At 47.6% G+C, this 70636-nt stretch overlaps 3 protein-coding genes across 3 annotated transcripts in view; 2 read left to right on the forward strand and 1 right to left on the reverse strand.

Moving 5' to 3' along the window:
* Window positions 1-11315: 11315 nt before the first annotated feature.
* On the forward strand, window positions 11316-25156 carry LOC149317776 (cytochrome P450 11B, mitochondrial-like). Its single transcript, XM_089518997.1, has 9 exons — window positions 11316-11575; window positions 16788-16943; window positions 18088-18287; window positions 18699-18902; window positions 20750-20904; window positions 22705-22871; window positions 23985-24063; window positions 24620-24811; window positions 24981-25156. Exons 1-9 carry the CDS (start codon window positions 11316-11318, stop codon window positions 25092-25094), a joined length of 1527 nt encoding a protein of 508 aa, XP_089375123.1. The 3' UTR covers window positions 25095-25156.
* A 3101-nt stretch (window positions 25157-28257) lies between these two features.
* On the reverse strand, window positions 28258-45255 carry LOC149317777 (TBC1 domain family member 20-like). Its single transcript, XM_089518189.1, has 8 exons — window positions 45182-45255; window positions 43572-43760; window positions 41415-41495; window positions 37257-37443; window positions 36431-36532; window positions 35768-35909; window positions 34301-34485; window positions 28258-32911 (listed from the first exon to the last, which is right to left on the reverse strand). Exons 1-8 carry the CDS (start codon window positions 45246-45248, stop codon window positions 32656-32658), a joined length of 1209 nt encoding a protein of 402 aa, XP_089374315.1. The 5' UTR covers window positions 45249-45255; the 3' UTR covers window positions 28258-32655.
* Window positions 45256-51123: 5868 nt separating this feature from the next.
* DGAT1 (diacylglycerol O-acyltransferase 1) overlaps window positions 51124-70636 on the forward strand; it is a 43402-nt gene continuing 23889 nt past the window's right edge. Inside the window, exons 1-2 of the mRNA XM_089518417.1 lie at window positions 51124-51452; window positions 70518-70605. Of these exons, the coding sequence (XP_089374543.1) occupies window positions 51124-51452; window positions 70518-70605 (417 nt within the window). The remainder of the gene's footprint in view (window positions 51453-70517; window positions 70606-70636) is intronic.

Consider the following 70636-nt stretch of genomic DNA (forward strand, 5'->3'; position numbering starts at 1 on the left):
ACCAAGGCAGCATCTTCCATTGTCAAACAGTTCTTATGCTCAAGACGTTTCTCCCAATGTTGAGGTGGGATCTCTTTTCCTGGAGCTTGCATTCATTGCTCCATTGGGTCCAAGTTTAATTGATTTATTTTTAATAGTAAATTTTTATTGTGCTTTCATATAATGCAGATGTATGTATATACACTTGTCCCTCCATATTTGCTAGAGTTAAGGGGCACAAGACCCCCATAGATTTGGGAAAACAGCAAATAACAAAAACACCATGTTTTTTGCCCTAGGTCCTCCAGGGCAACTCTGTGGCCAACGTCCGACAGACACTGGCCATAGAACTCCAATGGAGGAGCTACAAAGGCCTAGGTGAGTGTCCTCTCTAGGAATCTCTGGGTCTTCCAGGGCAACTCTGTGGCCAACGTCCAACAGACACTGACCATAGAACTGTTCTGGAGGAGCTACAAAGGCCTAGTGGAGTATCCTCTCTAGGAATCTCTAGGTCCTCCAGGGCAACTCTGTGGTCAACCTCTGACACTGACCATAGAACTGTTCTGGAGCAGCTACAAAGGCCTAGTAGAGTGTCCTCTTTAGGAATCTCTAGGTCCTCCAGGGCAACTCTGTGGCCAGCGTCCAACAGACACTGACCATAGAACTGCACTGGAGGAGCTACAAAGGCCTAGTAGAGTATTCTCTCTAGGAATCTCTAGGTCCTCCAGGGCAACTCTGTGGCCAACGTCTGACAGACACTGACCATAGAATTCCAGTGGAGGAGCTACAAAGGCCTAGTAGAGTGTCCTCTCTAGGAATCTCTAGGTCCTCCAGGGCAACTCTGTGGCCAACGTCCGACAGACACTGACCATAGAACTCCAATGGAGGAGCTACAAAGGCCTAGTAGAGTATCCTCTCTAGGAATCTCTAGGTCTTTCAGTGCAACTTTTAGTTAAAGTTGACCATAGAGAGAATATATTAAATCAGGCTGCTATACTGTCCCCGATGTTGTTCAACATCTATATGTAGCCGCTGGGTGAGATTATTCGGAGTTATGGAGCTGGGTGTTATCAGTACACTGATGACACCCAGATCTATTTCTCCATGTCTGGTTCGTCGGCCTCAAATTCTAATGGCATCTCCTCTCTCAGTGAATGTCTTTGGGCAGTAATGGGCTGGATAAGGGGAAACAGATTGAAACTGAATCTGGACAAGACAGAGGTGCTCACGGTAGCGGCCCCAAAACCAAGAATTGGGTTGCAACCACGAGTCCTGGATGGGGTCGCAGTCTCCTCTAATGACGGTGTTCGAAGTCTGGGGGTGCTCCTTAACTCGTCGCTCCTGATGACAAATCAGGTGAATGCGACAATCAAGCGCCTGTTATCAGCTTCGGCTGATACGCCAACTGCGCCCTTTTCTGGAAGTAAAGGACCTAGAAACTGTTGTACATTCACTGGTAACCTCACATCTAGCTTTCTATAATGCGCTCTACATGGGGCTACCCTCGTGCTTGATTCAGGAACTGCAATTAGTGCACAACATGGCAGCCAGAATAGTGTCAGGAGCATCGAGGAGGGACCATATTACTCCGGAATTGAAGTCCCTCCACTGGCTGCCCATTAGCTTCCGGACACAGTACAAGGTGTTGGTTATCACCTTTAAAGCCCTAAATGGCTTGGGTCCAAACTATCTCAGGGACCGCCTCCTCCCATATAATCCTCCCCGCACACTCCGGTCCTCTGGGAGGAATTTGCTGCAGCCTCAAAGATCTAGGCCAGGGGTTGGCAACCCCCGGTCTGCGGGCCGGATGTGGCCCGGTGAGGCGGCAGGACTGGCCCCAGCCTGGTCCTGCCGCTGCCATTGATGCTGCCGCCGCCAAGGCCTGCCGCCTCCGCAGGCTCCTTCTCGGCCTATGCGGCCCCAGGCCTCTCTCTCCGGAGAGAGAGGCCTGGGGCCGCAAGGGCCGTCTGGGAGCCTGCGGAGGCGGCAGGCCGCTTCCATGGGCTCCTTCTCGGCCCTTGTGGCCCCAGGCCTCCCTCCGGAGAGAGAGGCCTGGGGTCGCAAGGGCTGTGGGGGAGCCCGCGGAGGCGGCCTGCCCAAGCCCTTCCCTTTGGCCTCCCTCCCCTTCGGCTGAATGGGACCCTTGGAGCCCCTTCGGCCGAAGGAAGGGACCGAGGAGGAGAGGGTGGGCACACGCCTCCTCCTCCCCGCGGGGCTTCGGTGGAAGCTCTGCCCCTGGCATGCAGCTCTGCCCCTGAAGAGTGGAAGCTCCACCCCAGGCATGTGGCTCCGCCCTGGAGGGTGGAAGCTCCACCCCCAGCACACAGCCCCACCCCCGCAGGGTGGAAGCTCCCCCCCGGCTTCAGCCCCCTAGTTGTCTGAGGGACAGCAACCCGGCCCCTGGCTCAAAAAGGTTGCCTACCCCTGATCTAGGCTTTTGGCTCCCTTTCTGTCGTCGCCCCCAGATTATGGAACGACCTGCCAGATGAGATCCGTCAATTGACATCTTTAGACAGCTCTAAAAAGGCTGCCAAGACGGATCTCTTCCGGCAGGCCTTTCCGGGATCGATAACCCCGGCCTCAGGAACCCTCTTCCCATCAGAGTCCCTAAGGTCCTCCCTGGAAATCCAAGTAAAATAATAATAATAATAATAATAATAATAATAATAATAATAATAATAGGTTTTATTTATATACCGGCCAATCACTGGGAATCCGAGCGGTTTACAATAGAGGGGATAACAGACAGTTCCCTGCCCACAGGCTTACAATCTAAAAGACACGACACAAAAGGAGAAGGGAATGGTGAGGGAGGAGGGAATCAGGTCCAGCATTCTTCTCTCCCTCTGAGGCCTGGACCAAGGCAGATGGACCGGAGGGAGGGCTCTGCTTCTTAATGCTACCACAGTTTACTGTTTTGTCTTGTTTTGTCTTGTAATAATGTGTATGTGTTGATGTTGTTTTAATTTGTTGGTTTTAATTATAATTGATTTAATAACTTTTTAAGGGGGGAGGGAAGTAGATTTTGAAGTATAGTGTATTGTATTTTATTCTGTTAACCGTCACGATTGACCTCAAAGGGGCAGGATATAAATAATTATTATTATTATTATTACAAATCCATTAATAATCAAATCTGCAAATAACAAAGCTGCAAATATGGAGGGAGGAGTGTATTTAAAAGGAGGGATGGGGCAGGAGGTCAGGCTCATGGCCATGTGCAGAGTTTTCTTTCTCTTTGGGTGGGGAGCCTGCAATTGTGTCGATTGTGGATCCACACAATCAAAAGGGAAAAGCTTACTTCTCTTTCGCCCCACTTCCCAAGAATTTACAATTCCAAATAGCGGAGCCATCGGGGGGATTCTGGGAGCTGCAGTCCAAGAAAAGACATCCCTTCAAAGCCCTTTGGCCCTTGCAACTCTTTGCCGCCATTGATATCTGGAAGAAGGGGAGCTGTGGTTGAAAAGAGAAAGTAACTTTTCCCAGCTGTGCCTCCTTCTGTCTATCTCTACTTTTGACTAATTTTAATCTGTATTTTATAACGTTTTGTCTTTGTTTTAAGGGAAGGGGTTAGAGGATTGTGTATCTGGTGTTGGTTTGCAGGTATTGTGTGTTTTGTTGGTGTAGTATTGATGTATTTTGTTGATGCACTTGTGTTGTTGTAACACGCCTCGATCCATAAGGGAGAGGAGGAATATAAACACTTGTTGTTATTATTATTATTATTCTGTTCACAAACCTTCCCTTCCTTCTCCATTGAACAAACAGAAATCATATTATTATGATGGATTTCAAATGTGGATTGTTTTAATACCTATGTACCTTATTTGTCTCTTAATCTGGTGTTTTAACTGATGTTGTTTGTCTGTTGATTGTTGTTTTTCCCCCTGGAAAAACAGGGGCAGAGGCGGGTGAGAAATTAATTTAATACCAATATAATACTACTATTAATAACAACTACTGTTATGGGACCTTTCCAAGGCGTTTGGAGTTAGGATGCAGTGACGCTTCTGGACACTAGATGGGGATGGAAGACAAAAAGTTGGGCAGCTGAGATTGGAGACATTTGAACCCAGTACTTTGGGAACAGGCATTTTGGGTTAGGGCTGTTTGCAGAAAATAAGCTTCGCTTTCAGTTTTTAAAAGTATATTAAAACTTAGAAACGTGTCTTTGGATTAGTACAGAGTATTTTAGCAGCAGAATTTGAAAGACACACCAAGAGCTGCATCTGCGCTGCAGATATAATGCAGTTTGGCACCACTTTAACTTGAAACGGCTACATTCAATGGGATCTTGGGATTTGTAGTTTGTTGTGGCACCGAGAGAAAAGGCTAAGTATCTCATAAAACTACAAATCCCAGGATTCCATAGCACTGAGCCATAGCAGTTAGCATGGTATCAAACTGGATTAGTTCTGCAGTGCAGCTGTGCAAACACCTGTCTTCAGGCATCCCATTAATAATCCCATTTTACAGATGAAGCACACTGAGCCTCATAGGCCACCAAGCGGTTTCCCAGTCTTTTTGTGCCACTGGGAAAGTACCTTGGGATGGAAAAAGAGCTCAAAGAGAGGACATGAGGAAGGAAGAAATAGAGGAAGGAAGGAAGGAAGGAAGGAAGGAAGGAAGGAAGGAAGGGTAGAATAAGTCAGCAAGCAAAAAGAAAGAGCTTTAAAAAAGGAAGAGAGATGAAAGCTGAAAGAAGAATGAGAGGGCAAGCAAGCGATAGCGGAGACTTCAATTTAAAGGTACCAAATCCTGTCTGATCTGATCTGTCAATGGTGATGCTTTGACTGAGAGTTCCTGCATGGCAGAAGAAAGGGGTTGGAGTGGATGGCCCTTTTTGGGCTCTCTTCCAACTCTGTGATTCTCTGGTGCAACTCAAAGGTCTCCTGCACAATCCCATGGGGACTGCATGCCAGCCTCTTGACCATTGCCCTTTCTGTCCTCCTGTGGAAGAGCATGGGACACCATCCGCCCCAAGCTCCACCTTGACCCCAGTACGCAAAGCCCTCCTGCCAAGGCCTGTCGGCTCCCATCCATCAGCCGCCAAGGGCTGGGCGAAAGCTATTTTTAGGGCCCTTATCGGTGGGCCTCATCCATCAGTGGCTGTGTCTCTTGCCTTTGGCTCCAGCTTGGGAACAGCCTTGAGGGTCTGAGCGCTCAAGGATGCCATCCCAGGATTGGTCTCTCTGCCAACAGCTTCTGGGTCCTGCAAAATAATAATAGCAGTAATAACAACCCTACACAACCACTTTTCAGAGACCTGGGAAAGTAACTTCTAGATAAGAGATCCTGGACCCCTCCAGCCAGGGACTTGCCATCCAGAAATATTACTTTTCGGTGGCCCTTAAGCTCTCACAATGCGCAGATGTTCAAGGCTGGACTTTAAGAGTTGTCCTTGACGGCCCTTGAGGGCTCTTCCAACTCCATGAAGGTATCCCAAATTCTTCATCAGTGTAGATCAAGGCTGGGAATCATGGGGCTTGCGAATGGGGTTGGACTGCAAGTCCCAGCATTCCTCAGCACTGGCTTGGGGGGGTTGGGGGGGCAAAAGTCCCGCCGCATTTGGAAGTTGGCAAGATTCTGACAGTGGGCTGGATAACTAAAAAGAAAAGAGGGCTATGGGTTTTGGGGGGAAACATGGAAGCCCCAGACACTCTTTGTGCCAGATGGTTTCACGCATTAAATTAATTAAGCTTAGACCAAATGCATCTGAGGAAGTAGACTGAAGTCTAGGAAAGCTCATGCTGCCAACTTCTTGCTTGCAGTGAGTCTCAAGGGTGCTGCAAGATCTCTCTACTTACTGATTCTATAGACTAACACGGCTATATCTTTGAATCCTCAGCTTGGACCTGTGAGTCCGTGGTTTGAGTATCCATGAGGCTAGGATTCAAATCCCTGCCAGTTCATGGAAACGCACTGCCTGGCCTTGGACAAGCCACACTCTCTCAGCCTCAGAGCAAAGCAGTGCCAAACCTCAGAAGAGATCTTGCACAGAAAACCCAGGATAAGCTTTCAGAAAGTTGGAATTGACTTGAAGGTACACCACGATTGCTCCAACGGTTGTCCTGATGAGTAGTGATTGGAGAAACCCATGTTTTTCTCCTCGTTCATTGAGAGCTTGAGGAGAACTTATTAAAAAATATTCGTTGCACAAATCCCGCATGTTCTGTAATGCCAAATAATTCCTCTGCAACACTCCAGGATCTTTGCATGCAGGGAGAACATCGCACAGGATCCTTGTGCAATTGTGCATGTGTGCCTTCAAGTAGTTGATTTATGGATTTCACAAGGCTTTCTTAAACAAGGAATGCTCAGAGGCATTTTTTGCCAGTCCTTCCTCTGAAACGCAGCGCCTGGGATTCGTTGGCGGTCTTCCATCCAAGGTCCAGCCAGGGATGGCCCTGCTTAGCTTCCAAGATCAGACGGGATCTGGTGCCTTTAGTAAGATCCTTGCTGGAATATTACTTCCAATGGGGATTCCTAACTGTCAGCAACCCTGGGTTTTTTTAACACTTAGGAACTAATAATTGCAAATACTCTATATACTCATGAATAAGTCTAGACATTTAGTAATAATAATAATAGTAATAATAATTAATACATTTATTTATATCCCGCCTTTCCAAAAAGATCAAAGCAATTTACAAAGTTACAAAAAAATACATAATACATAAACGATTTACATAAGCAAATAAATAAAACACCTAAACAGTACATAAAGTATGCAAACTAAAATCCCACCCTTCTTCCTTTAACTAAAATGCAGCCGACATTAAACATTAAACAAAATTACACAAACAAAGCAACGTTAAATAAATTCAGATCACAAACGTAACACAGAACCAAGATGAAAAAGGAAAGGAAAGAACCGTGAATATAATCCCAAATCCAGAACAAGGCATAATAACAGGCCAGCAACTAACAACTCACAATTTCGCTTAGAAAACTGACCCCAAAACATGAGTCGACTTATCCGTGGCTCATGGATGTAAGTTCTGTACTTTCAATCATATATATATATATATATATATATATATATTTAAAGTATAAATTATAAACTATATATATATATATATATGGTGAAAAGCAAGAGGGTAATCTGTTCTGGGAGCGCCGGCTTCCCTCTATTCTCCCTTCAGTCCAGCTTTTAATATGAGCACAAATAGTTTTCCTGTTGAAATATTGTAAATTTGTTGGCATTATTTTCCTTTGTTTCATCCTTTACATCCTTCATTAAATGCCCCTAAAAAGTTTTACCCTCGACTTATCCATGGGCCATATCAAAATCCATAATTTTGGCCCCAAAACCTGCCCTCGACTTATTCCATGAGGTCGACTTATAATCGCGTGTATAGGGCCCTCTTTCCATTCCTAGTCGACAGACACGCTTTTGAAGTCCCTGAGACCGTGTCACCTAAGAAAAATGTCTGAATGTTTTGGTAATGGAAAGAAAAGCATGACGCCAGCGAGATTTTGGCCCTGAAGTCGTGCTTTGACACCATCGGCTTCTTTCCCATCTTCCCGGCCCTAATGTCCTTCTGTCCCAGGAATAGATCAGAGGGAGAAGGTTCTCCACCTCCAGGCCTTGCTCCTCTGCCTTTGGGATATTTTTAGTGCGCTCTGCGTCATTCCCTGCCGGGTTTCAGCTTTGTCCGGCCATAAGACAGACGGCCGGCTGGGGTCTTCAAAGACCGGGGCATTTTGGAGCCCAAGGCGCAGGGAGGGAGGGAGGGAGGGAGGGAAGGAGAGCTTGCAACGTAAGACCTAAATGTTCAAAGGACAGGACCAGCATTCAGAATGGCCTTCGCAGATCAGAGAGTGGGGCCAAAGCTAACAAAATGGATTTTAATAGGGGGAAATGCAAAAGACTCAAGGCAGATATGCTCAGGGAGAACAAAACGAAAGACTCAGGTAGAGGGAGGGGGATGGCTTCATATCTGCTGGGCTTTGGCTACAGGACCCCCTGTGGATACCAGAATCCATGGATGCTCAAGTCCCATGCTATACAATAGGGCAGTGGTGGCGAACCTATGGCACGCATGCCAGAGGTGGCACACAGAGCCCTCTCTGTGGGCACACGCACCATCATCCCAGCACAGAGTTCACTAGAGTTTGTCACTAGAAATCCAGAGGGACATGGCACTTTGTGATAAATAAGTAGGTTTTAGGTTGCAGTTTGGGCACTCGGTCTCTAAAAGGTTCTCCATCACTGCAATAGGTTGTTATTATTATTATTATTATTATTATTATTATTATTATTATTATTATTGCAGTAGGCCCTTGGTATCCGCTGGGACTTGGTTCACAGCCTCTCCTTCCTTTCCTGTCTGCCTGTTACCCACCAAAGGAATGTGAACCGCAGCCTTAGCAATTAACTTCTGTGTCTCATCATCCAATATTAGTACAATAAAATGTGTTATAAGCAAGCAAAGACATTCGCTATCAACCAAAGCAAAGAATGTTTCCATTAATGCTGGCAGGTCCTCAGTAAGCCAGATGAGCATGTCTTGCGTCTCTATATGGGGAGAAAGATGGGGTATAAGAAAACACAACAACAACAACAACAACAACAATTACATTGCTGCCCACTGACTACAACTGTTCCTCTCTTTCCTGGAAACGTACAGCCAGTCGCTCCCAGACCAGCACCAGTCCCTGGAGAACCACTTGGAGGGCTCTGCTCTTTGTGACATCCCCCAAATATTCAAGCATGGCTACTCTATCCCTCTCCATCTCTCCTTTTCCAAGGTAAGTATACCCAGCTCTTTTGACCATTCTTCATAAGGCTTGTTCTTCAGATTTTGGACCAGTAATAGTGCCACTCTACTCTGCTTTGGTCAGATCTCACTTGGAATCCTGTGTCCAGTTATGGCCACTGCAATTCAAAAGGGATGTTGAGAAGATGCATCCATGTCTAGAAGAGGGCAACCAAAATGGTGGAAGGTCTGGAAACCACAAAGCCTTAGACTTTGGGACCTGGGTATGTTTAGCCTGGAGAAGAGAAGGTTAAGAGATGATATGATAGCCCTGTTTAAATATTTGAAGGGATGTCATATTGAGGAGGGAGCAAGCTTGTCTTCTGCTGCTCCAGAGAACGGGAGACAATGGAGCAATGGATGGAAACTACAGGAAAAGAGATGCTACCTAATCCCAAATGGTGAAGGGTCTGGAAACCATGAAGCCCTATGAGGAAAGACTTAGGGAGCTGGAGATGTTTAGAGAAGAGAAGGTTAAGAGGTGATATGATAGCCCTGTTTAAATATTTGAAAGGATGCCATACTGAGGATGGAGAAAGCTTGTTTTCTGCTGCTCCAGAAAATAGGACCCAGAACAATGGATTCCAGCTACAGGAAAAGAGATTCCACCTCAACCTTCAGTGGCTCCAGATTCGAGATGGTGATGCCAGGAGACAGCTGTTCTCGTAAAAGAGAGCTGACATCTGGTGTCCCTCAAGGCGCCATTTTGTCCCTCATGCTGTTCCACATTTACATGAAACCACTGGGAGAGATCATCCGGAGACATGGGGCGCAGGGTTATCAGTACTCTGATGACACCCAAATATGTTTCTCTGTGCTTCCAACTCTTGCAGTGACTAAGGAAGGCATCTCTCCTCTGGATGCCTGCCTTGAGTTGGCAATGGGCTGGATGAGGAAAAACAAACTCAAGCTGAATCCAGAGAAAACTTGTGATAGGTACCCTAAGTCCGGGGATGGAGGTTTGCCAACCTGTCCTGGACGGGATCACACTTCCCCTAAAGGACAAAGTTTGCATTTTGGGGGTACTTCTGGATCCGTCTCTACAGTTGTCATCTGAAATAGATGCAACGGTCAGGAGTGCCTGGTATCAACTTCGGCTGATACGCCAACTGCGTCCCTACCTGGACAGAAAGGACCTTGAAACAGTGGTACATGCTCTGGTCACCTCTCGCTTAGACTTCCACAACGCGCTCTACCTGGGGCTACCTTTGTACCAAGTTCGGAAGCTCTAACAGTTAGTTCAAAATGCGGCAGCCAGATTGGTCACCGGCACATCTAGGTTTGACCATATAACTCTAAAATCTCTTCACTGGTTGGCAATTACCTTCCAGGAGCAATACAAAGTGTTGGCTATTGCTTTCAAAGCCCTACATGGCTTGTGCCTGAGTTACTTGAAGGAACACCTTTCCCTACACAATCCGCCCCACACTCTCAGGACATCTGGCAAGAAGTTATTAGAACACCATAAGTCCAGGCTAACAACAGCTTCTCGCGGGTCATTTACGGCTGCAGCCCCCAAATGATGGAATAGTCTGCCAGAGGAGATCCGTCTTATCACCACCTTTAAGAAGGCTCTTAAGACGGATCTCTTCTGGCAGGCCTAGCCACCGAATCTGCTATAAGAGAGCTAGAAATACCCCACCTCTATCTGTAAAGATATGTATTTTAAATGATGATTTAGTCTATGTATTGTATTGATAGCGATTTACTGTTTCATTGAGTGTATTTTATATGAAATTGTAGTTTTTTATCTTGTAATGTTGCTTCTATTGTTGTAATCCTGCCTTGATCCGAAGGAAGAGGCGGGAAGTGTAAATAAAATTATTATTATTATTATTATTATTATTATTATTATTATTATTATTATTATTATTATTACATTAGGAGAAACTTCCTGAGAGTAAGGGCTGTTCAACAGTGGAAGACCTCCTTCCTCGGAGAATTTGGTGGTCTTTAAAAAGAGGCTGGATGGCCATCTGTCATTGGGGATGCTTTGACTGAGAGTTCCTGCATGGCAGAATAAAGGGGTTGGACAGGATCAGGGCCCTTGCAGTCTCTTCCAACTCTATGATTCTGTGATTCTAAGAACACCCCATGATAGGTTTGTCTTAGAGTCAGCATCCGTTGGAAATGACATGAAGGCACACAACAAGATACAAAAGTCCAGCACAATCTGCAAGGCCTGTTTCCGCTGGGGAAAATGAATGGTTAAAGGCATGTGTTTACCTGCCTGAGGAAAGAGAGCAGGGAGGGGACCCACCTAGCCTCTTTTTGGGAAGGGATTTCCAGAGCCTGGGAAGCCCCCCAGAATCTATAAATGATGCCTTCCTGGGCAGCCGTGATGGGGATGGGTTGGGTGGTGACCCTTGGGGTCCCCTTGCATCCCTATACAATTATGTGATGAGTGACACTTTCCTGGGCAACTGGGGGGAGGAAGAGGAGGTGGCCTTGGCTGTGACTGTCCTTGGCTGGGAGGCCCAAGAGGGAGATATAAGAGCCACCATTCTTGCAAAAGACCAACCGTCCAAGTCAAGGGCTGCAGGGAAGAGGACCCTCGGCCTGGAAGCAGGAGAGATGGGAGCCGGCAGCCGGCTGAGCCCCCGGGCAGCTCAGTGCCACCTTTCCCGGTCCCTCTGGTCGGGGCAGCCTTGCCGGTCAGTGGCCCCCGCGGTGGCCGCCAAGCTGGGCCCCTCCAAGGTGCTGCCCTTCGAGGCCATCCCACGCAGCGGGAACAACGCCTGGGTCAACCTCTACCAGTTCTGGAGGACCAACAGTTTCCAGAACTTCCACCACGTCATGCAGAGGAACTTCCAGAACCTGGGGCCCATCTACAGGTCAGCCTCTCCCCCTAACCTCCACAACACATTTTGGGGTTCAGTGACAGGGGTTCATTTCGCTTTTGATGAGCATCTGGATGAGGTGAACAGGTAGACTGGGACCCTGAAGGTGGGGTGGGCTTCTCCCTGCCCCTCGTTGTGCCATGCAGCTTGGCTTGGTTGCTTGAGATGCCTCTGCAAGGTGTGTGCTAATGTCTTATACCAAATTTGTGTTGCATGGGATGAAGTGCATGTGGGCAACTGGCTCTTCCAGCCGTATAACCCTGTGGTTCTGTGGATGGTATCTGGGGCAGAGACTTGACCTGTGCAGACTTAGTAGACTTGCTGCTGTTGTGGTTGTTTTGCACCACCTAATCTATCATCATCATCATCATCATCATCATCATCTTCATCTTATATCCCACCATTCTCCCAGTATAGGGACTCAAGCTTACGAAGTGTAGTTACCCTACGAATGAGACATCTCCAAGGGGCCCTGTGACTAATAGTCTTGCTCACATACCCTCCAGTTGCACCAGTTTGGCAGGAACCGTCCTGATAGATTTTCAGTCACCTCACATTTCTAGCTGCTCCAAAATGTCCAGGTTCCTCTCTTCCAGGGTGATCAGGTGTCCTAACTGCAAAGGAGGACAAGGCACCACAAGATATAGGACGTAGGACATTGCCAAATAAATGCTAAAGACATTAATATGAATATAAATTCATGCTTCTTGGTTGTGCTCAAAATGGAGGGCATTTTGGAATTCCTCCTGGACAGAAGGCTGAAATGTAGAGCATGTCCTGGAAAAGGAGGGCCTCTGGTCACCCTGCCCTCTCCTCTGACTTTTCCCCTTTATCCTCAGCTTATTTTAGTTGCTGCAAACTGAATTCAAAGGGCAAAAATAGTTTGCACTCAACTAATGGCAGCGAGGAGGCAAGGATGGGCTGGATCTTGCCCTTCCCAGTTGCCTCAGGCAAAAGCAAAGGGCTGCAGCCTCTCCTAGCTTCTCTCTCATTGATAACTTTTGTCATCCTAACCATGCTCTCATCACAGAGTTGGAAGAGACCCCAAGAATGGCCATCCAGTCCAACCCCATTCTGCCATGCAGGAACTCTCAATCATCCTCAGAGATGGCCATCCAGCCTCTGTTAAAAGACTTCCAAAGAAGGAGACTCCATCTCATTCCAAGGCAGCAGTGCCTTTCATTGTAGAACAGCACTTACTCTCAGGAAGTTCCTCCTAATGTTGAAGTGGAATTCCCCCCCCCCCAAGCTTGCATTTCTTGCTCCATTGTCTCCCATTCTCTGGAGCAGCAGAAAACAAGCTTGCTCCCTCCTCAATATGACATCCCTTCAAATACTTAAACAGGGCCATCATATCCCCTCTTAACCTTCTCTCCTCCAGATACTCAGCTCCCTAAATCTTTCCTCATAAGGCATGATCTACTTGGACTCCGAGATCCCTTTCATGTGTACTTTCATTCAGCCATGTGTCCTCCATAATCCTATATCTGTGCATTTCATTTTTCTGCCCTAAGTGCAGTACCTTACATTTCTCTGTGTTGAATTTCATTTTGTTAGCTTTGGCCCAGCTTTCTAGTTTATTCAGGTCCTTTTGAATTTTGATCCTGTCCTAATTTGGTGTCATCTGCAAATCAGATAAGCATGCCTTCTATTCCTTCACCCAAGTCAATGATAAAGATGTTGAATAGCAAACTGGGCCCAGGACAGGGCCCTGTCACCCTCCTCTGGACATGCTCCAGAAGATCAACTTTTTTCTTGAACTGTGGTGCCCAGGACTGGACCCGATATTCCTTGCTTGTAGAAATCTTGTGCATATGCTTTTGTTGTAGTAGTTGTTAACTGCTGTCAAGTGGCCTTAGACTTATGGCAGCTCTATGGATGAGAGACCTCCAAGTCCCTCTGTTGTCCATAGCCCTGCTCAGGTCTTGCAAAGTCTATCCACCTGCAATGCGCTCCCCCTCTTTTCCTACTGCCTTCTACTTCACAAAGTGTTATTGCTTTCCTTCTAGTGAGTCATGTCTATATGCTGCTGCTCAACAGTTATTGAACGAAACCTCAAAGCCCTAAAGAAAAATGCAGAACCGATGCAGATATATGAGGCAAAGCCCACAGAGGTGTCGTTACAAGGAGAGGAGGCAATATTGATTTCTGTATTTGTTTATTAGATTGCCATCCTGCCTTTCTCCAAAAAGGGGATTCAAGTCTTCTACGTTCCAAAAATATGAAAAACATTTTCATTTTGAAGGTACAGCCAGCCCTCCTTATCCACGGATTCAAGCATCCCCAGCTCCTTCAGAATATATATTCTCAAGATGTTGAGGCTTGAATCTGTTGATAAAGAATTTATCCTTATACAGAATGGCAAAACCAAGCCTTGCTATTTGGTGCAGGTGTCTGCAAATAGCAAGGCTTGGTTTTGCCATTCTGTATAAGAGACACCATTTTATTATGCCATTGTATTTAATGGGACTTGAAGAGGGCTGCTGTATGTTCAAAATGGGGACGTTTCCTCCCCAAATAAGAATTCTGCCCTCTCAAATGAAACTTGCCTTCTGTCCCCAAATTTCTGGCATTGCAGTAACTTAAAGCTGAGGATTTAGAAATGCAGTTTAGGCGTCCAAAGGCAAGGGACAGGCAAAGTCACGAAGGGAGTACACAAACCTCAGCAAATGGAAAGGAAGTTCAAGGAGGGTCCGGTTTTCAGGGTCTCGCTTTGTGCAATGTTAAAAATGTGTGAACTAATGGAAAATTTCATGGCGAGGAAGGCAATGCCCTCATTTCTCCCCGCTCTTGAAAGCTACAACCTTGAAGTGTACTCTAAGAAATGGATCTTTCCACCCCCTCCTAAATCAATAGATTACAATTCTGCTAGCTAACTCAAGGCAACAAGGGCCCAATTTTAAACGCCTGGCCCCTCTCCTGCACACCTTGCATTCTCCCTTTTTGGTAGCAATCCTGTGAGTAATTGCATGTCGGCGGCAGAACAGGATTCGGAGAAACAGAGTGGTTCCCAATAGGGAAAGGGCTCAGGCAAGGCTGCATCCTATCACTCCACTTCTTTGACTTCTAGGCTGAAAACATCATAAGAAAAGCAGAATTACAATCAGAAAAAGAAGGAGTGAAGTGAGGAGGAAAGAACTTCAACAACCTAAGATCCGCAGACAGTGACACCATAATATTAGCAGAAGACATTGAGGAATTGGAATGGTTAATAAGGAAGGTCAAAGGGTCTGGAAACCATGAAGCCCTATGAGGAAGGATTTAGGGAGCTGGGGATGTTTAGCCTGGAGAAGAGAAGCTTAAGAGTTGATATGATAGCCCCATTTAAATAACTGAAGGGATGTCCCATTGAGGATGGAGCAAGCTTCTCTTCTGCTGCTCCAGAGACTAGAATGCGGAACCATGGATGCAAGCTCCAGGAAAAGAGATTCCACCTAAATGTTAGGAGGAATGTCCTGAGAGTAAGAGCTGTTAGACCATAGAACACAAATCCCTTGGAGATTTGATGGAGTCTCCTCCTTTGGAGGTCTTTAAGCAGAGGCTGGATGGCCATCTGTCAATGGGGATGCTTTGATTGTGAATTCCTGCATGGCAGAAGAAGGGGGTTGGACCGGGTGGCCCTTGGGGTCTCTTCCAACTCTATGGGTCTATAAGACTGTTGCATTTTGGCCACATCATGAGAAGGTATGGGTCACTAGAAAAACCAATAATGCTTGTAAAGGTAGAGGGGAGAAGAAAGAGAGGAAGGTCACAAACCAGATGGAGAAACTTAATTGGGGGGTTATTATGGGCAAGGGCTTATTGCAGGATCTGGGCAAGATTGCAGCGGAGGATAGGGATTCTTGGAGATGTTCAAAGGGTCACCATGAGTCGGAACCAACTCAAGGGCAGCTAACTACAACCACAAGCAGGAAAGAAAAAGCTGCGGGTGCAGCAGCTGCCAGGAAGAATGGAAGTATGGATGCTAGAAGTAATGGGCTGCAGGAAATGGAAAGGTTTCTTCTGCCTTCTTGTGCCAATGTTATGTAAGACCCTGGGATGTATGCACTGCGGCCATAGTGCAGCAACAGGCTTCTGGGTGATAGGCCTGGTCAGTTTTTGTAGATCATCTTTACACAGAAGACAAGGGTGCAAATTCTCCAGTTTGGGCGGTCTCTCTGCTCTGGGCAATGGGAAAGGACTATGTTCAAATCTCCAGCTAATAATTCCCCAATTTCACCTTGATGTAGGAGTTGACCCTTTAGCTAAGAGTTCTCACTTAATTTGCAAACAGGGAAATATGTTCACTCCCTCTCTCTGTGTGAGAGAGATTGAATGCCAAGCTGTGAGCACATGTTCCTGGTACTTCATGCATAAAGCTTAATGGCATCACCAGGGGCCCTTCTTAGGTCCCAGGCTTTGCCCCAGAAACCTCTGGGTTGGGATGATCCAGGACTGGCCACCCCAGTCCCTGCCATGGTGCGACATGGATGCAGCATCAAGAACAGTGTCATTGCTGCCGAGGGGTGAGTCCCTACGTTGGGGAAAAGGCAGGATAATCAGGTTGTTGTTGTTATAAATTAATTATAAAAGCAACAATAATAGTCCTTTCTCATAGGAATTTGCAATCTCCTTTACATGAGAGCACTGCCTTCATAAGTGTGTTTACAAAGGGATCTTGCAGCATCTTTGAGATGAACTGTGCAAAAGAAGATGTAGCAGAGGTTTTCATACACTTGGTCTACTTCTTCAGATGCATGGAGTGAAGTGGTGCATTTCTATGGCTGTTCATACAGTCTGATTAGAAAAGTCCTTCCTGGGCAATAATTCACTCCATGCATCTGAGAAAGTAGGCTTAAATCTACAAAAACGAATGCTACACTTCTTTCACCCCATGCTACAAGATCTTTTTGCACAGTGATATTCCAGACTAACATAGCTGTGTCTCTGAATTCAGAAGTGTGCGTATGTGTACGTTTTCTCACTTGTTAGGCTTGTTGTTTTTCTTATTGGAGTGGCATACCCTGTGCAGCTGTGCATGATATTTAGGTTATCCTCCAAAGCAGCATCTCAAGGCGTCTCTTTAGGTCTCATGATTTGATGCTGAAATCTCAGGGCCTGGCATAGTCCTGACCTGGCCATGGCCAACCCAGAGAGATGGGTGTGAGAGAGGGGCGCAGTAGCTTGGGTGGGTGTGCTTAGGGCTTGACTCTGTTTCCTTTGGCAGGGAGACGGTGGGCACCTACGACACGGTCAATGTCTTCCTGCCCCGCGATGCCGCCCAGCTCTTCCAGTCGGAGGGGATCTTCCCGCGCCGGATGGGCATCAACTCCTGGGCGGCTCACCGGGAAATGAGGAACCACAAACAGGGCATCTTCCTCCTGTAAGTGAGGCCGAGGGGTAGGGTGGGCAGACTGGTTTATTTGGGTCCCATATGGCAATGACATTTACATTTGTGTACCACTTATCAGTGGACGCAGCACTCTGTAAGCGGTTTACAGTCTGTAAACCATTTGCCCCTAACAAGCTGGGAACTCATTTTAGCGACCTATGAAAGGAAGGAAGGCTGAGTCAACCTTGGAGCCCTGCAGGGATCGAACTCACAACCTTGTAGCTGCATTATAGGCATTTAACTGCTTCACCAACTGGGCTCCTTGGGAGAAAACTGGAGTATAAATTAAATAAATTAACTAATTTGTATGGTTACAGTAATCCCTCCACATTCTCTGGGGTTAGGGGTGAAGGACCCCCGTGAAACATGCCATTCTTTTCACCTCTCTAGGGATCTCCAGCTCCTCCGGGGCAACCCTGTGGCCAACATCTGCCAGAATTTGATCATAGAACATGCTGGAGGACCTAGAGATGCCTGGAGAAGTGTTTTCTCTAGCGCCTTCCAGATTCTCCAGTACAACTCTATGGTCAACTTCTAGCAAAATTGCGCTGGGGTCTTAGAGATTCCTAGAGAGAACATAGTAATCAAAACCACACATAATCAAATCTGAAAAGGGCAAATCCGCAAATGTAGAGGGCCAACTGATTTATTGTTGTTCTTGTTGTGTGCCTTTCAGTCATTTCTGACTTACGGCAACCCTAAGGCAAACCTATCATCGGGTTTTCTTTGCTAGATTTGTTCAGAAGGGGTTTGCCACCATTGCCTCCCTCTGAGGCTGAGAGAGTGTGACTTGCCCAAGGTCAGCCAGGGATCTCTCAGAGTCCTAGTCCAACACTTAAGCCTGGTTTTCCCAGGGTTTTCTTGTCCAGATTTCTTCAGAGACTTACCATTTGCTTTCTTTTGAGGCTGAGAGAGTGTAGGACTTGCCCAACGTTACCCAGTGGGTTTTTGTAGCTGAGCAGAGATTTGAACCCTGGTCTCTCAGAGTCCAAGTCCAGCTAATTCAAGATGACCAGAACTCAGTTTGTTATTTCGCCCTTCTGCCAAACCGAGCCGGTTGGTACAGTCCATGCCTTGGGGTTTTCCTAAACCCATAACCCATAAGGTTTACATGCGCCTGTGTCCCGCCCTCCAGGAATGGGGAGCAGTGGCGTTCAGACCGGCTGGTGCTCAACAAGGAGGTGATCAGCCCCCTGGGCACCCGCAAGTTCCTGCCCTTCCTCAACACGGTGGCCGAGGACTTTGTCGACTTCATGCACCGGCAGGTCAGGAAGAACACCCGGCGCTCGCTGACCATCGACCTCTATCATGACCTTTTCCGCTTCACCCTGGAAGGTACCGGCAGCAGGGCCAGAACGCACTTCTTCTTAGCCACCCACCTCCCACCTTCACCTACTTCTATGGGGCCACAGAGGGTAAAGTTATACACAAAACCACCCGCCCTCTTCCCAAAACATCTCTCTCTCTCTCTCTGGGTTCATCCAGAATGGCCCAAAGCCTCAGGATGACTTAGGGAGCATTAGGATCCAACCCAGCAAACTCTGGAGGGATGCACCATTGCCTTTCTTGTTCTAAGCAGAATATTAGCTTTGCAAGAACTAATTCAGTCTGCTGGCAACTTGCTGCCCTTTTGCTCCAGAGACTCTGCCCAATGGGAGGGCCGGCCCTGGGTTTTTCAACATTTATTTCACTCTCCTTGGCTGGAATTCACCTTTTCTTACCTCTGCACTTCCTCCCCACTGGCAGCTAGTAGCTATGCTTTGTATGGGGCACGGCTGGGTCTCCTGGAAGAGAACCCCAACCCCGAATCGCAGAAGTTCATCAGCGCCGTGGAGACCATGCTGCAGACCACGCTGCCCCTGCTCTTCGTTCCTCCGGGCGTCATGCGCTGGGTGAACAATAAGCTCTGGCAAGACCACATGGATGCCTGGGATGCCATCTTTTCACATGGTCAGTGCTCTTGAAGAAGCAGCAATGGGGTGGCAATGGGGCAGGCAGGGCATCCTCCCCCAAAGATGCAAAATGAAGGGTCCTGGGTTTTCAGTTTTGGAGGTGAGACCAGGTTAGGGAAAAATGGGCTCTGCTTTGGCACATGAAGGGCTGAGCTAAAGTTGAATGCAAGTGCAATACGACTTGGGTCTATGCTCCCTAGCATTTCCCAGTTGAATACAGGGGAGATCCCTTGTTGCCTTAATGTTTAGCAGATCCTTGATCAGGAGAATTTAACACAAAGTTCTGTCAAACAGATACACCCCTCTTCCTTCACTTCCCAAACCTGCTTTTTAGTTTAGGCTTCTCCCCTCCCATGGAGATTTACTGTCCGGTGGAAAGCAAGTGGGCAGCATTGGCAGGGAACCGTTTGCTCTGTTCTTGTAGCTGGATTCACAGCAAGAGGCCTCCTTCATGGTCCATGATGATGATGATGATGATCATCATCATCATCATCATGAGCATGGACTATTGTGGCTACTTCCAGGAAATGTGGGACGTAGCGGATCACTCAAATCTGTAGGTAGGTTTAGACCAGTGATGGTGAATCTTTTAGAGGCTGAGTGCCCAAACTGCAACCCAAAACCCACTTATTTATTGCAAAGTGCCATGTCCCTCTGGCTTTCTAGTAACAAACTCTGGCAAACTCTGTGCTGGGGCGATGGCACATGTGCCCACAGAGAGGGCTCTGAGTGCCACCTCTGGCACGCGTGCCATAGGTTCACCATCACTGGTTTAGACTGAGCATTAGAAGGAATGTCTTGACAGTGAGAATGCTTCACCAATGGGATCCATTGCCTAGAGAAGTGATGGAGTCTTCTTTGGATGTCTCCAGAAAGAGGTTGCAGATCCTGTACTGAGCCAGGGGTTGGACTTTGTGTCCTCTGGGGGACCCTTCCAATGCCAGGATCCTGTGATTTTGTGGCCCACAGGCACAGAATCCTTCCAGGTGGTTCTGGAAGAACTCCCAAGCTACCGATTGGTTTTTAATTGGTTCCTAATAAATAAAGATTGTGGAGGAAAATCAGAAGGGAAGGCGAAGCACCCTCCCAGGAGGAACAATGGGAAAGAAAGAGTCCCACAGAGCAGGGGCTGCCACCAAGAAAGCCTTGCCACGTCTCTGGTAGCCCTAAGGGTTTCTCAGCTTAATCTGAAACCCCAATAATGGATCGGGCAGCTCTTTAAGTGCATAGATCCTGAGCCTTTTGAGAGCTTCTTAGACTAATAATAACACTTTTTAAAAGTATCCAGTAGTTCCCTGGCAGGTGTTTTTTTTTTGGGGGGGGGGATCAGTGGGTTGTGGTCAAAGGGGGGCTTGCAGGTATGGTTAGCCTGGAGAAGGTTAAGAGGGGACATGATAGCCCTGTTTAAGTAGTTGAAGGGATGTCATGTTGAGGAGGGAGCAAGCTTCTTTTCTGCTGCTCCAGAGAATAAAACACAGAGCAGTGGATGCAAACTACAGGAAAAGAGATTCCAGCTCAACATTAGGAGGAACTTCCTGAGAGTAAGGGCTGTTCGACAGTGAAATATTCTGCTTTGGGAATTGTGGAGTCTCCTTCTTTGGAGGTCTTTAAACAGAGGCTGGATTACCATCTGTCAATGAGGGTGCTTTGATTGTGAGTTCCTGCATGGCAGAAGGGGGCTGATCTGGAAGGCCCTTGGGGTCTCTTCCAACTCTGTGATTCTGTGACCAGCATGCCATATGGTTGGGAGTTCCATGCCAATGGTGGGCTGGTGGTGCTGATGTCCCACCATGTGCCTGACAGTGGCTGAGATGGCTTTTTACTCTGGTCTCCCTCGTTCCTTAGCGGACAAGTGCATCCAGAACATCTACCAGGAGTTCTGCCTGGGGCAGCCCCGCAAGTATTCTGGGATCATGGCCGAACTGCTGCTGCAGGAGGAGATGCCCCTTGACTCCATCAAGGCCAACATCATTGAGTTCACTGCGGGCGGCGTTGACACGGTGAGTAGGCGACAGCAAGTTCAATGGTCCACACAGATCGATGGGAACCAGGGTGGTGCATTGATCTGAGAATTATACGAGAGCCCTGGGACTCATGGGTTCAGATCCCAGCATAAGCATGGAAACACAGCTGGCCATGGGAAGCCATTGGGTGGCCTTGGGTGGGTCACACTCCTTCAGCCTCAGAGGAAAAAGTGCCAAGAAAATCCCATGATTCATCGTCCTTACATAGGGTTGCCATCACCTCCACGCAATAATGGCAGCGTGGCATTGTAGTCTGAGTGTGAGGCAAGGGTTCAAATCCTCTCTACTGAACCACGGAAACCCTTTGGGTGATCTTGGGCAAATCCCTCTCTCTCAGACTTAGGAGGTATTCACACTGGGGCTAATTTCGGCATTAAAGAGAGATTAAAATGCATTTAAAGCATCCTGGAAATAAAGCGAAAATGGTGACTAATTGCGCAAATGATTATCACACATAATTGTGCAAATAAACTGATATCAAAAATGCATTGTTGCTAAAATCCTGAAAGTAAAAAGATGTGTGTTAATGCTTCTTTGTGACCATTTTAATGGCAGCGTTGTGTGAAATCATTACGCGTAATTAGGCGCTTTTCCCTGGATATTCATGGGATAGACTCCCGATCTGCTTTGTGTGATAAACTCCTTAGAGGAGCACAATGGCAGCTTCCTTTGTAGAAATCAGGCCAAGAAAACCCCAAGAGAAGGTTGCCATAATGGCTTACAAGTTAGACTAGGATTCGAGGAGACCCAGGTTCAAATTCTGGCTCAGCTATGGAAATCCACTGAGCGTTCTGGAGCAAGTCACACTTTCTCAGCCTTAGAGGAGCCACTGAATAAATCTTGCCAAGAAAACTTATTAGTCATTAGTGACAGTCAACAAAATTAATTATATTGGACAGCCAGCATGATGTATTGGACTAGGACTCTGGAAGAGCAAGGTTCGAATCTCCACTGAGCCAAAGAAACCCACTGGTTGTCATTGTATGCGTCCCACTCTTTCATCCTCAGAGGAACACAATGGTGGTAAACTTCTACTGAACCCCATTGCCCAAAATATATTCAACACCTGTTTTGGGGAGTGTATTTGATTAGTTCTTCAGTGCATTTATTGATCACCTCTTGGCGCACCAGGGCCCTCGAGGTGCTGCACAATTGGCAAAAACACTTCAACTGAAACAACTAAAACCCAGCTCAGCTCAGAGGCTGCAACTGCAGTATGACCCTTGTATCTGTGGACCATACTTGGAAACGTGAAAGCATGGATAGTAATGAGCCCTATTGAAATGAACGACTTCTAGTGGAAGTTGACCATAGAGTCACACGGGAGGATTTAGAGATTCCTAGAGCGAATGCCTCTCTAGGCATTTCTAGCCCTCCAATGTGACTCTGTGACCAAATTCTGCTGGAAGCATGTTGTAGGATCACACTGGAGGACCTAGAAAATGCCTAGAAGGATGTGGGTAAACTGCAAGTAACAGTGCAGTGGATCTGAGGGTTGTACAGTACTGTTGTTAGCATGCCAATCTCATTCACTGTTGGAATTTACCAGACAGTTTGCTCCATGAGTAACAGAAGGCCATGTGCCACAATACACAGAACTGAGAAAGAGCTATCACTCTCTCAGTCCTTTCTGGGTGGATGAAGCTTCTGAGGTCTGAGATGCCATCCAGAGTTCATCTGCCACCCATTGATCAGGAAGCCCCCAGATGCCAGTGAGGGTTGGTGCTACTATTTCCCAGACCTGAGGCTGATGGTCCTCTCTCTTTGGGCTCCCAGACGGCGGTCCCGCTGCTCTTCTCCCTCTTTGAGCTGGCCCGCAACCCCAGCGTCCAGGCGGCCATTCGGGAGGAGATCAAGGCCGTGGAGAAGCAAGGCTTCGGGGAGCTGTCAAAGGTCCTCAACAGCTTGCCGCTGCTCAAGGGAGCCATCAAGGAGACTCTCAGGTAAGGAGGACTGGGCATGAAATGGGCAACCAGGAGTCCCAGGGAGGGCAGGAAGGTTTGGGCATCTGGAAGCAACTGCCATGTGCTCTTGGATGTTCTTGGCAACCCTTGGTCTTGAAAACTGGGGTGAGGATGTGTGACCCACCAAAACTCCCTGGAAGACCCCCTGAAAAGGCAAAGGTGGTCCCTTGACATAAATGCCTAGTTGTAACCAACTTTAGGGTGTGGTACCCATTTCCGTTTCTAAGCCAAAGAGCCAGCGTTGTCTGAGGACTGAATGCTGTTACCTCCCCATTGAGAAGTGGTACCTATCTATCTATTTGCACTTGCATGCTTTCGAAGGGCTAGGTTGGCAGAAGTTGGGACTAGTGACAGGAGCTCACCCCATCATGCGGCACATAGGCCTCCAACTACCAACCTTCCTTTCTTCAGAACATCAGAACTGGCATCTTAACCACTAAGCCAACACATCCATTTTTACATTGTGACAATTATTTTGAGATTCCTTCCCTCGCAGTTCAGAAAAATTGCTCTCCCTTCCAGCACCATTTTTCCAGCCAAAATACTGGCTAGAAATGGTCGCAGTAATTGACAGTAGATTGCTTCTGGTGCAGTGAGTGAGTGGCAGAGGGGTGTGTGAACCTGGGCTTCCTTAAAGGATGGGAGCCCCAAAATATGCCAAGGTCTATGTGTGGGGTCAGTAGGTTTTGCACAGTAAGAAGGGGTAAGGAGGGGCCTATTAGAATGAATGGATGGATGAATTAAAGTGGGGCTGTATGCTTGCTCTTTGTCATTCCTCTGAAATCCCAGGTCCAGGTCCACCTATGGGGAGATACACTATCGCATTGTGGTGCATTTAATTAGGTTTATTGGTTAAAAAACCCCAGCCGCCGTCTCCTGTAGAGCTACATACATATCGCTACCAAGTGTGGAATAAAGATGCATGACCAGAGCTTGGAACATTACTTCTCTGGATATAAGTCCCAGAGTCCCACATCCAGCAGCCATTCTTCCAAGGTCTGCCCATGACTGTTGGGCCACCTTCTGCTTTCTTTAGCAAGTGGGAGTTGGAGTCGCTGGTCTCCATCCACCAATGACATTCTTCTCTTGCAGGCTGTACCCAGTGGGCATTACTGTCCAGCGTTATCTGACCCAAGACGTGGTGCTCCAGAATTACTCTGTACCAGCAGGAGTAAGTCTTTCCTCTTTGCCTCTTCCCCAGGTATTTTAAAGTCCTTCCCCAGCCCTGTCAGCCAGGCCATCGCTCCTTTCCCCCCAAAAGGAAAACATTATCTAACTGTTGAAGACAAAATAAATGATGCCATAGGTGGACTGTAGCCCAGAACAGATAAAGAGGTAGCCAAGAAATACTTTGCTTGTTGTTGCTGTGGGCCTTCAAGCCGTTTCCGACTTATAGCAACCCTAAGGCAAATTATCAGGGGTTTTCTTGGCAAGATTTATTCAGAGGGGGTTTGCCCTTGCCTTCCTCTGAGGCTGAGAGAGTGTGACTTGCCCAAGGTTACCCACTGGGTTTCCATGACCAAACAGGGATTCAGACTCTGGTCTCCTGAGTCATACCTAACACTCAAAACCACTAGACCGTGTTGGTTCTCAGTATCTAGCCACTCAGTATGAATTCAGGTCCATGGGTTTCCGCACTCGGGTGACACCAAGCCCATTGATGCCACAGGGGAGAAGCCCATTGCCCCGGGCGTCCTTTGGTGATTGTGCGGTGTCTTGCCTCCCAGACCTTGTGCCAGGTGGGCCTCTACTGCTTGGGACGGAGCCCCGAGGTGTTCAGCAACCCGGAGCGCTATGACCCCACTCGCTGGCTGGGCAAAGAGGACAACAACTTCAAGGCTCTGTCCTTTGGTTTTGGGTCGCGCCAGTGCATCGGGCGGCGGCTGGCCGAATCGGAGATGATGCTCTTCCTCATGCACGTGAGTTGCGCCTGTGTTTTGTGGGGGAAACATAGCCCCAGGGGAAGAGTGTTCCAGTTGGGTGGGCCACTGCAGGACATGGGCTCCCACCCTTGCTTTGCCATTGCAAATCTTGACTTGCCAGCCATTCTGTGGTCTGAGTCCACACTTGCTCTTTCCGTTCCCTCAGGTCATACGGAACTTCAAGATCGACACCGTTTCCAAGGCAGACATCAATACGATCTACAGGTTCATCCTCATGCCAGAGAAGCCCCCTTTGCTCACCTTCCGGCCCATTGACTAGCGGAGGATATGGGGAAGTCCCATCTCCATGGTCTCCTTTTCCCTTTTGCCAGTGGAAGTGGGCCAAGGGACACAACTCTCTTCGAGGCAGCAGCCGTTCTCACAACCACACTCTCACACCTATGCACACTTGTTCCCTTTGCTCACCTTAGGCAAAAGTGTGTTTTGTCATAGAATCACAAAGCTGGAAGGCCCCACAAGGCCCATCTCATCCAACCCCATACCATTCAGGAATCCTCAGCTGAAGCATCCCTGATGGAATCCCTTTCCTTTGGCTTCCTTTGAGCCAAAGATCCCTCCATGTCCTTCTCTTCTGAGTCATAGAGTTGGAAGAGACGACAAGGGCCATCCAGTCCAACCCCCAGCAATGCAGGAATACACAACTGAAGCACTCCTGAGAGGTGCCTATCCAAGCTCTGTTTAAAGACCTCTGCTGAGGAAGCTTACTGGGGAACTTGTCCTATAGTCAAGATATTCTTTCTAATGCTCAGGTGGCATTTCTTTTCTAGTAATTTGAACCCATTGGTTCATTTCTGGTCTCTGGAGCAGGAGAAAACAAGCTGGCTCCATCTTCTGCCTGACGTCCCTCCAGGTATTTAGAGATGGCTCTATCCTATGTCACTGATCAGACGTCTCTTCTCCAAGCTAATCCTACCCAGGTCCCTCAGCCACAGAATCAGTGAATCCTAGAGTTAGAAGGGGTCCAACACTCAGCTCAATGTAGATCCAACTCAGGTTCAGGTCCGACTCCTTGCTCAATAGAGGATCTTCTCCATCCACAGCAGTTGCTGTCCAGTTGTTCCTCCTAAGGCTTGGTGGTTTCCTGATCTTTAGTCATCTTGGTTGCCCCAAATGTTCCAGTTTGTCCATACTACTTCTTGAATTGTAGCATCCAGAACTTGATAGAGGATTCCTCCAGGTGAGGCCAACCAAAGCAGTTTAGAGTGGCACTACGAATCCCCTCGATCTGGATACTATACTCCTGTCGATACAGCCCAGAACTGCACTGGCTTTTTTTGGCTACCATATCAGACTGTTATGTTTGCATTAAACTGCCCTGTACTTTGCAAAATACCAGGCAAGCAATCTTCTGCTAACCCCAATTCTGTTGCACAACAACACGATATACTTGCATTTCAGATCATAGAGTAAACTGTCTGGTATGCATGCATTTTCCTTCTTTTTCTGCCAGGCAAGAGGGACAGACCTATGGCAATGTCTCATTCTTACCACCTGCAACTCCTTCTCGCCACACCTGGCTGCGGAGAGTTTTGTGTTTGTCACCAGGCCTGGGGTTACCTGTTTTCGGCATTCCAGCCGTGAGGCCAGAAACTTGTTAAAAAAACAACAATCTGTATGGAAATTTTCAAGAAGCCAAGTTCTGGGGTGTTGGTGGTCACAGAACATAGCCAAATACACAGAGAAGTACAAATGATCATCTATGGGTTTCTTATCCACAGCTACCTGAGAGTAAGCTCCGTTGAAATCAATGGTATTTAGATTTGCAGGCAGAATCATAAGAGTTGGAAGGGCCCATAAAGGCCATATAGTCCAACCTCTTGCAGAAATGCACAACTGCAGCTTTCCCACAATACCATCATGTACAGCGTCGGCTTGCAAAACACTGAGGTTCAACAGAAGACCTTCTGTGTCTACGCAAATGGACCTGTTAGTTTGGGGATAGGAACCATATGGCCTCCAGAAGTTGTTGGACTTCGAACCCTAGCCATGAGAACCAACGGTGAATGCTGGGGATTGCACTCCCGTGGCTTTAAATTCCTTGATTAGTTTTTAAGTTAGAGGTGGAGGTAACCATGCACAGAAATGTTAGCTTGAAAGATGAATCCCATCAGAGTCTTGCCTCTGGCTCATTATTTCCCTCATCCTGACTTCTTCTGCACTTGTGCCTTGAAGTCATTTCTGACTTATGGCAACCTTATAGCCATAAGGACTTTCATAGAATCATAGCATCTTCTTGGCAAGATTTTATCTTCCTCTGTGGCTGAGAGAATGTGACTTGCACAAGGTCAACCAATGAGTTTCTATGGATGAGCAGAAGGGATTATAGTCCTGGTCACCCACTCAAACCATTATACCTCCTCGTTATACCATTATACCAAACCACGATACCACAATGCCACCCAAAAGGTTTATTCCAAGGAAATTTGCCTTCCTCTGAGGCTGAGAGTGTGTGGCTTTCTCATAGTCAGTGAGTTTCCATGGCTGAGCAGGGGTTCGAACCCAGCTCTCCCAGGGTTCAAAATTCAAACCGTGACACCATGCTGGCTTTCCTAAAACCATAGTGAGACTTGAAAGCCCCATCATAGAATCATAGAATCGTAGAGTTGGAAGAGACCGCAAGGGCCATCCAGTCCAACCCCTTTCTGCCATGCAGGAAATCCAAATCAAAGCATCCCCGACAGATGGCCATCCAGCCTCTGTTTAAAGACCTCCAAGGAAGAAGACTCCACTACACTCCGAGGAAGGAGTGTGTTCCTCTGTCGAACAGCCCTTACTGTCAGGAAGTTCTTCCTAATGTTGAGGTGGAATCTCTTTTCTTGTAGCTTGCATCCATTGCTCCATTGGGTCCTAGTCTCTGGAGCAGCAGAAAACAAGCTTGCTCCTTCCTCAATATGACATCCCTTCAAATATTTAAACAGGGCTATCATATCATCTCTTAACCTTCTCTTCTCCAGGCTAAACATCCCCAGCTCCCTGAGTCATTCCTCATAGGGCATGGTTTCCAGACCTTTCACCATTTTTGTCGCTCTCCTTTGGACACATGGCTCCAGTTTCTCGATGTCCTTTTTGAATTGTGGCGCCCAGAACTGGACACAATATTCCAGGTGGGGCCTGACCAAAGCAGAATAGAGTGGCACTATGACTTCCCTTGATCTAGATACAATACTCTTACTGATGCAGCCTAAAATTGCATTGGCCTTTTTAGCTGCCGCATTACACTCTTTCCCTTTCACAGCTGGCACAATTCATTGCTTGTGCTCAGTCGACCTTATGTTTTGCCTTGAAAACCCCCCAAACTGGCACACATGCCCACCTTGACCCCTCCAGTGATCCCTGGACCCCACAAATGAGCGGCTGAATGGGTGGTGAAAAGGGGGTTACGGTCATGTTAGTCAAAACCACAGAGCCAGGGATAGGTCCAAAGTATTTATTTTACAACAGCCTTTCTTCTCACATGGCACTTGAGTCCAGCAAAAGCGGAGTCCTCCTGTCCTCCAGGCAGGTAATATGCCCTGTTTTGGGGAGAATCTGCAATGGGCAAACTTGCCTCCCTCCATTTATTAAGCACCATTCCAATGTCTCACTGCAAAATAAAAAGGCTGGGGATGAGATGAGAGCTTGGGAAAAGTTACTTTGGGAGACTGCAGTTCCCAGAATCCTGCATCAGCTGGGACTTGTAATCCATTTTTAAAACAGCTTTTCCAAGCTCCGGATGGAGCCAGCAGCTAGGTTTGAAGAGGAAAGCAGTACCCAAATGTTATAAATATGCAATAAACATTTAAGCCCCTGGCATCAAGCGCCTTCTCAAACTAGTTTACCACGCTGGGGCTCATTTCGGCACTAAAGAGAGATTAAAGCACCCCGCAAATAAAGCAAAAATGGCGAGTAATTGTGCGAATGATTATCACACGCAACTGCACAAATAAAGCCATGTCGGAAATGCATTGTTGCTGAAATACCAAAAGTAAAAAGATGCGCATTGATGCTTCTTTGTGACCACTTTAATGGTGGGTTTTGTGGGACGTCGTGTGAAATGTTTCGCGTAATTGCGTGGTTTTTCCGGGATATTTGCTGGATAAACTCCCGACCTCCTTCATGTCATAAACAACACCAAAGTCCATTTGGCCAATGAAGATAACTGGTCCACTGTCCCTGTCCATGTCAAGAGTTCCTATGCATAAAAAGGGATCCATGCAGGCAGGCAGGGATCCAAATAGGACCTCAAGAGAAGCCATGATAAGAGTTCTTAGCAGCAATGAGGGGCTGCAATGAGACCCTCGTAATAGTCAGGCACATAACAAAGAGCGCACACTTAAGACCTGTGGTTTTGCAGTCAAGAATACAAAGCAGATTCTCAGCCAGCTGCTTCGGCAGTGAATGTCTTGTTAGCATTTCTTTGGTTGCGAACTGGGCAGCCTGGTTTTTTAGCACATAAAGCAGGGATAAATGCCGTTTCCTTCTGCTGGTCATTCAGAGGCCCTGCCTCAGCCCACCTTTGCTAACCATAAGGTGCAATCCTTTGCAAGGTTACAGCAGTTGGAAGGTCTCATATAAACCTTCCACTGAGCGCCTTGATCTAAGGCCCATCACGATCCCAGTAAGAAATCCAATGTACTAGGTAGCCAAAAACACTATTGCGCCCACAGATGGATTCATGGGTGCAGAATCAAGTGTACAGTGGTACCCCGGGATACGAATTGATCGCGTTACGAAATTTCCGGGGTACGAAAACGTTAGATTGGAAAAAACTGTTCCGGGTAACGAAAGATTTTTCGGGTTACGAAATTCATTTCGGCGCGTTTCGGCGCGAAATTCAAATGCGAAGCGCGGCTAGCGGCTTTCCAGCGCTAACGGAAAGCCTTTTCGGGTTGCGAAATGTATTGGGTTACGAACGGCGCCGCGGAACGAATTAATTTCGTAACCCGAGGTAGCACTTAGTCCACAATACCCAAATGTTCAGTTCTTCAAAAGGACAGGTTTACACACCTTGTTGGAACATACTTTGCTTTCAATAGACTTCACTGCATTTACATTAAAATAAAACTAAAAAGATGCTCAATGCCCATTAAATACAATGGCATAGTAAAATGGCGTCCCTTATATATTATATAAAATGGCGCCCCTTGTAAATGGGCAAAATCAAGGTTTGCTATTTGGAACTTATACTTTTTTGGACTATTTTCAAGCCATGGATGCTTGAATTTGTGGCTGAAGAGGGCTGACTGTATATTTATTTGGACAACTTCTGTCCCAGTTTGTGTTTTGCCTATTTCTTTAAAGAACCCCATGGCAGGGGTTGAAAGATGGGGACTTTAAAAACAAAGCAGTGTTCAGGGACAGTGCTGCAAAAGGCCTCCCTTGTTGGTCTAGTTTTGTGCAATTCTGCAACAAAACCAGATTCTAGTGAGATTCAATGGTCCCATCTGCCTGGATGAGGGTTCAAATCGCACAGAGTGCTTTGGGCAGAGCCAATATCCCTGGGAAGAAAGGGCAGACGATGGCTCCTTTTGGGCAGTTCCAACAATAGGGGACCATAAGAACAGATAAGGACAGAGGAAGCACAGAAAATCAGGCCAGCCCTGTCCACCCAGAATGACCACTGGCTCTCCAGAGTTTCGCACAGGAGTCATCTTCAGGAATCCCAGCATTTCTGGAGATGCCAGGAGTTGAACCCAGGACCCGTTGCATGCTAAGAGGGAGAAGAGGGTAGAATCTTGCCCTTTCCCATTCAACAAAATGCTGCAGCCTCGTCTAGCTTGTCTGTTCTTCCCCATTAATAATATCTGCCATCCTGGCTTTCATTTGTGAAACATTGGAAAGAATGATGCCAATTTGGGCCTCCATTGGCAATGGTTGACTAAATGCAGTCCTTGCAGAGCGCAACTGCTCAATGCATGGCCCCCGTTTCCTGTCCCACTAAGAGGTGGGCACCCAGGACCACAGACTCAATTTATGAGACTAGGAAGGGAAAACTCTTGCTCCTTCCTGATGCTCTTGTGGACCTCTTCCCCACATTTAGACCTCTATGCCTCATCTAATCTTATTTTTAGGGTTCCTGAAAGTCCCGGTTTAAAAGTGGTGGGAAACTGCACATGGGCTGGTTTTAATCCCCTTACAAGCTGCGTCCAGTGCATTGCAGCGCACCAGAAACGGCACCGTGTCACTTTTCCAGCTGCCGTTTTCAGCCTGTTTTTGAGCAATAGCTAATTTGGAGAAAAAGGCAATGTCTGTAGAATTCAAAGATATAGCCGTGTTAGTCTGCAAAATCAGTATGCAAAAGGATCCAGTAGCACCTTTGAGACTAACTGAAAGAAGTTGGTAGCATGAGTTTTCCTAGACTTCAGCCCACTTCTTCAGATGCACGTTTACGTGTATGTTTGCATTTTTAGCTGCACCTGAAGAAGCAGGCTGAAGTCTACGAAACCTCATGCTGCCACCTTCTTTTTTCGGCTGTGCCTGTGCACACGTTTGGAGTGGGAAATTGCCACCTTCCCAAATTGGGAGGGATTGGAAGGGGCTGCCAGGGAATTTTGAGGGCTGCAAAGGTGCCGTTCCAGAGTTACATGAAGCCTGAAGGCTCCACTTTGCCCATATATCCCATGCATCCATGATAAAAGAAAGTTCAATGTACTAAGAGTACTGTAGAGATATCCTTTGCCACACCAGACCAAGGGATGCTTGCTTCCCCTCCTGCAAGAAGACCCAGACCTTTCTAACCCTGTGGCAGGCATGTGCTCTTTGCTCCTTGCCAAGGGCATCTCTTTTGAGTGAACTACTGGTTTGAAGACAGCCTTTGGCAAGGAAAGAACTGACCTAATCTCTATCCTGGCAAAATGGAGGAGGAAGAGTTTAACTAGCCTGCAGCCCCCACAAAGATCAGGTGCACACCTACACCAAGGCAATGGTGCGTACGGAGGTCTGGCATGTGCTTGGCCATAGTTGGGAAGTCCCATCTGATGGCAAGAACCTATGGACCCTCTGCTGTTGGCTGGCTGCTGTTTTCCCCCACCATTGTCCTATGTCTTAGCTCCCTTTTTTGTTGCTGTGCGCCTTCAAGCCATTTTTTACTTATGGCAACCCTACTACAAGGTTTTTATGGCAAGATTTCTTCAAGGGTTTGCCCCCATTGCCGTCTTCTGAGGCTGAGAGAGTGTGGCTCACTCAAGGTAACCTGGTGGGATTCCATCACTGAGCAGGGATTCAAACCCTGGTCTACTGGAGACCTAGGCCAGGACTCGAACCCCTATGCCACACTGTCTTCCCAAAAGATTTATGTGCCATTGCCTTCCTCTTAGGCTGAGGATGAGAGCAATTTCCCCAAGGTCACTAATGGCTGAATAGGGATTTGAATCCTAAGATAGTACTCAAACAACAACACTTGCCTCCTTGTTAGGAGTCTTCAAGCTGATTCCAGTTCATGGCAACCCTATCCTAAGGTTTTCTGGCCAGATGTCTTCAGAGGAGGCTTGCCACCAGTGCCTTCCTCTGAGGCTGAGACAGTGTGACTTAACCAGGGTCACCCAATGGGTTTCCACAGTCCTAGCCAACACTCAGACCATAGCACCATAGTGGCTCTAAAAAGAAGGATATTTTTTGGCAAGATATATGCAGAAGAGGTTTGTCCCATTGCCTCCTTCTGAGGCTCAGGGACAGTGACTTGCCCATGCTGGGTCACTTTTACCCTTCAAAAAAGCCAGGAGACTTGAGAGTCCTGGGTTCAGCTCACAGCGTCCTGAATCCCAGTGCTGTTCCTTAGTGCAATGCGGGAGATCCAGAGTGCCAACATCCCCAACAAATTCATGACAAAGTCCCTTCATGGCCTAGAAGAGCTGGAGGAGGAATTCGGGTGCCCACTCCAAGGCGGTCTGTGTGACGGCCAATGCAGCGGCCCCCAGGGTGGCCGAAATCCCCCAGACGGCCGCCTTCACCAAGGGGCTGTGCTCCGCTGTGGGGAGGAGGATGTCCGGTTTGGCTTTGCCAGGCACCGTCATGTGTTGTTGCTGCTGGCGAAGGATGGCATCCGGACGCTGGCAGGAGGCTGCTTGCTGGAACTCGGAGAAAGACCCGATGCTGATGCTGGCACAGACAGAATACAGTTAATACAGGTCAAATAAAACCCCAAAGCAAATGCAATCCTATGAATTATTGGTTTAGCCCCCTGTTTCCCAAACTTTGGTCCTCAACTCCCAGAAGTCCTAGCAAGTTGGACCTACAACCAGGAATTCTGGGAGCTGAAGTCCAAAATCCTTGTTTTGGAGGTCCACCATTTGGGAAACTCTAGTTTAGTCCATCCAGTTGGAAAACCCTAAGGAAGAGGCTGGACTTTGTGGCTGAGTTCAGAAAGAAGGGGATGAGGAGCTCAAAGATGGCACTTTCAAACTCCAGGCTCTGTTTAGTTCCTCTCTTAGGGTTTTCTCCATCCCAGCTATTGAGCAAAAGGACAGCCTTGTGTTATTTTTTAAAGGTATTAACAAATAACCCCACTCCCTCTCATGCAAAAAAGGTCTGAGTCCTTGGGAGCATTCCAAGCACAATAAATCAATATCTCAATAAGTCAGAGGAGGCCCCACAGGAAGGCGGTGAGTCACAAGACGGACAAACAGCTAGCAAAGATGTGAAATTATAGGGCATTAAGCAAACATTCATGATTAAAATATTTTTCTTTCTTCTCAAGTTAGTTGGTCCAGTTATGAGACACAGAGAGAGAGAGCTGGGCCAGGCAGGAGAAGGAGAAGCAAGCACTTTCGATCCACAGCAATCCTGGAAGAGATTTTTCTTCCCACAAATGCAGTGTAAGCACTTGCACAAAAACGCAAGTCAGTTGCTGTAGTGGTTTGAGGGTTAGTCGGGGACTAAAGGCATTTTGCTGCTGGAAAAAGGAGAGCAGGGAAGGTGCCAGCCTAGTTTCCTGTGGCAGGGAGTTACACAGCTTAGGAGACGCCGCCCAGAAGGCTGTGAGCTGGAGACTCAGACGCACCCACCAGCTTGCCCCATGCCCCATCTCATGTTGTTGGACCCCCTTCTCTGGATGCCCAACAAGGGCCATCCAGTCCAACTCTTATGAGGAGAGACTTAGGAACCTGGGTATGTTTAGCCTGGAAAAGAGAAGGTTAAGAGGTGATATGATAGCCCTGTTTAAATATTTGGAGGGATGTTATATTGAGGAGGGAGCAAGCTTGTTTTCTGAAGCTCCAGAGAAAAGGATCTGGAGCAATGGATGCAAGCTGCAGGAAAAGAGATTCCACCTCAACATTAGGAGGAACTTCCTGAAGGTAAGAGCTGTTCAACAGCGGAAGACATTGCTCCCTTGAAGAGTGATGGAGTCTCCGTCTTTGTAAGTCTTTAAACAGAGGCTGGATGGCCACCTGTCAGGGATGCTTTGTTGTGATTTCCTGCATGGCAGAATGGGGTTGGACTGGATGGCCCTTGGGGTCTCTTCCAACTCTATGATTCTATGATTCTTACCTCTTGTGGAGTTGAAGGGCGGCCTGCTTGGCCAGTTCGGTGTGCGGGAGACGCCTGAAGAGTTGCTGGGCTCGGAGCACGAGGGTCTCGTATGGCAGATCCTGAGGGATCCGAGAGAGGAGCTGGTGGACGCTGGGCATGTCACAGTCGCAAGCCAGGACCTCCTCTTCACGGTGGAGGACAATCTGGAAGAGCACAAAAATGGGATCCTGTTGTTATCAGCCTCTGGAGCAAGAAGATTCAGGCATGAAGGAGGAGACAGGTTGCCAGGAATCTGCAGCTCCTGATGATGGTGGCCTTTGAGAGTCTGAGAACTTGGGGTCTGAGGCAGGAGGTTGTAGATGCAGAAGACCCATTACCACCATGCATCAAGCAATGAAGAAACCAAAGGCAGATGATGCCACTCTCGAAGTTGGTTAAGCAGGAGACGCTGGACTAATTAGGCACCTGGTGCCTTGAAACAACTGCCTCTAAATCTCCCAGCTCCTCCCGAGCTGCTTTGAACCCTCCTTCTTAGCGATCTGCAGTACTTTTCGGTGTTCATATTCTTCTGACTGGCTATGCTTTACGACTCCAGGAGTGGCTAAGGCAGATGAGAGCTGCAGTCCAGCAATGGATTCCCAACCTTGAGATAGACTAATCTCAGCCCTAAAGCCCCAGACAGCCTGAAGCAAACATGGCACTGAGGAGAAGGGTAGGAAGGGACTCCCCTCTGGTCACAAAATGCCCCCCTCCTTATGTTCTTGGAAGAAGAGAAGCACCATGGAGCAAAATCCTGCAAAATCACGAATGAAAGGGAATGAGAAAAAGAAACATCCTATGATTAAATGGGCCCAGGACTTAGGTAGAAATATAGGAACAGAACACTGGGAAAAGGCATGGAAAAACTCAAGCAAATTCACACTATCTTGACATTTAAAAGGATTTTTTAAAAATTGCTTCCTAGGTGGTATTTGCCCGATATGGACTGAATTCCATGTATAAACGAGGTTTGCCTAGTTGCTGGAAACGCCAAGAGGCAAATGGCTCCTTTTTCCACACGCGGCGGAAAGGCAAGTTAGCAAGAAAGCATTGGACAAAATATCCATGCAACAATGGCAGAGGTTTTACGAGTAACTTTGCCTCTAGAACCGGAATTCTCTTTGCTAAATATGACCTTTATGTTGAATTCTAAGATCGAATTAAAATATCGGAGGGAGATACTTTATAGGTTATCAGTGGCTAAGATCTGTTATGCTAGATATTGGAAAGAAGGAAAAATACCAGCTAAAGAAGAATGGCTAATTATGTTAAAGGAAATGATGAATAGGGATAATATGCTTACTGCACTAAGACAAGACAAACCAATAGGAAATAGAGAGAAAGAGTGGTGGTTGGAAGAGAATATTGGGCTAAGAAATGGAATTGTTTAGCAAATATAGAATAACAATTAAAAAGGAAAAATGCCCGCCTCTGGTTGTGACCTACCGCAGCGGCAAAGTAGACCGCCATGAGCGGATGGGAGGCCAGGAAGAAGTCATAAAGACGCAGGATGTGATGGAAGTTGGTGAGGACATGGCCATACCAGGTGATCAGCCAGCTCAGGGCAAAGATGGTGCCCACTTCAGCTCTGCGGGCAAAGGCAAAGAGAGAGGACCACAAGTGAGAAGGCCCTGGCTTTCATTGCACCGAAATCTGCCCTCCCACAAGACGACCATTGCGGTTTTGCAAATACATTTGTTCCTCCATCTTGGCTAGGGTTAGGGGCACAAGACCCCCAGGAATATGGAAAAAACACAAATAACAAAAAAAAACACTTTTGCCTGAAAGACACCTCTCTAGGAATCTCTAGGTCCTCCAGTGCAACTCTGTGGTCAATGTCTGACATAGCTCTTGTGCTGGAAGAGCTATAAATGCTTAGTGGAGTATCCTCTCTAGGAATCTCTAGGTCCTCCATAGAGTTGCACTGGAGGACCCAGACATTCCTAGAGAGAACACATTAATCAAATCTGCAAATGTCAAAGCCACAAATATGGAGCAATGAATGTAGACCCAACTCCTGATCTCTCTCCCCCTCCCCTTTTGCACTATTGCCTATCGAACAGTATTACTATTGCATCTGTGCCCACAACCCAACAGGACAAGAGGTACCTCTGCATGAAGTCGTGGAGCTGGGGACTCTCCCGCTGCAGGATGGGCATGAGGTAGTTGAGGATGTGCTTGGTGCTGTCCATGGTGGGGTCCATGAAGTCCCTAAAGCAAGGAGCAGAGCTGGGCAGGAAGGCAGTATGCACCGTCCACCTCTTGGGTGCAAATGGGTGCAGGCAGGCAAGTAGCAGCCAGATCAGAAGGCACCGCCACCAGCCAAGACATTTGACCATTGATCTAGCCACATCTAGACATGCATAATGGCAGTCCTGGCCCTGCATGCAGCCACTCACGGCTAGCTTGACCCTTCAAAGCTCCTTAGAAATATTACCAAAAAGCCCCTTCTGCTTTAGTTGCATCCCATATGGATTACTGTAACGTGCTCTACGTGGGACTGCCCTTGAACAGTAGTCAGAAACGGGTTTTGGTCCCAAAAGCTACAGTCAGATTATTAGCTGGGGCTGGCTATAGGGATAAAAACAACTGCATTGCTTTAACAGTGCCAGTGGCTGCCTGTCCATCTTCAGGCATAATTCAATGTGCTGGTTTGAAATATAAAGCCCTCTATGGCTCAGGTCCAGATTATTTATATTTAATTAACCAATTAATTAATCTCTATCCCACCTACTCAAGCAGCTCACAATAACATTTCTAAAAACATAGTGCTTTGACTGAGAGTTCCTGCATGGCAGGGGTTGGACTGGATGGCCCTTGTGGTCTCTTCCAACTCTAGGATTCTAAGTCCAAAACATTTGGAAGACCAAAGGTTGGAAACTACTGCCTTAGACCCCCGACTCCTTCTCACTGCCCTTCTCTGCCACCGCCGTACCTGAGGTGGAGCGTAGAGAGCCTTTCCAGCAGAGCCACGGCCATGCGCTGCCCCGAGACCAGCAGCAGCGTCACGGCAATGTCGTGGTAGCCCTGGTAGTAGTGCAGATCCGGGTGGGCCCTCAGCACCTGCAGGATGACGCCCATCAGCTGCTCCTGCAGGACCTGGCGCTGAGCTTCCTGCATGCCTGTGGGGGACGGCAAGAGGGTGGGAGAAATCACAGGAAAGACCCTTCCCACATCCATGTTCTGGGCATCACAATTCAAAAAGGATGCTGACAAACTGGAGCGTGTCCAAAGGAGAGCCACCAAAATGGAGAAGGGTCTGGAAACCATAAAGCCCTACAAGGAAATACTTCAGGAGCTGAGGATGTTCAGCCTGGAGAAGAGAAGGTTAAGAGGTGATGAGAGCCCTGTTTAAATTCTTGAAGGGATCTCATACTGAGGAGGGAGCTGACTTGTTTTCAGCTGCTCCAGAGACCCAATGGAGCAATGGATGCAAGCTCCAGGAAAAGAGATTCCAGCTCAACGTTAGGAGGAACTTCCTGAGAGTAAGGGCTGTTTGACAGTGGAAGATGCTCCCTTGGAGAATGTGGGGGAGTCTCCCTCCTTGGAGATCTTTAAAGAGAGACTGGATGTCCAGCTGTCAGGGATGCTTTGACTGAGAGTTTCTGCATGGCAGGGATTGGACTGGATGGCCCTTCTTGGGATCTCTTCCAACTCTATGGTTTCATGATTCAACCACCTGCTGCTTAAGGGCTGCTGGAGTCGTGGAACGGGACAGAAGAAGAAGATATTGTTTCCCTTTTTTGCTTTCCAGATATTTTCTATATTCAAAAGCTGGGCCAAAGCTAACAAAATGAACTTCGACAGGGAAAATTGTAAGGTACTGCACTTAGAGTGGAAAAATGACATGCATAGATATAGGATTATGGGGGACACCTGGCTTAAGGAGACTTATACACTCCGATCCTCTGGGAAAAACCCCTTGCAATCTAGAAAGACCAGGCTGGCGGTGAAATTAATTGGTTCTGCGACGGCTAGAGTACCGTTGGCGGAAACACCTTTGCTTAGACGACAAGGCTCTCCTAGACCAACTGTTAAAGGACTACGGAGAGGCAATACGAGCAACAAAGAACTCGTTCTATGGTGCTCGTATTGCGTCCGCTGAGTCGCGTCCGGCAGAGTTGTTCAGGGTGGTGAGGGAGCTAACTCAGCTCCCTCCCGCCCTGAACCAGATCCTTGAACCTACTAAGGCCTGCTGTGACCAATTTAATGACTTTTTTGCGGATAAAACCTCTCGCATAAGCGAAGGTCTGAACGCTGACATTATAGCAGAACCTAGGGTAGAAGTGTCCAGAGCCTCTGTGGACTATGTTAAACTGGATCAGTTTGAGTTGGTGAGTACCGAGGATGTGGACAAGATCCTCGGAAGTGTTCGGAAAACAACCTGCTCTCTTGATCCCTGTCCCTCGTGGTTAGCGGCCCAGGGGGGACCGGCGGTAACACTATTGTTACGCCGGATAATTAATACATCTTTGAGGGATGGGCAATTTCCATCGGATCTTAAATTGGCCATTGTAAAACCGATCCTAAAAAAGCCCTCCCTCGACCCCCCTGGTTCATAATAATTATCGGCCTGTCTCGCTGCTACCATTTTTGGGTAAGGTGATCGAGAGGGCGGTTGCGATCCAGCTTCAGGCGGTCTTGGATGAAACGGATTATCTGGACCCATTTCAAACTGGCTTCCGGGCGGGTTACGGGGTTGAGACGGCCATGGTCGCCTTGGTCGATGATCTCCGTCTGGGCATCGACAGGGGAAGCGTGTCCCTGTTGGTGCTCTTGGACATCTCAGCGGCTTTCGATACCATAGACCATGGTATCCTTCTGGGGCGCCTGGCAGAGGTGGGGATCGGGGGCACTGCGCTCCAGTGGTTCCGTTCCTACCTCTCCGGGAGGTCCCAGATGGTGCAGCTGGGAGACGTGTGCTCTGATGAGAGGCCCCTTAAAACTGGGGTTCCTCAAGGAGCCATTCTGTCTCCCATGCTATTTAACATTTACATGAAACCGCTGGGAGAGATCATCCGGAGACATGGGGCGTGGGGTTATCAGTACGCTGATGACACCCAAATTATTTTCTCTATGTCTCCGACTGATGCAGTGACCGGGGATGGAGTCTCTCCTCTCGTGGCCTGTCTAGAGTCAGTAATGGGCTGGATGAGGGAAAACCGACTCAAATTGAATCCAGAGAAAACGGAGGTACTAGTGATAGGTTCTCCTGGTCCAGGAATGGCGGTGGTTCCACCTGTCCTGAACGGGGTCACGCTCCCTGTGAAGGACTCCGTGCGCAGTTTAGGGGTGCTTCTTGACTCGTCGCTTCACCTGACAGCTCAGGTGAATGCGACGGTCAAGAGCACCTGTTATCAGCTTCGGCTTATTCGCCAGCTGCGCCCATACCTGGCCCAGAGGGACCTAGAAACTGTTGTACATGCTCTGGTAACTTCGAGACTGGATTTCTGCAATGTACTCTACATGGGGCAACCCTTATACCAAACTCGGAAGCTGCAAATGGTGCAGAATATGGCAGCCAGATTGGTCACTGGTGCTCCCAGGACCAGCCATATAACACCGGTTTTGAAAGACCTCCATTGGCTGCCTATCCGCTTCCGAGCTCAATATAAGGTGTTGGTGATCACCTATAAAGCCCTAAATGGCTTGGGCCCAGGATACCTAAAGGACCGCCTCTCCCCGTACATTCCGCCTCGCACCCTCAGAACGTCTGGGCAGCAATTACTGAAGGTGCCTGGAGCTAGGTTAGCCTCCACCACACGGAGGACATTCTCCACGGCTGCCCCAGCCCTTTGGAATACGCTGCCCACTGAGCTCCGCTCGACTACCACCCTGGCCCAATTCAGGAAGGACCTGAAAACCTTCCTGTTCTAACAGGCATTCCCCGACTAAAATCCTGTGGGCCTCCCTCCTCTTCCGTGGCCAAGAGGTTGGGCTATGGGGCTTTTATGCCTGTTATTTTAAATGGAGGGCTGATGTATTTGTATTTTAATCTTTTGTATTGTATGGATTGTTTTAATCTCTGTTGTAAGCCGCCCTGATCGCAGGAAGGGCGGGATATAAATAAAAATTTTATTATTATTATTATAAATTCCCGGAGGGCCTTCTCTGCCTCCGCTCCAAAAGCTTGGAATGAGCTCCGGAAGAGAGGCTTTTTAAAAGGCGACAAAAACCTTCCTCTTCCGGCAGGCCTTCCCTGATGGATAAGGTCCAGGACCAACTGAATCCCCCTCCTCTTATTATTTTTCTTAGTTGTGGCTTGTCTTTAATTTCGATGGATCGTTAGGTACTTTTTAACCCTGTTTTACTGTCTGATTTTATAGTTGGGAGGGAGGCTTGGGCCGGGGTCTTCTGGGGCTTGTTGTTTTTATTGTTGTATACTGTATTAACTCTGCTTGTTACCCGCCTTGATCCTCAAAGCGGAAGAGGAGGGATATAAATAAATATTATTATTATTACTATTATTATTATACACTTGAAAGGAACCTAGGAGTCCTGGCAGACTGAGTTTGAGTCAATCATTGAGATGCAAATGGACTTTAAATTCCCTGGACTTTGACAATCTCCCTATTGCCGGATCCAGGCCAGGAGGTGGAGAAGCCTGCCTGCAAAAGATATCCTCCCCTTCATAACATCTTTACTAAGGACTGAAACAACATCCAGGCATCTGACTAACATCTCCAGTTGTTTATTTCTTTTCCTCCTGTTTGGTTTGTAACATCTTGCCTAATGAAGAAGCCCATGGAGCTTGGAAAGTTTGCAACAAGTATATTGTGCATTTCGGTTAGCTAATAAAGGTATCACTTTTGGTGGATTTTTGTTTGTATGAGTCAACAGTGTAATGCAGCAGCTAAAAAGGCCAATGTGATTCTAGGTGGCATCAACAGAAGTATAGTGTCCAGATCAAGGGAAGTGATGGTCATCTGTTGCATTTGCAAGAGCAGTTAAGGAACAAAGTTGTGTTTGCAATCCTCCCTCCTGCAGAAAGGAAGCCCAAAGCATCCAGAGAGTGGCAGGCTTGCTCTGCTCAACCCATCCTCCTTTTAATTTCCCTCCTTCCTCCTTTCCCTTTGCAAGAGATCCATCTTACCTGGGGGGAACCGGCGGACGGAGCGACGGATGTCCAGGAGCACCTGGTTGTAATCTTTGTGGTTCTCACATACCTCTGGACCTGGGGCCAGGTTAAAGACACAAATCAAAAATGAATTACAGTATTAATATTATTTGATTTATTCATATCCCGATATGGGGACTCAAGGCAGGTAACAAAAATATTAAAACAGTACAAGTTAAAAACAATACAAAAGCATTAGAAAGGTTGATAGGTTTTATAAAATGTTTTAAATAGTTAAAAACATTGCTGATTAAAGTTTGAAATGTCCTTAAAACTCTGTACAAACCTTGAAATCTGAATTGCAGAGCATTTGAAGTTCGACCCTTGTCAGTTTGGAGAAAGCCTGACGGCAACAAGAACGTTTTCAAGACTGAGCTGAACAAGATGGAAGACCCCAGATCTGATTCAATGAGGTTTTCTTACTTCGAGGTCTAGAGCTTTGCAATATTGCGTTTTGGGGGGGGGGATTACATGTCCCAGAATCCCCCAGCAGACAGGGAGAATGTGGGAACAGTGCTGGCATCTGATAGAGGCTCTGAATCTGTTCTGGGTTTTAAGGAACAGTCTTATGAGTGCCTGGTACAAAAGAGCATTTGTTTGGGAGGACTTTGATGGTGTATTCCTGCATGGCAGAATGGGGTTAGACTGCATGGCCTTTGGGGTCTCCTCCCTCTCTATGAGTCTACAAAACACTCCAACTAAATAAACTGCTGTTCCTGCTGTTCCACTGACAGTCTAAAGGCTTCTCTCAGTCCCACCATCATCTCTCTCTGACTTTAGTGTGGTTATTAGTGGGGAAGCAAGAGAGGGTCTTGTCGGAGGTTGACCCCAGACTCAACAACCCAATTCAAAATGAACCTTAAGAGGGAGAAATGTAAGGGACTGCACTTGGGGCGGAAAAATGAAATGCACAGATATAGGATTATGGGGGAAACCTGGCTTAAGGATATTTATACGTGCGAAAGGGATCTAGGAGTCCTAGCAGACCACAAGTTGAACATGAGTCAACAGTGCGATGCGGCAGCTAACAAGGCCAATGTGATTTTAGGAGTCTAGTCTCTAGATCAACGGAAGTTATAGTGTTAAGTATTCTGCTCTGGTCAGTCCTCACCTGGAATATTGTGTCCGGTTCTGGGCACCACAATTTAAAAAGGATGCTGAGAAACATGTATAAATCTCCTTCAGCCAGGTGTCCCCCATAATCCTATATCTGTGCATTTCATTATTTCTATCTAAGTGCCGTATCTGACATTTCTCCCTATTGAAATTCATTTTCTCAGTTCTGGCCCAGCTTTCTAATCTATTAAGGCCATTTTGAATTCTGATCTTCTCATCTGAGCTGCTACTCCTAATTTGGTGTCATCTGCAAATCTGATAAGCAAGTCATTGATAAAGATGCTGAATAGCAAAGTGGCTCCAGGACAGAACCCCACTGGACACCCCTCTGGTCACTTCTCTCCAGGATGAAGAAAAGGAGCCATGGCTGAGCACCCTTTGGGTTTGGCTGGTCAACCAGTTACAAATCTACCCAACAGTTGTATTGTGCAGCCCACATTTTACCAGCATGAATCATAGAATCATAGAGTTGGAAGAGACGGCAAGGGCCCTGATCCAGTCCGACCCCCTTTTTCTGCCATGCAGGAACTCTCAATCAAAGCATCCCCATTGACAGATGGACATCCAGCCTCTGCTTAAAGACAGCCTTCAAAGAAGGAGACTCCACCAAAATCTCAGAGGGATTCAGTGTGTTCCACTGTCAAACAGCCCTTACTCTCAGGAAGTTCCTTCAAATGTTGAGCTGGAATCTCTTTTCCTGGAGCTTGCATCCATTACTCCATTGGGTCCTAGTCTCTGGAGCAGCAGAAAAGAAGCTTGCTCCCTCCTCAATGTGACATCCCTTCAAATATTCAAACAAGGCTATCTTATCACCCCTATCTCTTCTCCAGGCTAAACATCCTCAGCAACCTAAGTCCTTCCTCATAAAGCTTCATGGTTTCCAGGCCCTTCACCATTTTAGTTGCCCTCCTTTGGACACCTGGCTCCAGTTTCCCCACATCCTTTTTGAATTGTGGGGCCCAGAACTGGACACAGGGTTATTCCAGGGGTGGGCCCAAGCTGAACACTGTGGCATACCTGGCTTGGGGGGCAAGCTGTAGACATTGACGCCCAGCAGTTTAGGCCACACTTTGCGTCGGATCTCGTCGGTCAAGAGCCCCCCATGGCTGAAGGCTGCCCGCCGCAGAGCCTCCACGTCCACAGGGTCCTTTGTGAGCGCTTGGTGGATCAGCAGCTGCTTCTGCTTCCTCTGGGACCCCGGCAGGTCTGCCAAAATAAAGAGAGTGAGGGGAGAGGCCTGGCGCTGGACTCAGTGGCCCCTGGGGCTCTCTTCCAACTCTATGGCTCTAGCAAATGCTAGGAGATGCTGCAACCCAAGGAGTCCTAGCAAAGGGGGTGAGTTTTGTGGCACCTACAACCTGGCATGCCCTGCCACCCTGATTTTGACATGCGCCATCTGCTGAGCAGATGTCCTCCTTTTCCAGGTCGTTTCAGCCTTCTTTCCAGGAGGAATTCCCAAACGTCCTCCATTTGGAGCAAGGCTTAAAAGTCCATTGAGCAAGGTGACCAGAGGTCCTCCTTTTTCCAGGGCATGTCCTATATTTCTCAATTGAAATATACAGATATAGATATATATATATATATGTATATATATATATGTATACACACACATATATACACACAGTATATTATATAATTGTACAATCACACACAAACATATATATAAATGAAATATAAATTCATATATATACACACATTATAATTATGCAGTCATATGTATATATATATCTCAAATGAAGTATGTATATAATTATCCAATTGTGTGTATATATATATATATATATATATATATATAAAATGAATTATATCTTAAAAGAAATATATATATATATATATACATTATATAATTATAAAATCATACACACACACACATATCTCAAATGAAATATATATAATTATAAAATCACAGGTGATATATACATAATATATAATTATAAATTCATATATATATATATATATATATACACACACATATATCTCAAATGATATATATGTGTGTATATTATAATTATAAAAAGATTTATGCATATATTAAATGAAATATCAATATATATTATAATTATAAAATATCATATATATCTCAAATGAAATATTATATATATGATATTTTAAAAATTATATATATAGATAATACTTTAAAAATTATATATATATATATATATCTCATATGAAATATATTTATATTATACATAATTATGAAATCATATATATTGATATCTCAAATGAAATATATATAACTATAAAATCATATATATATTTATATCTCAAATGAAATATATACACACACACATATAAAATTATAACATTATACACACACATATTTATAGATATATATATGTCAAATGAAATAAATTTCACCTCCAGTATTATGAAATTGTTTGGGGAAACTCCCAAAATGCTTTCCCTGCCAAACAAACAAACAAACAAACAAGCCAGGGCTGGGGATCAGGGAGCCTTGCAGTTGCTGTATCTCCCAGCATTCCATCTGGGGATGCTGGGTCTTGCAGTCCTGAGACTAAGAAGCTTTCCCCCTCTAAAAAAACCCCTTGTCACCTGACTTTAGACTCTGCCTCAGGAGTGAGGATGGCAACTCCCATCATCCCCTCCCCACTGGCCCTGCTGCTCACCTCCTGCTCCTGATGGGCTCTGCAGTCCTTGCCTCTGGCGCCCCTTTCTCCTGCGGCTGCCACTCATCCTCCTCCTCAGCTGCCAGCAACTCACGCTCCCTATTGGACGAGACGCTGCCTCTCCTGGCGCCCCATTGGCCGCCGCGCCCATCCGTCACGCCGCGTTCCCGCCCTCCTTCCCCAAAGCATCCTGGGAGGTGTAGTTCTGAGTTGAAATGCCTCCTCCAGCTGTGTTTTGCAAGGAAGGAGACAGCTAAAAGGGGGAGGCCTCCAGTCTGCAGCTCCCAGTATCCCCCATGGCAACTGCATGGCTCTTGGGGGTAAGGATGATGGGAGTTGTAGTCCCAGCATCTGCAGAGAGACACTTTTGCGCTGCAAACTTAATGCAATTTGACCCCACTTTAAAACTGCCATGGGTCCACCATCCTGGGATGTCTAGTTTGTAGAAGGCTAACTTAGACATTGCCAAACTACAAATCCCAGGATTCCATGGCATGGAACCACGTCACTTAAAAGCAGTGTCAAACCTGAATTATATAAGTAGTCTTGGGATGCATCTGCACTGCAGAATTAATGCAGTTTGACCTCGCTTTAACTGCCATGGCTCACTGCCATGGAATGCTGGGATTTGCAGTTTTCTGTGGCACCAGAGCTCTCTGGCACAGAAGGCGAAGTATCTCACAAAACTACAAGTCCCAGGATTCCATAGCATTGATGAAAAGCCGCCAAAGCGGTGTTGAACTGCATTTTTTCTGCAGCCTTTGTGGTTTGTAGGGTGCATCTGCACTGCAGAATTAATGCAGCTTGAAATCACTTTAACTGCCATGGCTCAGTGCTATGGGATTCTGGGGTTTGTGGTTTTGTCAATCTCTGTCTCAGAGGCCCCTGTTGCTGCAACAAACTACAAATCCCAGGATTCCATAGGATGCTGCCTTGGCCATTAAAGCGGTGTCAAGCTGGATTCATTATGCAGTGGAGTTTATCACACTGGGGCTGATTTTGGCATTAAAGAGAGATTAAAGCGCATTTAAAGCATCTCACAAACGAAACGGAAATGGCAAGTAACTGCGCAGATGGTTATCACGCGCCACTGCGCAAATAAAGCGAGATAGACATTGTCACTGAAATCCCGAAAGTAAAAGATGCGTGTTAACACTTCTTTGTGGCCACTTTAATGGCGGATTTTGCATCATTGTGTCGTTTTCCCAGGATAAACTCCGGATCTCCTTTGTGTGACAAACGCCTGGCTTTTCCAGATTACTTTTGGGAGGAGGTTTGCATTCAAACCGCATCCAAACACAGCTTCCTCCCGGATCAGGGTTTCCCTGTTAAACGTCTTCACTCTTTTGGGTATTTTGGCTTTTGTTGCATTTTGCTCGCTTCTGCGGCCTTCGGTTTCTTTCCCCTTCTTGCAAAATTCTAAGTAGCATCACAATTTGGACCTGAACCCACAACCGCTCCCTGTTGTGCGGACGACAACAAAGGACATTGCGACACAAAACGTTGTGGTTCCCTGCCTTCCTTCTCCGTTGCCACACAAGAAAAGGGCGTTTTGTCTGAAGCCAAAAGGAAAAGAGGAAGCGGAAGGAAAAAGAAAACCAAATTTGTTGTTGTTGCTGCTGCATGCTCTTCGAGTTGTTTAAACGCCTGCATCTAGTTTTATGGGACATGAAGCTGTGTTTTGCAAGCTCTGTATTTCATGTTTCATGTAGGTTTATGGTGATGCTGCATACGGATATATCTATCTATCCATCTATCCATCCATCCATCCATCCATCCATCCATCCATCTATCTATCATCTCCTGGGATGTATTTTAAAAACTAAGACTAAGAAGAACGGAGGCAGTCTGGCAAAGGAAGAGCCTTCCTGCACCGGATCCAAAATGGAAAGACATTTTTGGAGAGGAGGACAGGGATCACATTGAAGGACAAAGAGATCTGGTCTTCCATCGGTGGTTAATGTTTCAGTAGAGAAACACAATTCTTGGTTTCCCCCTAAAGAACGTCCCTAAATAAACCTCTCTGAGCAAAAAGATATGAAACCACAGGAAGAAAAACACAGCTTTTGTGCTAACCCTGGACAAGTCGATCAAATCTTTGCCAATTACTTTAATGAATGAATGAATGAATGAATTTTATTTCAGCCAACAGGCCATTAAATAACAAAGCATATATAAAACATTTAAAACTTATGGAAATAAATCTATAAAATAGATATTCATAACATACTCATGAAATACACATTTATGTCTATAGAAAAGCGCTCTCAGATATATTGAATAATCCTAAGTGGGTATTTACTTGGGAATACGGAATACAAGAGACAAGACTGTTCATTTGGTTTGAATCATAATCTTACGTATTAATTAAATCAATAACAAAGTTAAATAAGAAGATTCAATGCACAGATCTGCTTCATCTGTCTCAGAGATCATCTTAGCTGGGGTCCACCTGAAAGGCTCTGAACAGTCCTATCCGATGCAGGTTTTGCTGGACCAAACCCTAGAGATTATTAGGGAGGAACAATCAGAATGGGAAGACCCACATTGAAAACAACTAAGGGGCTTTTTTAGCGACAAGGAGCTGGCCTTATCTCTCTGCCGCTGCCGGCAGCCGCGCACTTCCAGCGCCGGATCTGAATACATGCTTAACTGGAAATGCTCATGTCAGGGCCTCAGCTTCTGCTGATGGTGCAATAAATTAGGAGGAAATGGCCCTGCAATTCAGTCAAGGAGCCCAGAACTGGGATTTAAGACTGTCTGTGTCTGTGTGAAGGGGTCGACAGGGCAAGCCGGTGGTTATCAGTCTGGACTCCTTGCAGATGGGTAGCAAGTCCATTTTTCTCATCTATCACCACTGAAGCATCTTGGATATTCTTGCGTGAACAGTTTGTACTGAGAAAAGGGATCTAGGAGTCCAAGTAGACCAGATGCTGAACGTGAGCCAACAGCGTGATGCTACCGCTAACAAGGCCAATGCGATTCTAGGCTGCATCCATAGAAGTATAGTGTCTAAACCAAGGGAGGTAATAGTCCCACTGTATTCTGCTTTGGTCAAGCCTCACCTGGAATAGTCCTGAGTCCGGTTCTGGGCAGAACAATTCAAAAAGGATGTAGAGGAGCATGTCTATAGGAGGGCGACCAAGATGTTGAAGGGTCTGGAAGCCATAGAGCCCTATGAAAGGAGACTGGCAAAGAGAAGGCTAAGAAGGGGCATGACTGACAGCCCTCTTGAAGTCTTTAAGGGGTGTCATATTGAGGAGGGAGCAGTCTTGTTTTCTGCTGCTGCAGAGAATGGGACCCAATGGAGCAATGGATGCAGACTAGAATCAAAAGAGCTCCTCCTTAAAGATCAGGAGGAACTTCCCTCCGAAAGTGGAGGACTCTCCTTCTTTGGAGGCTGCCTTTCAGCAGAGGCTGGATGGCCATTTTCTGTCAGGGCTGCTTAGAGGGGAGTTCCTGCATGGCGGAAGAAGGGGCTGGGGCTGGATCAGGGCCCTTCCTGGGGTCTCTTCCTACTCTCCGATTGTCTGCAATGTGCCAGTTGGTGCTTACTGCCAGTTATCCGGGCACAGGATGGAGGGCGGCAGGCCACCTTTTCTATACTGACCAAGTGGCCCAGTTTCTCAGGGACAGTCCCCAGTTAATCCAAGGGCTGCATAGAACTGAGCCGTGGCATTTAAAGCGGTGTCGAAGCGGATGATGTGTGCAGTGCGGAGACCGCTTTGGTTTTGTTGCAGCCGGGGCAGCCTGGGAGGGAGTCCACGGGAGGAGAGTGGGATTGAGATCGGCTGGAGAGGGGCCTCAGGCTTTGGAGGAGCAGCAGGGACCCAGGCCTTGGCTCGCCTGAAGGCCTTGCAGATGACAAATCCCAGCATCCCCCACATGGAGTGCACCGGCGGCCAAAGCCAGGATTCAATAGCATGGGCTGCTGCTGTGGTCGGCTAAAAGCAGGGCCAGATCCCAGGATCCCTCTGCTTCTTGTGCTTCTTGTTATTGATGTTTATCACACTATACTCTTATAGTGCTACTATTCCACTTTGACTGCTCTAGCTGCCTCCTGTTGCATTCTGGGATTGGCATTTTTAAGGAGGGGTATTTAGAATTCTCAGGCAGAGAAATACCCCTCCTTAAAACTGCCAATCCCAGAATGCAACAGGAGGCAGCTAGAGCAGCCAAAGTGGAATAGTAGCACTATAAGAGTATAGTGTGATAAACACCATTGTTAAGCTTCGTTCAGATCGCTCTGTAAAGTTACGCAGCTCCTGGGAAAACTGCTATTGATACAGCTTCACATTCAGACAAGGAAACAAATCCCAGGCTCCCACAGCGTGGATCTCCAGGGCAGCCAAGTCAGGGCGAAACTACAAATCCCAGGCTCCCACAGCGTGGATCTCCAGGGCAGCCAAGTCAGGGCGAAACTACAAATCCCAAGGTCCCACAGCGTGGATCTCCAGGGCAGCCAAGTCAGGGCGAAACTACAAATCCCAAGGTCCCACAGCGTGGATCTCCAGGGCAGCCAAGTCAGGGCGAAACTACAAATCCCAAGGTCCCACAGCGTGGATCTCCAGGGCAGCCAAGTCAGGGCGAAACTACAAATCCCAGGCTCCCACAGCGTGGATCTCCAGGGCAGCCAAGTCAGGGCGAAACTACAAATCCCAGGCTCCCACAGCGTGGATCTCCAGGGCAGCCAAGTCAGGGCGAAACTACAAATCCCAAGGTCCCACAGCGTGGATCTCCAGGGCAGCCAAGTCAGGGCGAAACTACAAATCCCAAGGTCCCACAGCGTGGATCTCCAGGGCAGCCAAGTCAGGGCGAAACTACAAATCCCAAGGTCCCACAGCGTGGATCTCCAGGGCAGCCAAGTCAGGGCGAAACTACAAATCCCAAGGTCCCACAGCGTGGATCTCCAGGGCAGCCAAGTCAGGGCGAAACTACAAATCCCAGGCTCCCACAGCGTGGATCTCCAGGGCAGCCAAGTCAGGGCGAAACTACAAATCCCAGGCTCCCACAGCGTGGATCTCCAGGGCAGCCAAGTCAGGGCGAAACTACAAATCCCAAGGTCCCACAGCGTGGATCTCCAGGGCAGCCAAGTCAGGGCGAAACTACAAATCCCAAGGTCCCACAGCGTGGATCTCCAGGGCAGCCAAGTCAGGGCGAAACTACAAATCCCAAGGTCCCACAGCGTGGATCTCCAGGGCAGCCAAGTCAGGGCGAAACTACAAATCCCAAGGTCCCACAGCGTGGATCTCCAGGGCAGCCAAGTCAGGGCGAAACTACAAATCCCAGGCTCCCACAGCGTGGATCTCCAGGGCAGCCAAGTCAGGGCGAAACTACAAATCCCAGGCTCCCACAGCGTGGATCTCCAGGGCAGCCAAGTCAGGGCGAAACTACAAATCCCAGGCTCCCACAGCGTGGATCTCCAGGGCAGCCAAGTCAGGGCGAAACTACAAATCCCAAGGTCCCACAGCGTGGATCTCCAGGGCAGCCAAGTCAGGGCGAAACTACAAATCCCAAGGTCCCACAGCGTGGATCTCCAGGGCAGCCAAGTCAGGGCGAAACTACAAATCCCAAGGTCCCACAGCGTGGATCTCCAGGGCAGCCAAGTCAGGGCGAAACTACAAATCCCAGGCTCCCACAGCGTGGATCTCCAGGGCAGCCAAGTCAGGGCGAAACTACAAATCCCAGCCGAAGAGGTGGCAAACTAGAGATCGATCCCTGAGGGAAAAAGTGGAAAGGGCCGTTGGCGCCGGAAGGGTTAACCCCAACCCCAGGTGCCCCTCCCTGGCTCCCGTCATGCCCCGCGCCCTCCCTCCCGCCAAGGGAACAGGTGTCGCGCGGCGCCTCGGGAGAGATAAAAGGCCTCCTGTGAGGCGCCGCCCCAGAGCCTCCGCGGACTACGCTTCCCGAGGTGCCTTGCGCGCGAGGGGCGGAGCTTGGCCATGGAGGCGCCCTGGGGCGGCTGCGAGGGGGCGGGGCCCGGCGGAGGTCCGCTGCTGCTGCTTCTGCGAGCGAGCCAGAGCCAGAGCCAGAGCCAGAGCCAAGCGGCGGCGGCGGCCTCGGGCTCCTCAGAGGCGGAGGAGATGGCCGAGCGAGGAGACAGCCATGGCGGCAAGGAGAGCCCTTCGCCTCCCCAGCCCCAGCCCCAGCCCCAGCCCCAGGGCAGGCGGCGTCGGCTGGGGGGCCCGGGCGGGGAAGCCCCCCAGGAGAGCCCCCGAGGACCCGCCGGGGACGGAGGAGCGGAGCCCCTCGGCGGAGAAGGGCTCCTCAGGTGAGGGAGGAGGAGGAGGAGGAGACCGGGCCCCCTCCTCACAATTGAAAAGGGGGCAGGGTCGCCTCAAAGGAAGGGAGGGCCCCCAGCAAAGAAGGGTCAATATCAGCCCCCCAATAAAGGGGACTCTGAACCCCCCCGCCATTGAAAAGGACACTTGAGGCCCCCTCCTCACAATTACAAAAGGGGCCAGGGTCGCCCATATATAGATACACTGAGTTGAAGGGAGGGATGGGGAGGACCCCCAATAAAGAAGACTCTGACCCCCCCCTCAGTGGAGGAGACACTTTGTGCACCTCCCCCAAAAAGGGGGCAGGGGCGCCCCAAATAAAAGGGAGACCCCCCCAACAAAGACGAGGCAGAAAAGAGTCTGACCCCCCTCCCAGTTCCTATGCCCCTCCCCCAATGAAAGAGGGGCCAGGGGTCATTGAGGGGGAGGGGGAAGACCCCTCAGCAAGAAGGCTTTGACCCTCCCCCCCTAGTGCTTGATGTCCTCCGTCCCAAATAAAAGGGGCCAAGGTCACCCCAAATAAAGAGGAGACTTTATAATCCCCCAGAAAAGAGGGGACTTTCTCTCTTACCCCCCCCCTTAAGTGCCCCCCCTCCTGAAGTCCTTTCTCTCTCCCCAGGAATGAAGAGTCTGTATTCCCCCCCCCCCCCCAGTCAGGGGAATGCTTTATTCCTCCCCAGAGCCTGGTTTGCCTCCCCCCCCCAAAAAAAAAAAAAAAGAAAGAGGACACAGTGTTTTAAACCCTCCCAGGAAAGAGAAGTCAGCATCCCCCCCATAAAGAAGACCTAGTATGGCCCAGCCCCATAAGCAGGCAGTGTATCCCCCCAGTAAAGAGGGGTCTCTAGCTCTTCCCTCCAGTAAAGGGGACACTGCCCCCACCAGGAATGAGGAATCTGTATCCCCCAATAAAGGGGCTCAGTATCCCCTCCCAAAATAAAGAACAGGCTATATCCCCCTCCCCCCAAAAAAGCATGGGTCTGTATCCTGCGCCATAAAGAGGGCTATTACCTCTCCCCCCAAAGAAGCCTTGATATGTTCCCCCCCCTTCTAGAAAAGGTGAGTGGGGGTCCTGGGTGCAGCTCCGAGCCTCTCTTTTCCTTTCTTTGGACCCCCATTTTCCAGGGGTGCTGGGTGGTGGTCCTGGGTTGGGGCAGGTGGGGCCAGGGAAGACAAATGCAGGCCCTGGCAGCGTGTGAGACCCCCTGGAGACACCCACCCCTCTTTTTCTCCTCCTCCTCCTCTTCCCTTCTTGTCTTCTTGGGAAGCCCCCCCCCTTTGCCTGCAAATGTGGGGAGGGGGCTACCTTCCCTCTGAGGTGGCTTTTGGGACCTTTGTGCTGCTTGTTGGCTGAGGGGCAGGGGTCTGTTTTGGGATGGGAAGCTCACTCTTTCCATTGGCATTGTAAGTGGGGGTGTGTGAAGGTGGGGGGGGGGACTCAGCCTGCCTTGCAAGGACTTTGGGAGCTCTTGGGTCTGTTGCTGGTCTGGCTGGGATCCTTTTCCTGCAACAAGCAGCGAGAGAAGAGAGGAGCCCCATTCACCTTCCTTCGCCTGCTCTTCTTATTGCAGGGAAGGGGCTATTAGCTCCCCCCTCCAATAAAGCCTTCTCCGGGGTCAAAGTCATGGCCATAAAAGGGGGTTCTTCTTGCAAGGAGGCTCTGGGTGTGTCTCCTGTCATTCCCCCTTTGCTGTGTTTGTGTAGGTTTCCCTTCTGACCCCATTCTTGGCAGCCTTCTCCCCCCCCCCCCCCCGAAAATGTCAGGATTGCAACTGCTGTGATTCATCCCTGTTTTCTCTTCTTGGCTCCAGCAGCCATTGCTGGCGGTGGATGGACTTGCTGCATGCAATCAGCCCATTTTTTTTGGGGGGGGGGACCTGGAAGTCCTGGGGGCATTTTGGGGTGTGAAAAGACATAGTCTAGAGACTCCCTGCTCAGGCTGACCATCACTTTGCCTCCCATCTTGTTCCTTATGACAGACGACCGAACCACAGCCAGACAGAAGGAAAGCTGGGGATTCATAGAATTGGAAGCGACCGCAAGGGCCACCCAGTCCAGCCCCTGCCATGCAGGAACTCTCAATCAAAGCATCCCTGACATCTCAATGCCAGGGCAAAAGTCCGCCCCCCCTCTGGACTACAGTATCCAGAGTACCACTGGCCCTAAAGCAAATCAGTTTCCAAGCTTTGATTTTCCTGCCTTCTTCTCCATCTTTGGTCTTGTAACCAGAGCTAGGTTGGGGGGTCATACTGCCCTACAGGTATTGTTGGACTGCAAGTCCCAGCTGCATCAAGCCAGCCTTGGCAGTGTTGGGGAATGGTGGGAGTTGTAGTCCAGAAACAGAGCAGGAACTGCATGATTCATTCCCTCTGCCTGTCCTGCTTTTTCAGGCTGAGCCCCATTCAATCCTCTGCTCTCCCGCTTTCTAAGCCGTCTTCCTCCTTTTTCCTTTTCTGTCCTTGGTTTTCATGGCTTGCTTCAGAGTCCAAAGGGCTGAAGCAGTTTGTGGCCGGAGGAGAGGCTTCAGCAACTCCAGGGCTCTTCTCTGGCTTAAGGGAACAGTCTGTGGGTTTTCTGCATTAATAATTCAAAGGCCTAGCTGTCTTGAATCTGGAAGATCAGTCTGCAAAGGCATTTCGTGGCACCTTTGAGACGTAACTGGAAGAAAGGAAGAAGACGCTTATCATGAGCGTTCATAGACCTGAGCCTAACATGCATCTGAGGAAGTAGGCTCAAGTCTACAAAAGTTCAAGATATCAAACTCTATCTTTCATTTGCTCTCAAAGGCTCTGCAAGATCCCTTTGCGTACTGCATTAATAATGTTTGCCATAAGTCAGGGGCTAAATCTGCACTGGAGAAGTAATGCAGTTTGACACCACTTTAAATGCCTTGGCTTCATTCTGTGGAACCCTGGGATTTGTAGTTCGTTGTGGCACTTGGGCTCTCTGACAAATAACACACAAAACTACAAATACCACAATTCCATAGCTTCATTAATTCTGCTGTGCAGATGCAGCCAGAGTTGATCTGAAGAAGAGAGGCAGTGTATACTAGTGGTCTAAGTGCAAGAAGCCACGGTCCAAATCCCCGCTCAGAGGGAGGCGGTGGTGGCAAGCCTCCTCTGAATACACCCCAAGCCCTCAGTTATAGATTTGCCACAGGGTGGCCATAGATTGTCAACAGCCTGGAGGCACACAACAATGACAACAAAACATTCCACTGCCTGGGTTTCTTTTCCACAATTGCGACACCTCAAGCCTTTTGGATGCCAAAGTGCATTTGTCACGCAGTCTGTAAGTGTGTCCCTTCCCATAGTGGCAGTTTAGGCTAGAGAAGGCAGAGTGACGACGTGATAGTGCTCTTCAAATATCTGTTGGGATCTCACCTAGAGTGGAAGATGGAGCCAGTTTGTGGCAGAACCCAGTGGATTCAAATGGCAAGAAAGGAGAGTCCGACTAAACGTTGGGAAGAACTTGTTTTTTACTGTAAGAGCTGTTGGAGAGGAGGATGGACTGTGAAGTCAAAGGCTTTCATGGCCAGCATCCATAGTTTTTTGTGGGCTTTTCAGGCTATGTGGCCATGTTCCAGAAGAGTTTATTCCTGGTGTTTTGCCAACATCTGTGGCAGCCACAGATGCCAGCCACAGATGCTGGCACAACACCAGGAATAAACTCTTAGAGACATGGCCACTTATCCTGAAAAAACCACCCAAACTATAGCAGAATGGACTATTTCAAAAAATAATGGCCTCCCTTGTGCTGCAAGTTTTTAAACAGAATTTGTTTCCTATACCAGCCTCTTCTCAAAATCGTTCTTTGCTTTCCTCTTAAATCCACTCTTCCTACTTTCTCTTTTCCCCTTCCTTTCCTACCATCCCTAACTTCCTACTCTTCTTGATCCTCCTTATTCCTACCTCCTTTCCAGTCCTATTCTGTAATTCTACTTCAAAGAAGTGTTGTTGTTCTGCCCCGTCTTGTCTGATTTCTGAAGCTACGTAGGATTGGTCCTGGTGAGTCCTGGGGATCTCCAGAATTGGACGGGAGGATTAAAAAGAAAAGGCTGAAACCCTGGAGAGTTGCTGCAGCTGCCAGTCAGAGTGAATTTAATGGGGTGGTGGGAACCCCAAGGGCCTGACCCAGTTCAGGGGCAGCTTCCTATGTAAGAGGGCCCAGGCTCCATCCCTAACATCTCCAGGTGAGGCTGGAGAGGAAGCTTGCCTGCAACTCTTCTTAATCCTCCCTACTCCTACCTCTTTACTTCCTTCCTTTCCAATCTAGTTCTGTAATTCTAATTCAAAGAAGTGGCTGCCAGCTAGAGTTGGCAACACTGGCCTAATGGACCAAGGGTCTGGCTGAGTATCAGGACAGGTTCCCCTCTGCCTCTGCAAAAGGCCGCAGGCTCAGTTCTTAGCATCTTCAGATAAGGCTAGAGAGGAATCCTGCCTGGAACCCCAGAGAAATGTGGCTGCCAGTCAGAGCTGACATTACTTGCTTAGATGGGTGCAAAAGGTATTTGGAATAAGGACAGCTTCCCACATTCTTATGTAGATAGTCCCAGGTTCAGTGCTTTGTCTCCAGGGAAAGGTGGGCAAGATTCCTGCCCTAACGAAACCAGGAGTGGCTGCAAGCCAGAACTGCCCTTGCTGGGCTAGAGAGACCAAGCATCTGGCTAGAATCAAAGAGTTGGAAGAGACCCCAAGGGCCATGCTGTCCAACCCCCTGCCATGCAGGAACTCTCAATCAAAGCACCCCTGACAGATGGCTAAGTAGGAAGAGAGATAGTTCTACAGCCCCCTGCAGTGGCCATGGCCGGCTCAGCTGCCTTCGTGGGGTCCCCAGCACTTTGCCCCTCCCAATGAACCCCAATTTCTGTAGTGTGGATCTCGGAAGTAAAATAGCACACACCGGTATGCACCTCAGGTAACCTCTTACCTAGCGTACCAAATCCAGGTCACGGCATGTTCCCTTGGCACAGAGCTTGGGGAGAACACACCCGGCAGCTCCTCAGTCTCTCTATGCGCCCAGGTGTGTAGCGTTCTTTGGTCCTCTGAGCTGGCCTAGTTAAGAGAGAGTGCACACGTGCGCGCAAGAAATCTTCATGTGGGCATTGGAACGGTGTCTGTCTGCCATCTCTGTCCCCTTGTGCAAACGGGTGTGCCTTCTGTCTGCACCCCTTCTGTCTCTGCCAACAAATTTAGCTCCTGTTCCTTATCGCTGAGAAGCCACTTTGACTTTCCTAAAAGATGACAGTCCCGGCTCCGTGTCAGACTCATAAGCACACCGATGCTTTCCTAGGAAGGATGCTCTTTGGTCCTCCTTTTTGGACAGCATGGGTGGAAGTCTGGAAGGCCCTTTCATTTGGTATATAATGTAAAGGGGTAGGGATAGGGGTAGGGCAAAGTGGGAATCTTGCAGCCTGTGGCCCTTGGACAGGCCCAGTGCGGCCCTTGATACCCAGTAAAGGTTCTGGAACGCATAGCAGACATTTGGCTTTTAAAAAGTTGGTTTGTGCTGTGAACACACATGTTCATTGTAGAAAACCTGCCACATATTGCTTTTGAGTCTGGAAACCATGCCTTATGAAGAGAGACTTAGGGAGCTGTGGATATGTTTAGCCTAGAAGAGAAGGCTAAGAGAGTATATGATAGCCCTGTTTAAGTATCTGAAGGGGTGTCATGTAGAGGATGGAGCAAGCTTGTTGACCTGGAACAATGGATGCAACCTACAGGAAAAGAGATTCCAGCTTAACATTAGGAAGAACTTCCTGACAGGAAGAGCTGTTCCACAGTGGAAGATGTTGCCTTGGAGGGTGGTGGAGTCTCCTTTGGAGGTCTTTAAACAGAGGCTGGATGGTCATCTGTTGGAGCTGCATTGATTGTGAGTTCTTGCATGGCAGGACGGTTGGACTGGATGGTCCTTGAGGTCTCTTCCAACTCTATGATTCTATGATGATGATGATGATGATGATGACATCCACTCTCCCTCAGAAAGGACAGAGATAACTGGAAGTGGTGGGTTATCACTTCCAGTCACCAAAAAGGTGCAGCTGAAGACTTCAGGCATTCCATAGGAACCAAAAATTGGACAGTACAGTCCTCTGGATCATGCCCATTTGTGGTAAAGTACATCTTTCCCTAACCTGGGGAGAGTCCTCCAAATGTATTTCACTGCTACACCCAGAATCCCCCAGCCAGCCTAAGTACTAGGTTGAGGAAGGCTGGTGTAGAATGGCTCTCCTGGAACACTGTGGTGAATCTTAGAGTGATTCCAACACTGTGTCCTTACACCAAGAGGAAGAAGAAGCCATGTGGCTAATGGGGACATGCGTGCGAATCTTAGGGCCTTTCATACTTTCACCTGCTTGCCTTCATTGACTCAGACAGGAGCTGAGGGCTATGTTGCTGCACATAACGTTGTGTATGAAGCAACATTGCTTTGCGAGGGATGGCAGCCAACACATGGTGCTGCATGAAGGATGCAGAGTTGGTGCTGATCCGTTCACAATGTGAACTTCGTGCCTGGAGCAGAATGGTCTTAAGGCAGGGATGGATGTAATGCAGCCTCTGTAGAGTATGTTGGCCTGCCAGCCCCTGTCCCTAGACAGCCTAATGGAGGGGGATGCTGGGGATTGCACTTCTGCAGCGTCTGAGATGGTACACGAGTCCCATCCCTGTCCTAGGGCAGTCAGAGAGTGCAGTGGGTCGGAGCCTTGTCAGTCCTGCGTTTTGTGTGTGTTCTACTCTTCATGCCCTTATGGAGCAGAGGAATGGTAATTAATTAATTATTCACACTTTCACCCTGAAATCTGGGATTTGGAGCAGCTTTAGTGTGTGTGTGTGTGCCTTCAGGTTACCTGTCGGCCTTCATCGAACCCATGAATTTTATGGGGCTTTCTTGGTCAAAGTGGCTTGACGTTGCCATCCTCTAAAATACAGCCCACAGTGCTTGATGTTCCTTGGCAGTCCTCTGTCCAAGTACTAGCCAGGGCTGATCCTGCTTAGCTTCCAAGCTCAGATGGAACCTGGTGCCTTCAAGGTATTTAGGCTCTCAAAGGAGTTTGTAAATGAACTTGTTCTTCATTGTAAAAAGCACAGGAAGAGCATACATAAAAGCCTAAGTAAGACATACAAACTTCATTGCAAAGATGTGATTATCCATAGAACTAAAAACAATCTGCTTCTGGGGATGCTCTAGCTGGAGATCCTGCACTGAGCCGGGAGTTGGATTTGGATGGCTTCTGTGGGAACATTCCAACTCTAGGATTCTGTGAATCTAAAACAATTTAAAACATGTCAGTTCAAAAGGCAAAAGGTGTCTTGGCTTTATTTAGGGGTTTTTACATATGTCTTTATTAGATGCATTTATGTGTAGGATATCTATGCAAAGGGATCTTGTAGCATCCCTGATTGATGGACATCTAGCTTCTGTTTAAAGACCTCCAAGGAAGGAGACTCCACCACAATCTCCGAGGGAGTGTAGTATTCCACTGTGAAACAGCCCTTAATGTCAGGAAGTTCCTCCTAATCATAGAATAGAATCATAGAGTTGGAAGAGACCGCAAGGGCCATCCAGTCCGACCCCATTCTGCCATGCAGGAAATCCAAATCAAAGCATCCCCGACAGATGGCCATCCAGCCTCTGCTTAAAGATCTCCAAGGAAGGAGACTCTATCACCCTCCGAGGAGGGAGTGCATTCCACTGTGAACAGCCCTTACTGTCAGGAAGTTCAGGTGGAATCTCTTTTCCTGGAGCTTGCATCCATTGTTCCGGGCCCTGTTCTCTGGAGTAGCAGAAAACAAGCTTGCTCCCTCTTCAACACGACATCCTTTCAAATATTTAAACAGGGCTATCATATCACCTCTTAACCTTCTCTTCTCCAGGCTAAACATCCCCAGTTCCCTAAGTCATTCCTCATAGGGCATGGTTTCCAGACCCTTCACCATTTTAGTTGCCCTCCTCTGGACACGCTCCAGTTTCTCAATGTCCTTTCTGAATTGTGGCGCCCAGAACTGGACACAATATTCCAGGTGGGGCCTGACCAGAGCAGAATACAGTGGCACTATTACTTCTCTTAAAGTATAGTGTCTAGATCAAGATGCAGCCTAAAATTGCATTGGCCTTTTTAGCTGCCGCATCACACTGTTCACTCATGTTCAACTTCTGGTCTACTTGGACTCTTAGATCCCTTTCACATGTACTTTCATTCAGCCATGTGTCTCCCATAATCCTATATCTGTGCATTTTATTTTTCTGCCCTAAGTGCAATACCTTACATTTCTCCGTGTTGAATTTCATTTTGTTAGCTTTGGCCCAGCTTTCTAGTCTATTCAGGTCATTTTGAATCTTGATCCTGTCCTCTGGAGTATTAGCTATTCTTCCTAATTTGGTGTCATCTGCAAATTTGATAAGTGTGCTCCCAATTCTGTCATCCAGGTCATTGATAAAGATGTTGAATAACACTGGGCCCAGGACAGAGCCCTGTGGGACCCCACTGGTCACTTCCCTCCAGGAGGAAAAAGAGCCATCGTTGAGCACCCTTTGGGTTCGGCCGGTCAACCAAATGCAGATCCATTTAACAGTTCCTTTGTCTAGCCCACATTTTAGAAGCTTGTTTGCAAGAATGTCATGGGAAACCTTGTCAAAGACCTTACTGAAATCAAGATCTACTACATCCACAACATTCCCTTCATCTACCAAGCTGGTCATTTTATCAAAGAAAGAGATTAGGTTTGTCTGGCATGACTTCTTTCTCTGAAACCCATGTTGACTTTTGTGATGATGGCATTGCCTTCTAGATGTTCACAGACTCTCTGTTTAATGATCTGCTCTAGAATCTTTCCTGGGATTGAGGTCAGACTAACTGGCCGATAATTGTTTGGATCCTCTTTCTTCCCCTTTTTGAAGATGGGGACAACGTTTGCCCTCCTCCAGTCGGCTGGGATTTCTCCTGTTCTCCAGGAGTCCTCAAAGACTATTATTGCCAATGGCTCCGATATTACATTTGCCAATTCTTTTAATACCCCTGGATGTAGTTCATCTGGTCCTGGAGACTTAAATTCATTTAGATTAACAAGGTATTCTTCTACTATCTCTTTACTTATTCTGTGCTGAGATTCCCCTATTCTGTCCTCTGCTCCATTATCCTCAGGTTGAGCACCCTTTGCCTTTTCTGAGAAGACTGAGAAGTCTTTTCTGAGAAGACTAATGTTTAGGTGGAATCTTTTCCCCTGGAGCTTGCATTCATTCCTCTGGGTCCTATTTTCTGGAGCAGCAGAAAAGAAGCTTGCTTCATCCTCAATATGATATCCCTTCAAGTATTTAAACAGGGCTATCATAATACCCCTTAACCATCTCTTCTCCAAACTAAACATCCCTAGTCATTCCCTAAGTCATTCCTTGTAGGGCATGGTTTCCAGACCTTTCACCACTTTGGTCACCCTCCTTTGGACACACTCCAAGAGACTAAGAGAAAGAAATGGGTAGCATATGGTTTCGTAAACTTAAGTCTATTTCATCTGTTTCATGGAGTGAAGTGCCTAGGAATAGATCTGTTATAGCAATGAATGAGTTGGTTGTATGTGCATAAAGGTGGTCTTCAGGGAAGGTGTAGTTGCGATGTGGACATCTTTGAAGGCTTTGGGCAGGTACAGCCAAGCTGTTTTGCATGTCAAAGGCACCCAAGACCTTGGTAAAATGCACCTGCGAGATGCAAAGCAGGTTAGCTTCTCTGTTTAGAAAACAGTCCCTTCCCAGGGCTGTGCCCTTGACCAGGATGCCCCTCTCTGGGGATATCATGTACCTGGATTGCAGCGGCCCTGGAAGGTAGGTCTTGCTGGCTTTGCGGTGCCAGGGAAACCTGGGTCCTCTTACTAACTGACCTTTTCCCACAACCTTGCCTTGCTTTGGTGCTGAGCCAACTCCTGGATAGGCAGACCAACTTCCTTGATCCTACTAGGTCTCTCCAGCAACAGGTTTTTGGCAGGCTGAGCCTTGCCTGCTCTGCAAACAGAAGGCCCTTGCCTTTGTGTCAGCAGGCGTGTTTTCTTGAAAGTGTTGTGTGTATATGTGTGGGTTCCCTTTGTTTTCCTTGGGATGGAACAGGGGCCCAGTGCTGGGGCAGAGCAGTATGGAGGAGCCTTGCGTCCTTGCCGCTGTGTGTGTGTGTGTTTAGAGGAGGCATTGCAAAAGTGCCTTGTCCACCTCCTTGGCAAATGTGGCTTTAGAAGGGGGCCTGGCAAGTGTGTTCTGTAACAGGCAATGGTCACTGGTGTGAGTGTCTCCATACCCAATGGATAAGCCAGGGGTCATGGTTCCAGGCACCTGGCAAACTGGAATTTGTTGTGGGTTCTGTGCTTTTAAATTGACTCTCTCAGAGGGTTTTATTAACAAGGTTTGTTCGGGGGGGGGGGGGGTTGCTGTTGCCTTCCTTGTGTCTTTGTGTGTCCTTTTTTTCAGTAGAGTTGGCCCTCCACATTTGCAGCTTTGACATTTGCAGATTTTATTGTTTATGGTTTTGCTTAATCTGTCCTCTCTGGGTCTTCCAGCACAACTCTGCCAGATGCTGACCATAGAGTTGCGCTGGAGGAGCTAGAGGTTACTAGGAAAAACACTTCTCTAGGCACTTGTAGGTCCTGCAGTGTGTTCTTTGGTCACCTTCTGGAAGGATGTGGACCATAGAGTTGCACTGGAGGACCTGGAGAACAGTGGTTTTTGTATCTGAGATCCTTTACCCCTAAACCCAGCAAATGTGAAGGGGCCACTGTATTTGCTTTCAAATTATTGTAAGGGTGTGACGGGGGATTCAGTCCCTGGTCTCCTGGAAGCCTAGTCCCACGCTCAAACCCCTATATTACACTGGCTCTAAAATATATTTTCCCCTGGGGAAATAATATATTATAATGCATAATATATAGTTTTATTGGCAAGAATTATTCAGAGATTAGTTATTTTCTTCCTCTTATCTTGCCCAAGGCCACCGAGAAGAGTTACATGGCTGATCACTTTGAATTATTGGTTATTTTACTGATTTAATACCTTTATACACAAACACACACACACACTTTATATTCATTTCCTGTTTGTTTTCATTATTTCTGTGAGGTAGGTCACCCTCTTTGCCATGTTTGCCCAAAGACCATCCCATGAGATCGAAGGCTTTCTCAGCCGGCACCATAGTTTTTTGTGGGTCTTCTGGGCGATGGGGCCATGTTCTGGAAGAATTTATTCCTGGTGTTTTGTTTGCATCTGTGGCTGGCATCTTTTTCTCTGCAGGCGAAATGTCAGGAATAAATTCTTTCAGAACATGGCCACATGGTTTTTGTGGGTTTTTCAGGCTATCATTCAGTGGATTTCCATGGCCGAGTGGGGATTTGAACCCTGGCCTCCTGGAGTCAGTGTGGGCGAGTTGTCTGAGCATTGGACTTTGACTCTGGAAACCAGGGTTCAAATTCCCACTTGGCCATGGAAACCCAATATGTGACCAAGTCACATTCTCTTAGTCTTTGAGGAAGGCAAAGGCAAACCTCTGATCAAATCTTGCCAAGCAATGTCCTTAGGGTTGCCCTAAGTTGGGAATGACATGAAGGCACACAACAGTGCAACAAACTCCCAGAGTCCAAGGTCAAGACTCAAACCACTTCCTGTGCTGGTGCCTAATCTGCAAATTGGATGCTGCATTAAACTATTACTTTTGCACATGGGTGGGGATTGTGCAGCCTTCCATATGTTGTTGAACTGCAGTTCCCATCAGCCCTAACCACCATTACCTGCTTGTTGAGGAATCCTGGGAGTTGCAGTCGTAACATCCGAGGCGTTGCATGATTTCCATCCTTGCCCAGTTGTGCAAATTTTCCCTTGCGGGGAGAAGCCAGGTTGGAAGTCCCCACACCTTGACTTCTTGGCTCTTGTTAGCAACAGCATTCTGGTCAATCGGACCAAGAGGCCTTTGGCATTTGGTCATCCATATTTTCATCCTAAATGCCAACAAGTTGGTGCCTTGGGCAGGTGGAAGAGCATCTGCCTCTTTTCCCCTTGGCCAGATGGATGCAGTGTGTGGTGCTTTTGGGTCCCCTGTTGCTCAAGTTGCAGGGCAGGGAGTCGCTTGCTGTTGCATCCTGATCTAAAAAGCCTCATGTGGGTCTGATCAAGTGGAATCTGCTGGAGAATCAGAGAGAGAAGTGTGCTGACTTCAGAAAGGGAGCATCTTCTTCTGTTCCAGGAGACACAGGGACCAGATCCTTCTGTTCAAACGCCTTTGAGATGAGCTGTGTCAAAGCTTGGAGGATTTCCAGTGCAGACCCAGAAGCATGCCTTGGTTTCCTCAGGCAAATCAGCCTGCTGTGTTCCCGAACTCGACTCAGATGGGTGTTTTGGACTGTACTCAACTGTGAATGAAAGTGGTGTTTTTTTGGAGACGTTCAATGGGGTTTGAAGTCAACTCCCTCATTGAGATTGGGCCATCAGCACAGTTGTGTAAATTTGGAAAGAAGAAGAAGAGAGGAGTTTGTAAGTGCCAAAAATGCTTCTCCTGCACTTGCAAAATGGTATCTCTTTTGTGGGGTACTGGAGGGGTAGACTTGAAAATTATTATGAAGTTTATATCCCGCCTTTTCCCCAAGACTGGGACTCAGAGTGGCTTACACCTTCAAAACATTACCGTTAAAAGCATACAAAAAAATCAAGATTAAACCAAATTAAACTGTCAACTATAAAAAAAAGTTACATAACACAATTTAAGGGAGCCAGTCTGGTGCAGTGGTTTTGAGTGTTGGACTACGACACCAGAGACCAGGGTTCAAATTGATGCTCAGCCCTGGAAACCCGCTGGGTGACTCTGGGGAAGCCTCTTCCCAGTGGCTTAGCTGAAGGGTCTTATGGCGATTTTAAAAATTGGGACAGCTGATAATAGAAAAGCCAGCAATAGCCAACCACCAATCAATTAAAATGGACTCAACATGCCACTGGAACAATCTCAACAAATAAAAATCTGACCCCATATTGAAAGCTTGGTGCCTATTAAAAAGATATTGGCGTAGCTACTGGGCGAGTGTCCCGGGAGAAGGATCGCACAACTGGGACACCAGAGTGAGACAGCCTCCAAGAAAGTTTTGGGCTAGAGAGGAAAGGTACTCAACAAATTGCACTTTGGGGCTGTCCTCTAAGGCAATTCTACATGCAATGCATAGAATTAATCCAGCCAGGATAATGGAGATGAATTTATACCATTCTGTTGGACCTCACCTGGATATTATGTCCAATTCTGGGTGCCACAGTTCAAGAAGGATATCAGCAGGCTGGCACATGTCTGTCCAAGGTGATAAAGTTCTGGAAACGAAGCTTAATGAGGGACAGTTCATAACTGGGTATGTTTGGGATATCAGCAAAGTGAAATGTGTCCAGAGGAAGGTGACCAACTGTGAGGAATGGCTTAGGGAAATGGGTAGGTTTGGCTTGGAGAAGAGAAGGCTGAGAGGTGACGCGATAGCAATCCTTAAGTATCCGAAGAAATGTCATGGAGAAGATGGAGCCAGCTTGTTTTCTGCTGCTCCGGAAGCTGCCACAACAAGAAGCAGTGGCTTGAAATGACAAGAAAAGGGATTCCAGTGCCTTGGTAATTTCTTCCTTGAGGGTGGAGTATACTATCTCAGAGTATGGTGGACTCTCCATCTTCAGAGGTCTTTAAGCACAGGTTGGATGGCCACCTCTGGACCAGATGGTCCTTGAGGTTTCTTCCAGCTCTGTGGCTGTGCTTTCTCTTCCAGATGATGAACCCGTTGCATATGTGGCTATCAGAAGGTTGCTGGCTATGGAGCAAGGGAGTTACACAAAGAGCCTTGTGTTTTGTGAAGGCACACCCAGGCACTGCCTGACTTATAGCTCTGGCTTGACACACATCCGCTCCGTTGTGATTATCCTGTGGAAGGTGTCTCAATGAGGAAGCATCTTGTTTTCCATGTGAGCTTTGCCCTTTTGCATTAATAGCCATGGCTGCTTATCTCAGTATCACTTATTTGTGGGTCTCTTGTTGTTCCCCGCCTTGATCCACGAGGAAAGACTGACAATTATCAATAAGATAATGAGGGAATAGTTCTTCAGTTCTGGCTGGCTTTCAAATAGAGTGGGAGGCCGCATTGGTCCCATTGTAAGACATTGGAGGGCTGTACTCCCTAATGTGCATCCTGTCCCCAAAATGTTCTTTTAAGCATTTTAGATTTTATTTGTGGATTTGCTAAAAATGAGAGCATAGGAAGTACTTCTTTCATAATTTTGGAGTTTAGCATCATCTGGTACAAGTTTATACACCTCAGAGTTGGAAAGTCTGGCTTGTGTGCAATTGCATTCCAGCTGTTCTTCCGCAGAGGACCTGTAATGGGTCTAAAAAGTTCTCCTGGGGTTTGGAATTGGTTCTTCTTCTCTGACCAGAAACCACATAGGCCTTCTGTTGTTGGTTGGGTCCCTTCTTTTTCTTACCATCCACCCAGCCAGAGTTGGACAATGCTTGGGCAACTCAGTTTCAGGAATCAGCATCAGACATTGTGAAATCCAGCCCTGTGTAGAAGATTTTTAGGGGGGAACACTAGAATTATTGGAAACTGAATGGTGTAGGAACAGTAAAGCACCCTAAAGGTGAGGGAAGTTGAGTCACCAACAGTTACAAGTATGGCTTGGCCCCATGAAAGACTGTTCCAGGCTTGAGACCACTGTACCACCGTGAATTGAGTTGCTGGCAAAAACAAACAGGAGAAACTTAGCATCTTTAGTAAAAGAAAATTATTGTGTCTCCTCTAGTCCTCCATTGTGACCAACAGACATACAACACTCACCCCCATAAAAAGGAATGAGCAAAGAAGAAACCAAGGCCAGGAATTGCAATGATGTGAGATACAGTCAGCCCTTTGTATCTATGGATTCAGCCTCCACAGATTCAACCATCCACAGCTAGATTGTGTGTGTGTGTGTGTGTGTGTGTGTGTGTATTATATCTCCAAAAAGCAAAACTTGATTTGGCCATTTTATATAAGGGACACCATTTTACTAGGCCATTGTATATAACAAGACCAGAGCATCCACAGATTTTGGTACCTGGCCCACTGTACATAGTTTTAAATATGTGAATACCCAGTTTTAAGCAGTGTTTTATTTTTCATTCTGAAAGAGTATATTTCATAACCCATTTCCCCCCAGTTTTTTTGGGATGAAGGTTTTTTTTTTTTTTGGGGGGGGGGGAGTTTTCCCTGTTTTTTTCCAGATTGTTTCCCTGGGCTTTCATGTCTCCAGACGATGCTGGTGTAGATGTTCAAGAATTTGACTCCATATGTAAGGGAGCATGTTCTGTTCCAGTGACGTTGGTGGGGAGGGGTCTTCTAGTTGCCAAGGTGGATCACTCAGAGCACAGATCTTGACCAGTATGACTTTGGTGTGCCTCAAGATAGTGTCTTGTGTGTCGTTGTGGGATCTTTGAGCCTTGCAGTCATGTTTGTCCCAACCAGAATTGTGGGTTTCTTCCCATACCTCCGGAAAGGAAAGTCACAAGCGTGCATACAGAAACGAAGCGTGGCCTTTGATCTGGGAGCACTTGTTGGCAGGTGAGGAGAGAGAGAGGCTGATGGGCGCGGAGCCAAGATGAAATGCCAAGGTCTGGACATGTGCCACCAACATCTTATATGTTTAAGCCCTAGCGGCAATGTGTGATGGACAGGTAGTGTTATGACCCTGTTTATTCAAATTGTATGCAGAAGATATCATGAAAAGCAAGTTCAGACATGGAGGAAGGAGGGATAAAGGTAGGAGGAAGGAATATTAACAAACTAAGATTAGTGGATGACACCATACTACTAGCAGAAAACATATGTAGCAGACCAAGAACTACTAAGGAAGATCAAAGAGGAAAGTGCAAAGGCAGGCTTCTTATTGAACACAAAGGCCCATTACAAATGGGCACTTTAGTATGCGCTCCGCACGTGCTAGGGTTAAAAAGGGGCGTCCTTTCTGGATGCCCCCAACCCTAGGACGTGCGGAGCGCGCACAAAATGGCGGCGGCCGTTCCACACGGCCACCGCCATGAGGACATCATGACCACGCCGCCCCTATACGGGGCGGTGCAGAAGTGACGTCCTCGCTCCGCGCCAGGGTGTCTAGTGCGCCCTTAGCGCGGAGCAGGAAGAAGCTCCGTTTCGCAGCTCCTTCCTGGTTTGGTCCCAAGGACACCGCTTTCCAGGCTGCAGGGAAGCGGCCTTCTGCCGCTTCCCTGCAGCCCGGAAAGTGGTGGATCGGGGCCTCAGCGGCTGCCGCTCTGGACACTGAGGCCCTGATACAGCGGGGAAAGGGGCGGGTACAGCCCGCCCCAAATGGGCGGTCTGTAACCCGCCAAAGATAACAAAAATAATGATAATGGAGGAGCTATGTACATTCAACCTAGAGAATGAGAAAGTTGGAATAGTTAAAAGAGATCCCATACCTTGGATTAAACATTGATCAGAAAGTAGACTGCAGTCAAGAAATGAGATGAAGATTAGGAACGGGAAGGGAAGCTATGAAAGAACGGGACAAGCACCTAAAGAGTCTACAACTGAAGACTAAAGCACTGTATTCCCCATCTCCATGTACAGATGTGAGCAGCAGCCTTGCCAATCTCCGGGGAGTTTAATTAATTTCTTTCTGGGGATTTTGACTGAATATTCTGGTAAATATTGGGGAATTCCAGGGATTTTGGATTTTGATAAAATATTCCAGGGAATATCTTTGAGGCTTGTTGGCAACACTGGATGTGAGAGCTGGACAGTGAAGAAAGTGGGTAGGACGAAAATGGATTCATTTGAGATGTGATGCTGGAGAAGATTACTGAGGATCCTGTGGATGGCCAAAAAGGCAAAGAAATGGTTCCTTCAAGCCTGAAATCTCCCTGGAAGCCAAGTTAGTCAAGCTGAGGCTGATGTGCTTTGGCCATATCATGAAGAAGGCATGAAATTCATTAGAAAAGATAATAATGCTAAGAAAGGTGGAGGGAGGTAGAAAGAGGAAGCCCACACGCTAGATAGATGGAGTCTATTAATGAGGCCATGGATATGCAAGTGCAGGACCTGAACAGAGCCTTGGGGGAGGGGATGTTTCATCCAGGGTCACCATGAATTGGGGCAACTTGAGGGCAGTTAACAACAACAGCAACAACAAAGATCCTGGCCTTTTCCCTGGAGTTGTTGTGGGATGGATGGACGGATGGGAGGGCAGGCCTTTTGCTCTTGTCCGTTGGCACGTGCTGCGAGTGACCCCCGGTCAGCAGAGAGGCAGAGATAAGAGGATTATCCAGACAGACTGAGGGCCTGTGATTAATGCTAAAGCAACACTCTCAGTTCCGGGACTAATGCCTGGGATTAAGGAACATCCTACAGTTGGTCCCACGGGGGAATAACTCATGTGGACATATGAAGAGAGAATTACCAGAGTTTTGCAGAACAGAAGCAGCTGAGAGGGAAAGGAAAGTGGGGAAGTTACTTGATTATTTTTCAGCAGAGGAAGTGGGTTGCATCCTCTGTGTGTGCATACGTTGAGCATGGGGTCATGGTCTGAGCATTGGGCAATGCCGTTGGGAGACCAGGGTTCAAATCACCACTTGGCAGTGGAAACCCACTGGGTGATACTGGGCAAGTCATACAAACATCTTCATTTCTATACCGCTTATCAGTGCACTTAAGCACTCCCAAAGTGGTTTACAGCTGTAAGCGAATTGCCCCCAACAATCAGGACTCATTTTAGCCACCTCCTCGGAAGGATGCAAGCCTGAGCTGAGCTTGAGCCCTTTCACTCGTCTTGAACTCACAGCCTTAAGGTTTTGAGTGGCTGGCTGCAGGACAGCATTGAACCACTGCGCCGCCAAGGCTCTGCATAATAATATATAATCATATAGATTTATTTGTATCCCTCCCAATCGCGGGGAAACCGGGCGGCTAACAACAGTAAAGAAGATACAGTGGGCCCTTGTTATCCGCTGGGGTTTGGTTGCAAGATCCATCGTGGATCACAAAATCCGTCGATGCTCAAGTCCCGTTAAATATAATGATGTAGCAAAATGGTGTCCCTTATAAAAATGGGGAAATCAAGGTTTGATATTTGAAATGTATACTTTTTTGAACATTTTCAAACCGTGGATGCTTGAATCTGTGTATAAAAAATCCATGTATAAGAAGGGCCGACTGTACAATACAAAAAATTACAATAAGATACAAACCAATCTCCTGACCAATACAAAATAACAAAAACAACAAACAGTATAAATAAGGTAGCAATTAAATAAAAAAACATAAACATTACAATCAAATAGAGTTCATAAATAATCCCTTTCCCAGCCCCTCAATGCAAATACAAACCAAAACAATATTATGCAGCCTAGAACCGCCTTGGCTTTTTTTTTTTTTTTTGTTACTAGAAAAGTATTTTGGGGGGGCAGGAATTTCAGGTGGGGCTGGGATGGTCCGGGGGGGCAGGGCTGAGTTCAGCCAGGAGAAGCGATGGCTAAGAGGTGGTAAGTATTTGAAGGGCTATCGTATTGAGGATGGAGCAAGCTTCTTTTCTGCTGCTCCAGAGAATAGGATGCAGGGCAATGGATTCATAGAATCCTAGAATCAAACTAGAGGAAAAGAGATCCACCTCAACATTAGGAGGAACCTCCTGACAATAAGAGCTGTTTGACAGTCAACAAACACACTCCTGCCTTGGAGTTTAATGGAGTCTCCTTTGAAGGGTTTCAAACAGAGGCTGGGTGGCCATCTGTCAGGGATGCTTTGATTGAGAGTTCTTGCATGGCAGGAGGTTGGACTGGATGACCCTTGTGGTCTCTTCCAACTCTATGATCCCATGGCTAGATGGTGTATTTAGGATGCAGATGTTTAACCTGCCTCAGTACTATCCCAGGTTCCTTTCTGCTTTCTGGAGCTGTTCTCTCCCTGCTCTGTTCCCTCAGCCCTCTTTCCCTGCATGGAATTCCTTTCCGTCTGCGTCCGCACTGCCACTGCTGTGCTATTCTCCCTTCCCTTCTAACCCCTTGCTTCTCCCTTCCTACGCAGGTGCCACAGACTACAGGATTCCCTGCTGAGCTCTGCCAGCGGCTACAGCAACTACCGGGGGATCTTGAACTGGTGCGTTGTCATGCTGGTGAGTAACAAGAGCAACCCCTCTCCCTCTT

This window comes from Sceloporus occidentalis, unplaced genomic scaffold (assembly GCF_023333645.1).
Source record: "Sceloporus occidentalis isolate IW3139 unplaced genomic scaffold, rSceOcc1.0.p SCAF_3, whole genome shotgun sequence".
Classification (NCBI taxonomy): Eukaryota; Metazoa; Chordata; class Lepidosauria; order Squamata; family Phrynosomatidae; genus Sceloporus; species Sceloporus occidentalis.

Excerpts from the sequence above, each read along its gene's own strand:
- LOC149317777 (XM_089518189.1), bottom strand. The coding sequence starts at position 45,248 with ATGAGTGGCAGCCGCAGGAGAAAGGGGCGCCAGAGGCAAGGACTGCAG. Across the intron at positions 37,444-41,414 it reads CGTCCGCCGGTTCCCCCCAG|GCATGCAGGAAGCTCAGCGC; the intron begins GTAAGATGGATC and ends CGTCCCCCACAG. Across the intron at positions 35,910-36,430 it reads CTCCACGACTTCATGCAGAG|AGCTGAAGTGGGCACCATCT; the intron begins GTACCTCTTGTC and ends CTTTGCCCGCAG.
- LOC149317776 (XM_089518997.1), top strand. The coding sequence starts at position 11,316 with ATGGGAGCCGGCAGCCGGCTGAGCCCCCGGGCAGCTCAGTGCCACCTT. Across the intron at positions 24,064-24,619 it reads ATTACTCTGTACCAGCAGGA|ACCTTGTGCCAGGTGGGCCT; the intron begins GTAAGTCTTTCC and ends CTTGCCTCCCAG. Across the intron at positions 24,812-24,980 it reads TGATGCTCTTCCTCATGCAC|GTCATACGGAACTTCAAGAT; the intron begins GTGAGTTGCGCC and ends CCGTTCCCTCAG.